The sequence below is a fragment of the Salmo salar genome, chromosome ssa06, assembly GCF_905237065.1.
Source record: "Salmo salar chromosome ssa06, Ssal_v3.1, whole genome shotgun sequence".
Classification (NCBI taxonomy): Eukaryota; Metazoa; Chordata; class Actinopteri; order Salmoniformes; family Salmonidae; genus Salmo; species Salmo salar.
Genome location: NC_059447.1, coordinates 22,744,132 through 22,805,079, shown reverse-complemented (window position 1 = coordinate 22,805,079; position 60,948 = coordinate 22,744,132). Strand labels below are relative to the sequence as shown.

At 43.6% G+C, this 60,948-nt stretch overlaps 1 protein-coding gene across 1 annotated transcript; it reads right to left on the bottom strand.

Annotated features, from left to right (window-relative positions):
* Positions 1–376: 376 nt before the first annotated feature.
* On the bottom strand, positions 377–28,504 carry LOC106606700 (heparan sulfate glucosamine 3-O-sulfotransferase 6). Its single transcript, XM_045719974.1, has 2 exons — positions 27,493–28,504; positions 377–1,511 (listed from the first exon to the last, which is right to left on the bottom strand). The coding sequence occupies exons 1-2, from the start codon at positions 28,059–28,061 to the stop codon at positions 893–895; spliced, it is 1,188 nt and encodes a 395-aa protein (XP_045575930.1). The 5' UTR covers positions 28,062–28,504; the 3' UTR covers positions 377–892.
* Positions 28,505–60,948: the final 32,444 nt, after the last annotated feature.

The following is a 60,948-nucleotide window of genomic DNA, read 5'->3' as shown; positions in this document are numbered from 1 at the left end:
AAGAAAAATGATTATGTGTACAAAGTCTTTGTAATAGAGGTTCATCATCCAATGTAATACTGTCCCAATGGAAATGCTGTAAACAGGGTCTGGTATTAGATTGACTTGATAGATAGTTACACATTTGGTTTTTAGATCTACAGTACCATTGAAAACACAAGTCAAAAGTCAAAAGAAAAGGATTGTCAACCCTGATAAAGAAATGTTTTGTTGCTTAGTTGGGTGGTCACAAGAATAATTAAAGCTACGTACACTTATTGCAATAAATACACTTTTCTTACTGTATCTTAAACATACATACACACACACACACACACACACACACACACACACACACACACACACACACACACACACACACACACACACACACACACACACACACAAACATACATATACACACACACAAACATACATACACACACACACACACACACACACACACGCTGGTCAGAAACAGGTTGGTTATAATCCTTTGTATAATTCATTGTAACATGAGTCTCCTCACACAGCGTTATCAAGTCATCAACGTCCTTTGGTCTACTTACTGTGTGACATTTATCATTATCTCCTGGTTCATGTACTTTACACTGGGAAAACAATTAGTTCTTACATTATTCTTACATGTAGCAACATACAAATATTGTAACTGAAACTATAAATGACAGCTTTATATCACTGTTCCATAAAATACCAAAAAATGCCAACATTTTGTATAATGCATACCATGTCACAAGTCAAAGTGGCAACCTAGAACCCCTGTTCCCTCATTAACAAATGTAATGTCAGTCTTGTGTTTCCTGTCTTGATGAAAGCAGTGACCTCTCCACATGTTTTAAAGTAATCATTTTCATCCTTTGGTTTGATTTTCCATGTAACATTGGTGGACGGCTCAGTCCCATCCAAAGTCTTGTCCAGTCATCCGGTAGAACCTGAGGTTGAATGGCCTGTAGAAGTCCCTGAGCCTCTGCAGTACCTCTGGTGAGATCTGTGGATGAGGCCTTCCTTTGGACTTCCCCAGACACCGGGGCCTGCTGCTTCCCTCTGGCTTCTTCAGACAGGGGAATCCCTTAGTCTGGTTGAAGTAAAAATGCTTGTCGCTCACCACCCTCTTCAGACCCAGGAAGTCCTGCACCCGGCCCATCTCCCCCGCCGGGTCGGACACTAGCCGCTCGCCACTGACGAACAGGAAGTGAGATAAGGGGAAGTGCTGGAGCCAGTTCTCCAGGTGCTTGGCGTACAGGCCGATGCGCACGGCGCTCCACGAGGTGTCAACCAATCCCGTAGAGGTATTCTTGAGGGCCAAGCTCTGGAAGGAGGGGAGGCCGGGTTGTTTGGACAGCGTCTGGGTATAGTCGGAGACTGCCCGGGTCACAGGGTCGCGGACGACTACAATGAGCTTGGTGTGGCAGTTCATGGTGCAGAGGCGACGAGGAGCCTCCTTGGTCACAAAGTAGCTGGGCGTCTTCTCCATGGTGATCTGACCTTCCAGGGTTCGAGGCATCAGGTTCCTGACAACAGACATGGAGAAGAATCAGTTACTGTCATTCACTCAACGACATGACAAACTTCACACTATGCAGTGTCATAAAGAGCTGGAACATTGTTCATAATATACTGTACATTGGATATGATTCTTACATCTGTGTGTTTTTACAGAAATAGAGAAGACATTACAGATATACCATTTTAGATACACATCTTTGTCTGAGCCAGATATACATCCTTCAAGTACAAAACTTTGTCCAATTTCTTTTAAATTGAAATATTTCATTTCCAAAAATACTATTTTCCTCTACAAACTCAGGTATGAAAAATTGCATTCTTAACTGCCACAAATCCAGCACTGTATATCTAAATAAACCTTCTCCAAAACAGTCATGATTAAAAGAGTACAGTCTATGTTTATGAACCAGTCCCCAGCCCATCCCAGTCCTGGTATAGGAGCCATGGGAAACTGGGAGGCCTCAGAGCCAATATGGATCTGATGAGCCAAAGCCACAAGAACCACTTAACAGCAATTTCCTTAAGACTTCCTTCTCCAGCCCCCTGTCCTCCCCCTTTCCTGCACCGCAGAGTGATGTGTTCCCCCCGCAGGCAGGCTCTGTGAAGAATCTAGCAATACCAGACGAAACAAATTCAGGACTACTATGAAACACAAGGCTAGCTAAGCTGCTTAGCTCAGTTACACCGCCTTTCTCACAGCTACTTTTAGTCTTAGATCATAGACAACCTCTGGTGAGAGATACTGTATACTGGAAAGAGATACAACACATGGAGTCCCAACTCTGTCCTGTAGGCAAAGATGTAACTGAGGTGTCATTAGAAACTGTTCCATGAGAAACAGTCTAGATTGAGTTCAGACAGAAGAATAAGCCTGTCACCTCTCTCAGCATCTGTTCTCCTATCTGCTCTGTGAATGTTCTGACATGGCTGTTTGCCTCAACAACAACACCAAAATCAAGTTCAGTGAAGTTTACTATAAAGCTAAAGTTTAAATCTGTCGATGTTCCCTTGAGCAAGACACTTAACCCTAATTGCTCCAGGGTTGCCGTTGATAATGGCTGATCTCTGACTCCACTCTCCGAGGGTGTCTCAGGGGGAGTGGGATATGCAAAAAACAAACTTGTATACGACAAATGTAAGCACCCACCTAATTATTAATTATCTTACCTATTGTACTGTACTGTACTGACCAGGGAAAACTCCTAGCTCTATTGTCTATAATTCTGCTTCATCTAAATTCATCAGAATAAATTCTGTTATATGCCATGTGTGTCTGGTCTGGGGGATTTGTGGGTAATGTAGGGAGACGGTCCAATCCTCTACTGACGTCTGAGGCCTCTGTTTTGTGGTGAGAATGAATTCAGGGAACAAATTGTTTTACTTAACAAAGGATGAGAAGAAATGTTAGTTTATAGCAATTACTTTTCCATCCATCCATCCATTCATTCATTCATCCATCCACATCATAAGCCTACAGATGTAGGATCTTAATTTGAGCCAGTTTGCTACAGCAGGAAAATAATCCTGTAGCAACAGTATGTGAATTATTATGTGGAATATAACTAATGGACATTTTTGCTGGGGTTCATCCATTTTCCGTAAGGGAAAATCAAGTTTGAGTTTATCAAAAGCTTCAGAAGCCTTTTTAAACCTTAAATACAGTAAAGGTTTAACATTTCCTGCATTGCAGGAAAGTTATCCTGCAACAAGGTGACCAAATTAAGATCCTACATCTGAATAGTCTGTTATTCTTAAGGAGACCATATTGTGGCTTTACTGAAAATAAACAAATTCAGCACATACTCTATGGACAGCCAGCACTTGAAAAAGTCAGTTTGTTTTTTATAAAAAGTCTTGAAGATTCGCCAAAACAATAATGGAGAATGACAGAAGTCCTTTCAAGTGCTTCTATGATTGACAACGGATGAAGCGCCCATCAAATGAAGTTCAAAGAGTTCGTCCAAACAATGTGTGATCCTAGTTTAATTTAGCCAGTTATTCCCCAGCAGGACTCTGGCAGTGGTTGCTGACTGACTTTGACGATGGTTCAGAGACTTTGACGACAGTTCAGAGACGTCGCTGGGTAAATAAAACTGTTCATTAGGCCTTGTGTCTGCTGCCAGACATGACATGGCACTAAAACAGAATGGTTTAGCTTAACTGAAGTTGGAATGAAAACCAAACCAAGAAAGGAGGGAAGCGAATCAAACGAACAAGTCATCTCAAACAGATTATAGTCATGATAAGCACAGATAGAGACCTCGGTACATTTCACATTTTATTTCAAATACTTTTCAAAATGCTATTATATTTAAGTAATCGATAGCGTGGGCATCATCTTGGTTGGCTTTTGAGGAGAACTAACAGTGATTTAACTCCTCTCTATAATCTCTCTATAACATCTTCTGACTTTAATGTAATTGATTTACTAGGTGGACCAATACCTTCAACCCTGTTGACATTCTAGAGAGCTTCAACAATCTCTAAAGGCTCAAATCATACAGACAACAGAGTGGAGCAACAACATGACCCCCTATTAGCCCTGAGCTAAGCACTGGTTTACAGTAGTTCAAAGAGTCATCTGTAGTCAAAGTACAGGGGTAATGTAGACTAGGTCTCCTGTAATTACAGGTGGACAGAACTAGAGCAGTGGTACTGTAACACCAGTGGAGTCTGCTGAGGGGAGGACGGCTCATAATAGTGTCTGGAAAGGAGCAAACACTGCAGCATTATACTCTGCTAATGTCTTTTCTGTTAAAATGTAGCAAATAAACACGTCCCATTTATGATTAACATCCCAAAATGTTAAAACTCCTAGCCAGATCGATGTGTCTGTCTCTGTATATATCTGTGATGACAACAGATACGACAGGACAGTGACAACAGATATGGAGGTGATGATGTTGGTTGGGTGGCTCTTCTGTCTGTCTCCTGTCTGGCCTCGTAAGTGATGTTTGTAATTGCTGTAATTGGCCATAAGAACATCTCCTTCCATAGTTATAAATAGTTAATGTGATCCCCCCTCTCGCCACCCTCCCCAGGTCCCTATCTATCCCCCCTCACAATCTGCCTCATCATTACACAATCAATAAGAGCCACTCTCTCCCTATTATCAATGTCTTTGTGTGCCTTAAGTGTCAAGCACAATCAATATGAGTCTGTACAATATTGGGACATGTGCTTCATGGGACATTCTTCGAAATTAAAAACAAGGAAAAGCAAGCGTCCAGCTAACTATAACATAGTGTAGTTTAAGAGCTAGCTAAAACATAGCGTAGCCCGAGAGCTAGCTAAAACATAGCATAGCCCGAGAGCTAGCTAAAAGTGTAGCCCAAGAGTTAGCTAAAACATCCATGTCTGACTGTTACAGCACTTAGAAAGGGAGCAAGAGGGCAAGGTAGAGTTCTCTATTTGGGGCTTTCTTGGAGAGCGTTGCTGAGCTTAGCCACAGGGTAGCCTAGTGGTTAGAGTGTTGGAGTAGTAATCGAAAGGTTGCAAGTTCAAATCCCTGAGCCTACAAGGTACTAATAGGCGTCTGGACAAGGCAGTTAACCCACTGTTCCTAGGCCATCATTGAAAATAAGAATTTGTTCTTAACTGACCTGCCTCGTTAAATAAAGGTAAAATAAATTAGCTAGTAGGTCCCCGCTGTTAGAGGATGTGGGTATTTTACCCTGAAGTGATATGCTTCTGATTATACGACTGATATGTAGCAACCAATCTGGAGCGGAGCGTATAAGCTACCCCCGCGGCTAGGATGTGGCTGACACATTTCCTGCCTTCACGATCATAACCCTGTAAAGTACTGGTACCACTACTACTACACAACATACTGTGCCTTCCTGTAAGAAAAACATGGGAAGTTTTGTGTCTATGGAAACGTGAATTGCTAAGACTTCAATGAATTATGACTGTACCAAAATGTTTGTAATATCAACAGTCAAGCAACACTATTTATTTGTATAAACGTCACACCATTCTGCTTTAGAACTGTAAAGTAATCATAATGCCTCCACTTTACTCAGAGGCAGAAGAGAAGCTGATTGAAATGGACGTTGGAGGATCTGCTCACTAGGCTTATTCAGCACAGAGCTTGTTGGAAGTAGTCTCTAAGTATTCAGGGCCCATATTCACAGAATCTCAGAGTAGGAGTGCTGATCTAGGATCAGATCCCCGCCCATAAAATCTTATTCATTAAGATCTGAAAGCCAGAACTTATCCTCGATCAGCATTCCTTCTCTGAGACGCTTTTTGAACACGGACCCAGAACTCTGCCTGTGAGATCCAATTAGACTGAAAATCAGCCCCATAAAGAGGCAGGAAAGCAAACAGCAAGCTGAAGAAAACAACAACTCCCAGCAGCCCTGCTGTGCACAGAGGGTGTCAGACAGAGACAGACAGACGGCCTGGGGTACAGGCAGGGCAGGGCTGTCTGACTGACTGTGGAAACCTTTTCCACCATGCAGTGCTTCCTGCCTCTCTGGATAGCTTGATAGCATGTTGTTTACTGTATTCTCCTTGAATGTCGTGGCACAATATCAGGCTTAAACCTGGAACCTTTTAGGTTTAATGACTGTTATGTGATGTTATGTAAATGACATTGACATTCTAAATGCACAGTGGATGTTTTGACTCTACTCTGTATAGATACTATCCAAACATTCTTCCAGTTTAACTGCATTTCACCTACAGAATGTAAACATGTCAAAAGAGCATGAGTAGACTTCCATTTCCCCAAAGATAAAACACTAACTGGTCTCTGATGATGTGATTGGATACACAGTTGAAACACTACAACAGGAAATGGGGCACACTGTACAAGAAGAGAGCCATCGAGCCTTTGACATGTGTACGTGTGACAATGAATAAAAAAATAAAAAAAGATTTAACCTTTATTAAACTAGGCCTAGCCATGACATCCTACTGGCGCCATGGCCGGGCCAACACTATGACACTATGAAGGGTCATGGCAGGCCGACATGCTGGCGAACTGTCACTGATGTCAAGTCTTTGTGACAGCTTCTTAAGGGACAGCTGAGCTGACCAGTCATAGTGTTGGCCTGGCCGTGGTGCCAGTAGGGTGGCATGGCTCGGGCTGTGGCGGTCACGGTAAATGACCATTAATTAACATAAACACTTTTAGCATTTTCTGGCTTCCACACATAGCCTACAAGCCACTGATGCAGACTTTCGAAGATCTACATTTTAAAAACTATAATATATCCATGTAATATAGCCTACACCATCACAATAAAGCCATTAAATATTTTAGACAGGTCTAAAGAAACAGGATGTGAAGAAAATGTAGTCTATTTCAGAAGAACAGAATGGCATACTCTAAGTTGTCTTTATGTTAGGCCCTGATCTGGTTATGCCATATGGCTCTGGGCTACACTAGTTCATTTAGCAGACAAGACTCTAATGATGATTTCAAAAAAGTTGCATGAAAGGCATGAGCTCTGCTGTACACACTTCATCAAGGCTGTAAACACTTCATCAGTCTCTCATTCACAATTTGACAAGCACTTGATAATGCCTCGAATTTCCCGGCTGCATCCACTTTGTGTGGCCGTAATGCCCCCTAAAAAAAATCCATGCGGCCAGTGGCCGTTGTGCTGAATATAATCATTGTAATTCCCTTCTCCCTGCTGTGTGCCGAAGAACCTCTCACAGTAAGTAAGGTGATCGGGTCTTTCTCACAGGCTACAAGTCAAGACCGACACATTGGGGACAGAACTGCATGGATCCTTATCCAATTCTGAGGCGCATATTGATATCTGAAGAACTGTCCACATTTACTTTTCATCAGCCAACAAGATGAGTAGGCCTAACGAACAGCAAAAGGACTAGCCTATATCAATCTACTATCCCCCATAGTACAAAAGTTGACCTATTCTATTCAGTGGGAGAAATAAATATTCCAAACATAGTCTGGGACAGTTGTCAGATGCGATAGATCCCAAATTAATAGAACCACTACCATAAAAAAAAAGTTTTTATGCAATGAGAACGTTTAGCTTAAAATGTTGATAAACTATTAGGCTATTTCTTCACATTATAAGCGCAGCAATGCGCACACGGCAGTAGGAAAAAAGTGTATGTTCCAGTAGCAGGAAAATACCACCAAGTGACCACAAATGCAGTTATGCATGTAATGCTTTTATTATAAAGGTGTGTTTTTATGATGAAAATTATCTTCCCAAACTTGAAACTCAGTTATCTCTACACCCGTTGTAAAGCGGATGAACATGCTTCATTTTAAGGCGTTATTTGGCCACTTTAGTTGTGATATAAACCTTAACAAAACATATAGGCCTATGGGCTAGTCTACATGAAGTGTGCTAATATATCATTCAATATATCAAGTGATAGGCTAATACTGTCACCCATCACACTATTCTTGATTTAATCTTGTCTTTACATATACCAAATAATATGTGTGTGAAATTTGTCATGACTCATGACCGCCGGTGTGGCGGTAATACGGTCACCGTAACAGCGCTAGTCATGGCCGCCAGACGCCTACAGTGTTGGGGCAACACATGGTGCAACACACCAAGGCCTAAGGATTGGCAGGGCTGCTGAGATTGAGCACCAACACTAGCCAAGCAATAAACAACATTCTGGACCAGTCTCAGTGAAGAACAGAACCTACAGAGCTGTAGCGATGGAGCCAGAGTTGGTGGTGCCCCCATGATTGCATGACTGAGAATTAACCATGAACCCACCCACACATCCGTACCATACCACTCTACCCTCTCTGTCCCTCTCACTCCAACCACTCTATCAAATGACTCTATCAAATGCTATGGAGCCAGAGACCAGGGGTGCCAATGTTTGATATCCCCATACCACACACACATCCACATCACTGCCCCCCCCCCCATTACATTATAGGAGGCGGGGGGTGCCATGTCTGAGTAATCTGAATCACAGCAACTTCACCTCCCCCCCACAATCACACACACATCCTCACCACTGGAGCCTTGAATCCCCTGCCCCCTCACCCCCCATGACACTCTATCAAACACTACGGAGCCAGAGACAGTCTGAAAGGTACGGTAACACTACCCACACACCCCAGACACAGCCTCACATCCACACCACTTCTCCCCCCGCTCCCTCCACACACACGCACGCACGCACGCACACACACACACACACACACACACACACACACACACACACACACACACACACACACACACACACACACACACACACACACACACACACACACACACACACACACACACACACTATGAAGCACCAGAAAGGCCAGGACACCAGGATCTGGTGTGTCTCAGAGACGTAGTGTGTGTCAGACTGGAGGTGAATGCCTATGGATTCACAGTGTGTCTCCCGCCAGGCTCCACTGCCCACATCCACCCATTCATACTCAGATAGGAAGAGGAAAAGAATGGTTATACATAATATATAGTAGAGTAGGGGGAGGTATCTACACCAGAGCTTGGGACTAAAAGGTTCTATTTTCAAAAATATACTGCTCAAAAAAATAAAGGGAACACTTAAACAACACATCCTAGATCTGAATGAAAGAAATAATCTTATTAAATACTTTTTTATTTACATAGTTGAATGTGCTGACAACAAAATCACACAAAAATAATCAATGGAAATCCAATTTATCAACCCATGGAGGTCTGGATTTGGAGTCACACTCAAAATTAAAGTGGAAAACCACACTACAGGCTGATCCAACTTTGATGTAATGTCCTTAAAACAAGTCAAAATGAGGCTCAGTAGTGTGTGTGGCCTCCACGTGCCTGTATGACCTCCCTACAACGCCTGGGCATGCTCCTGATGAGGTGGTGGATGGTCTCCTGAGGGATCTCCTCCCAGACCTGGACTAAAGCATCCGCCAACTCCTGGACAGTCTGTGGTGCAACGTGGCGTTGGTGGATGGAGCGAGACATGATGTCCCAGATGTGCTCAATTGGATTCAGGTCTGGGGAACGGGCGGGCCAGTCCATAGCATCAATGCCTTCCTCTTGCAGGAACTGCTGACACACTCCAGCCACATGAGGTCTAGCATTGTCTTGCATTAGGAGGAACCCAGGGCCAACCGCACCAGCATATGGTCTCACAAGGGGTCTGAGGATCTCATCTCGGTACCTAATGGCAGTCAGGCTACCTCTGGCGAGCACATGGAGGGCTGTGCGGCCCCCAAAGAAATGCCACCCCACACCATGACTGACCTACCGCCAAACCGGTCATGCTGGAGGATGTTGCAGGCAGCAGAACGTTCTCCACGGCGTCTCCAGACTCTGTCACGTCTGTCACGTGCTCAGTGTGAACCTGCTTTCATCTGTGAAGAGCACAGGGCGCCAGTGGCGAATTTGCCAATCTTGGTGTTCTCTGGCAAATGCCAAACGTCCTGCACGGTGTTGGGCTGTAAGTACAACCCCCACCTGTGGACGTCGGGCCCTCATACCACCCTCATGGAGTCTGTTTCTGACCGTTTGAGCAGACACATGCACATTTGTGGCCTGCTGGAGGTCATTTTGCAGGGCTCTGGCAGTGCTTCTCCTGCTCCTCCTTGCACAAAGGCGGAGGTAGCGGTCCTGCTGCTGGGTTGTTGCCCTCCTACGGCCTCCTCCACGTCTCCTGAAGTACTGGCCTGTCTCCTGGTAGCGCCTCCATGCTCTGGACACTACACTGACAGACACAGCAAACCTTCTTGCCACAGCTCGCATTGATGTGCCATCCTGGATGAGCTGCACTAACCTGAGCCACTTGTGTGGGTTGTAGACTCCGTCTCATGCTACCACTAGAGTGAAAGCACCGCCAGCATTCAAAAGTGACCAAAACATCAGCCAGGAAGCATAGGAACTGAGAAGTGGTCTGTGGTCCCCACCTGCAGAACCACTCCTTTATTGGGGGTGTCTTGCTAATTGCCTATAATTTCCACCTGTTGTCTATTCCATTTGCACAACAGCATGTGAAATTTATTGTCAATCAGTGTTGTTTCCTAAGTGGACAGTTTGATTTCACAGAAGTGTGATTGACTTGGAGTTACATTGTGTTGTTTAAGTGTTCCCTTTATTTTTTTGAGCAGTGTATGATTCTGAGATAATTGGCTTTAAAGTTCAGAACCCTCATTTGATTTGAATGGTGTCAGAATTTTTAAAAATATATATCTTAATTTTTTTACAACATTAATTGTATTTAGAGCATTATATAGGTAGAGAACATTGAACAGAACAAGGCTATGTCAATAACTCAATTTTGACAAAAATGCATATTGAACCGTATAGTCCCAAGCTCTTGTAACACGCTCCTTAAACAAGAGTAGGATACCATTATCATAGGTGTGGTAGAGAGGAGATGGACTCGCCAAATCTGTAAAAAACATTCATGTGTGTGTGTTTGAGCGTGCATGTGTATGCATGTGTGCGTGTGTGTGTGTGCACATGCGTAGGCTTCTCTTTTTAGAGATGAAGTGCAGCGGAGCCCATTACTAATTAGTGACTAGAAAAGAAGAGCCCAATCATAATAAAGTATCATCACAGGGTCTGAGGTCAATGATGCGTCGCCGGAGAGTTTTCTGGGGAACGGCTAATGCCTTCAACATTTACACACATTAAAGTACATAGGCCAAGCAGTCAAAAACCATGTAGCCGCTGTCAGACCTGGGCTCAAGTACTATTTGAAATGTTTCAATAGTTTAAGCGTTTCTTTTAGCCTGCCCACGATTGCCAGGCGGGCAGGGCTTGGACTTTTGGGACCTTTCTATTGGTTCAATTGCAACAGGCAAGGTTAATGAGGCACAAATAAAGTACTTCAACTTATTTTGAATAGCATTTGAACCCAGGTCTGGCCGCTGTTTTTGTAGGACGTCAACGGTCAAGTCCATGACATGCTGCTGCCATTCTATATTCAACTGTACATACATATGAAAGTTATCTTTAGAAACATATACTTACAAGATTTTTATGTTACTGCATTTAGCTCTCGTATGATTGAGAACTTGAAACAGTTTGATTACGTGTGACAAAGCCATTGGCCCGTGAGCCCTCAGGGTAATTTCAGCTTATTTCCATTAAACGTTTTTCATCGTTTTTAACCTAACATTATTCTTTGTGGGGATGGCAGAGAAACCATGCATGACAACCCAAGGCATCTGAAACATTTCATTTTGGCCTGTCGAAGCGAGCTATTATTTCTCCTCACAAACACGTTTCTCCTTCCTACTGACTGACTGACTGACTGACTGACTGACTGACTGACTGACTTATTAATGCTGGGAGTGCAGCTAAAATGGCAAAACGTTCTGATGTCTCCTCAGTACTTTCTGGGATCGCTAGAAATGGACCACAATGCACCTCAAATTATTATAATTCCCACCATATGGGGTGTGAGTATAGGGCCTAGTAGCCTACCGTATCCCAATGGCGCCACCCCACCCCCACCTCCACCTTAACTCCAACCCACCCAGGCCCAACACTATTTAAACACTATGCAACGAACGCTACAGCCACTTCCTGTTCTGTTTGCAACTGAACGCCACAGCCACTCATGGTCTGTTAGACAACTCAACACGGCCTTCAGCCTCTACTTATCATTAATGGCCCAAGGGCAGGACAGTGAGGGAATGAGGTGTGGGGAAAATCCCCTTTACTCTAATGGAAAATCAGGCTTGCGTACTGTACTGTAATAATGGGTTACTTTTATAGTCCGTTTTATACATTGTCTGGACTGAGAGTGATGCTGTGAGATTTTGGGTTCTAGATTGGTGCAGTGAGTGTCAATTTTACTTGTATAGTTTACAAAATCCGAAAAAATGTATAATTGTTTTATTTTGATTGAAACCAGAAGGACTCATCCATAATTTACAGTCAGATGGATAGGAGATACATTTATCTTGTCTAATCAATATTGTGGCATGCATGATCAATGTGTTTCAAATTCTATTATTATTATTGAAACAGATGGGAGGGGAGTAAGAAGGAAAGGATAATCGTCTTCCATATTGATATCATTGAGCATTACACTATTCTTACTGAATGTACACATGGAATTCTGAAGCGGGTTATAACAACAACAACAACAAGGTTATAAGTATGCATTGACTACAGTATTATTTAGCTTGACAGAAGCGTCCTGCTCCTGCAAGCTTCCAGTAGGCCTACAGTACCTTTTCCATGTGTAGAGAGAGAGTATGGTGTAGCTGTGTGCTAAACCGACCATTTAAACTGTGTTTGGCTTCCATAATGGTCATTGCAATAGATATTTTAACATGTGGTTGATAACACCAATGAGCATATCACTGATAACAACAATAACCAACAAGGACAGTGAAAATCCACCTGTTGTAATCATCACGTCCATATTGTTGTGAATTGTTAGATATTACTGCACTGTTGGAGCTAGGAACACAAGCATTTCGCGACATCCGCAATAACATCTGCTAAATATGTGTATGTGACCAATACAATTTGATTTGATTTGATTACTACATGACTTAATTGACGGCACTTTGTGAGCCTATGGGATTTCCAGTAGTATTGACGTTTCCCCGTGCCCTCATGCCGTTGCCCTGACAGGATTTATACTATAATTTAATTGCAATCCGATTGGCTGAGGCCTTCGGTGTCAGGGGTAAAGGTCAGCCAATTGACAAGCTGTCAAAATATTGATGACATCAGTTGCGTATTGGAGTTTTTCCTCAAATTGAAATGCAGTAAAGATCTTTTCATGAATCACGCAGTATCATCATTGCGCACATTCACTGACTGGCTGAGTACTGTATGCTTGATTGTATTCATACACAGTACAAATCATGATAAGAGGACATACACATTCAACAGCTTGCCTACCGTATGTTTTTAGAATTGCAATATGTAGCTAGTTTATCTTTCTGTATGAAAGTGAGGAGTGGAACAAGTGAACGGCATCTTATTCATAATTCTTTCATCTTTATGAAAGCAATATGAAAAACAAGTGGAGACCCATTTTGTCCAGTCAAGATACTATGGCTGAGTTTACACAGGCAGCCCAATTCTGATCTTTTGTCCAATTATTGGTCTTTTGACTCTTTTATGGTCCAGATGTCCGACTGGACTGTAGCTCTTCTGATGTGATGTCTGACTGGGTTTGATCCCAACCCAAATAAATCTCCTCTCTGCCTCAGAGGCATACATGAAGAAGCTACTCTCATATAATTCACTGTCTGGGTGAAACATGTCAGAAGGCACTGACTTACGGATGGACTTTGTCAACGACGTCCACATCTTGAGGCCAGCTTGCAGGTTTTGAAACATGGCACTAATTTACACTGTATGAAATTTCACTGCATATTCAGTGGTCCTATTCACAAGAGGGTTCTCTTTTGGAGGAATATGTGTGACATTCTTGCTGGGATTTGAGAAGTTAGGAGGTGTGTGTGTGTGTGTGTGTGTGTGTGTGTGTGTGTGTGTGTGTGTGTGTGTGTGTGTGTGTGTGTGTGTGTGTGTGTGTGTGTGTGTGTGTGTGTGTGTGTGTGTGTGTTGGGGAGGGGAGGGGGGTTAGCAGGAGAAAGCACAAAAGTAGAAAAGCATGTTTCATACAATTTGGTTTATTCATACAGTATAACTCAATAGGACTGGATAAAATTCCATGATCTCTCTTGATCCATCTGTCTTAAATCAAGTCTTTAAGGCGGTGTCACACTGGTATACACAATGATTTAGTGGTTTGTAATATTTGGTTTTATTTGTTAGTCATCAATCCATTAATCAAATTGAAAAGTGAATAGGAGTATTTTCTACCATCAGCCTTTCCAAGAAGTCTGTTTTCTCCCAGTCCCTCCCTGCTTTTCCTGTAGAGGTGTTTACCTGCCATCTAAATGACAAATGTTTTCCCCCCAGAATGAGCCAACGAGGCATTTTGTCATTTCCATACAATAAAGATCCAAAACGTTCATAAGAAAGCAGAAGAACAAATTAGTTCATTATAAAGTCTTCAACAACAGGAGGCCGATCTATAAAAACAGTGACAACTCATGTACTTCATTGTGCCCATGTCGCGGTGACATAAGCATAACAATCCATGCCATTGTGCTACGGAAAGTTGAGGTTTGCCGGTTTTCCTGTTTCAACTGTGTCTGGTGTGGCTCTCACAGGGCCCATATGAAAAACATTGGCCCTAAGTCTATTTAAACCCATGAAACAACACAGAAAGTCATTAAATCCCCCTTTTGATTCTGATGGGACTGTTCTGTGGCTTTTTCTAGTTCAGTAATGTCCGTAGGCACACATGAAAACTACACAGACACACACACGCACGCAATCACACACTCACAAGCATAGAAGCACGCATGGACGTACTGTTCACACACACACACGCCCACCCACTCTCTCTCTCTCACGCACACACACACACCCCCACCCACCCACCCACTCTCTCACAACCACTCTCTCACACCCACTCTCTCACACACACACACACACACACACACACACACACACACACACACACACACACACACACACACACACACACACACACACACACACACACACACACACACACACACACACACACACACACACACACACACACACTAAAGCTCCGGAAAGCTGAGGAAAAGAGCTGGCAAGAATCACAGAGCGAAGTCAGTGGAAAACACTTAAAAGAGGTCTGAGCAGCTTTGTCTTATAGCAGACAAGGATTTTTGGAAGACAATGCGTGGGATGGGATTGTGTGTGTGTGTGTATTAAGTCTCTCCAGTATGCATATTGCCCCTGTATGTCCCTGTGGTTGACAGTCATAAATTATACGGGTTTTTTTTCTGACAGTGCACGAGCAGTCCCTCTCCCACTCTATTAGAATCAGATGCAGTCATCATATTTCACTGTCCAGGACACATGGCTCCAGACATAATATCACAATGCACTGTTGTCAGTCTTTCTCTGTCCGTAATCATGTGTCTCTCTGTCAATGACAACGCATTTGGTTCCAAATCTGCATGAGGCAAAGGGTCACACAATGTAGATAAAAAGTTACAGTTGTAGATAAAACGTTTATACCGTTTTTTACAATCCCATTGGCACTAAATTCAGAACGTTGTGGTCATTTTTCAAAACTCTAGACACAAAACTCAAAACGGTCATCACTTGTAACACAGGCTGTCCAATGTTCAAAACATTGCATTGTGCATTCATATCTTTAAAGAAACCTTGCACTTGCAGAATCATTGGTTCAAATAACTCATTTATCATGAAATACCATAGGAACATTCATTTAGATCACCCACACACAAGATACCAATAGTTTCACTGTGTAGTTGTTCGTTCAATCATTAAATATTGTAGTACAAAATATGTGATACATGTTTCATTATGCTACTACACGTAAGTACATCACTGTAAAAGGACTAGTAGAGAGAATACTACAGACACAGTGGAATCATTGAACAAAATATGACATTTATTGATGAAATACAATAAAATCACAACATAGGTTTCTTTGAATCAAAGCTAAAATAATTAACTACAAAAAAAGAAAAAACTACAGTAAAACATCAACTGCAGTGTTCCTCACCTGGCTTACTGTAAAAAGCAAAACAAAGGATTGATTACTGTACTTCTATATTTCCCTCAACCCTGTCTTGTGGATTTGGCCATAGGTTCTCATCCACATCAAAATACAATGAGTGAGATTCACAGGCCATTTGGCGGGTAGCTAAAGCTCTGTTGACAGAATGCAGCTGTCGTTCTGAGAGGAGGACAGAAGTTGACACACACTGACATGTCAAAGCAAAGGGCTTCAAGAGGAGGCTGTCACAGTGTGTGTGTGTGTGTGTGTGTGTGTGTGTGTGTGTGTGTGTGTGTGTGTGTGTGTGTGTGTGTGTGTGTGTGTGTGTGTGTGTGTGTGTGTGTGTGTGTGTGTGTGTGTGTGTGTACCCAGACGTGACAGTGTGTTGAGTTTTTGCTAACTGAGCACGGCGGGCACAGAGGGGTCAGATGTGTTACCCTCACGGGGACCCCCAGTTAGTGACACCCAGGTGAGAGGGTTACAATTGTTCCACATGGATGAGTTCCCACCACCAAACCATCACTGTCCTCTCTCTGTGATCTAATGTGAATGCAAACAGATTCACTGTCTTTCACACTCTTCAAGATTGAATGACAATAATGTCATAGCCTGGTCGCAGATCTGTTTGTACTGTCTTGCCAACTCCTATGGTCGCTGGGAGTTGGCAGGACAGCACAGGCAGATCTGGGTCCAGTCTTTTTGTTTCTCTATATCTGCCGTTGTACTGTATATGATAACAATAACTGTTTTGCAACAGGAAAACAATGCACCATGAAGAAGAAAGGAATACCTCTCGTATAATCCATTACTATTTTCCTCCTCTGCTTGTCCTATCACCTTGTTTTCACCCTTCCATCTTACTTTCACTTGCCCCAAAGTTTTCCCCCTTAGGCTATTCAGAGCATCTTCTGACAAAACACTGAATAGCAAGCAATGATTATGATCTTATTACATCCCACATAACTGATGTAGCTGAGCACTACAGAATGGTTCTGGTAACATACGTACCATAGCTGAGCACTACAGAATGGTTCTGGTAACATACGTACCGTAGCTGAGCACTACAGAATGGTTCTGGTAACATACCTACCGTAGCTGAGCACTACAGAATGGTTCTGGTAACATACGTACCGTAGCTGAGCACTACAGAATGGTTCTGGTAACATACGTACCGTAGCTGAGCACTACAGAATGGTTCTGGTAACATACGTACCGTAGCTGAGCACTACAGAATGGTTCTGGTAACATACGTACCGTAGCTGAGCACTACAGAATGGTTCTGGTAACATACGTACCGTAGCTGAGCACTACAGAATGGTTCTGGTAACATACGTACCGTAGCTGAGCACTACAGAATGGTTCTGGTAACATACCTACCGTAGCTGAGCACTACAGAATGGTTCTGGTAACATACGTACCGTAGCTGAGCACTACAGAATGGTTCTGGTAACATACGTACCGTAGCTGAGCACTACAGAATGGTTCTGGTAACATACCTACCGTAGCTGAGCACTACAGAATGGTTCTGGTCACATACCTACCGTAGCTGAGCACTACAGAATGGTTCTGGTAACATACCTACCGTAGCTGAGCACTACAGAATGGTTCTGGTAACATACGTACCGTAGCTGAGCACTACAGAATGGTTCTGGTAACATACCTACCGTAGCTGAGCACTACAGAATGGTTCTGGTCACATACCTACCGTAGCTGAGCACTACAGAATGGTTCTGGTAACATACCTACCGTAGCTGAGCACTACAGAATGGTTCTGGTAACATACGTACCGTAGCTGAGCACTACAGAATGGTTCTGGTAACATACCTACCGTAGCTGAGCACTACAGAATGGTTCTGGTCACATACCTACCGTAGCTGAGCACTACAGAATGGTTCTGGTAACATACGTACTGTAGCTTTTGTATAATTCCATCAACTGTCCGTTCAAACAATGTGTTGCTCATGTCATGACTTATGTGACTGAACACTGTTTCTAGTTGCCGTGGCCACATCTGCATGTGATTGTGATGGTGTTGTGCCTGCTACAGCCCCGGCAATTAAAACACACATAGTAACACACTACCCTGCCTCCTGGAAACCAGTGCTGCCACAGATATTATACAGAAACACTTCATCTCCTTCATCTGCCACTCTTAATGAACAGAGAGAGAGAGAGAGAGCAGGAGGGAGGGAGGGAGGGAGGGAGGGAGAGAGAGAGAGTGTGTGTGCCTGAGCAAGAGAGAGAGGGAGAGAGAGAGAGAGAGAGAGAGCAGGGGGGGTACCAGCAGCATGCTAAAATGATCAGTGGCAAAAGTGTTTCCATGTGTTCGTATGTTTTAAGTTTAAATGCTGCTAAAAAGGTTAAGAAAAAAATATATATATATTAAATTACAGATGAGAATTTCACGCTCACTCTCTCTCTGCTGTCTCTCACTTTCTTTTTCAAACTCAAACTTTCTGTTATCAAATTCTCTCCCACTTCATCTTCCTCCATGTTGTTTCTATATGAGAGAAAGGCTTATCTACAATAGCCTGATCCTATCAGTATGTGCTGTAGCTACAATAGCCTGATCCTATATCAGTATGTGCTGTAGCTACAATAGCCTGATCCTATCAGTATGTGCTGTAGCTACAATAGCCTGATCCTATATCAGTATGTGCTGTAGCTACAATAGCCTGATCCTATATTAGTATGTGCTGTAGCTACAATAGCCTGATCCTAGATCAGTATGTGCTGTAGCTACAGTAGCCTGATCCTATCAGTATGTGCTGTAGCTACAATAGCCTGATCCTATATTAGTATGTGCTGTAGCTACAATAGCCTGATCCTAGATCAGTATGTGCTGTAGCTACAGTAGCCTGATCCTATCAGTATGTGCTGTAGCTATAATAGCCTGATCCTATATCAGTATGTGCTGTAGCTACAATAGCCTGATCCTATCAGTATGTGCTGTAGCTATAATAGCCTGATCCTATATCAGTATTTGCTGTAGCTACAATAGCCTGATCCTATATCAGTATGTGCTGTAGCTACAATAGCCTGATCCTATATCAGTATTTGCTGTAGCTACAATAGCCTGATCCTATATCAGTATGTGCTGTAGCTACAATAGACTGATCCTATCAGTATGTTTTTTAAATGTATTTTATTTTTAATTTCACCTTTATTTAACCAGGTAGGCCAGTTGAGAACAAGTTCTCATTTACAACTGTGACCTGGCCAAGATAAAGAAAAGCAGTGCGACACAAACAACGACACAGAGTTACACATGGAATAAACAAACAGTCAATAACACAATAGAAAGTCTATATAGAGTGTGTGTAAATGAGGTAAGTTAAGGGAGGTAAGGCAATAAATAGGCCATAGTGGCAAAATAATTACTATTTAGCAATAAACACTGGAGTGATAGATGTGCAGAAGATGAATGTACAAGTAGAGATACTGGGGTGCAAAGGAGCAAAAAAAGAAATAACAGTATGGGGATGAGGTAGTTGGATGGGCTATTTACAGATGGGCTATGTACAGGTGCAGTGATCTGTGAGCTGCTCTGACAGCAAGTGCTTAAAGTTAGAGAGGGAGATATGAGTCTCCAGCTTCAGTGATTTTTGCAATTCGTTCCAATCATTGGCAGCAGAGAACTGGAAGGAAAGGCGGCCAAAGGAGGAATTGGCTTTGGGGGTGACCAGTGAAATATACCTGCTGGAGCGCGTGCTACGGGTGGGTGCTGCTATGGTGAGCAGTGAGCTCAGATAAGGCAGGGCTTTACCTAGCAAAGACATATAGATGACCTGGAGCCAGTGGGTTTGGCGACGAATATGAAGCGAGGGCCAGCCAACGAGAGCATCCAGTTCGCAGTGGTGGGTAGTATATGGGGCTTTGGCGCCAAAACGGATGGCACTGTGATAGACTGCATCCAATTTGCTGAGTAGAGTGTTGGAGGCTATTTTGTAAATGACATCGTATGTGCTGTAGCTACAATAGCCTGATCCTAGATCAGTATGTGCTGTAGCTGCAATAGCCTGATCCTATCAGTATCTGCTGTAGCTGCAATAGCCTGATCCGATATCAGTATGTGCTGTAGCTACAATAGCCTGATCCTATATCAGTATGTGCTGTAGCTACAATAGCCTGATCCTATATCAGTATGTGCTGTAGCTACAATAGCGTGATCCTATATCAGTATGTGCTGTAGCTACAATAGCGTGATCCTAGATCAGTATGTGCTGTAGCTGCAATAGCCTGATCCTATCAGTATGTGCTGTAGCTGCAATAGCCTGATCCTATCAGTATGTGCTGTAGCTACAATAGCCTGATCCTAGATCAGTATGAGCTGTAATTACAAAATCCTGATCCTAGATCAATATGTGCTGTATGTAGCCCAATCCTCTGACTATCATTGTCATCCTAAACATGTCAAACACAGTCAGAGGAATCGGCCAAACTAAAGAACATGGAGCCTCTTCACACTTACTACACTTTTCATCAAAATACCGTCAGCTACAGTATATGTATTACTCAAATATAAACTGACGTACTTGCAGTGGTGGGAAAAGTACCAAATTGTCATACTTGAGTAAAAGAAATGATACCATAATAGAAAATGACCTAAATAAAAGTGAAATTCACCCAGTAAAATACTACTTGAATAAAAGTCCAAAAGTATTTGATTTTAAATATACTTAAGTATCAAAATTACATGTAATTGCTCAAATATATTTAACCTGTTTGGGATAGGGGGCAGTATTTTCACGGCCGGATAAAAAACGTACCCAATTTAATCTGGTTACTACTCCTGCCCAGAAACTAGAATATGCATATACTTAGTAGATTTGGATAGAAAACACTCTAAAGTTTCTAAAACTGTTTGAATGGTGTCTGTGAGTATAACAGAACTCATATGGCAGGCCAAAACCTGAGAAGATTCTATACAGGAAGTGCCCTGTCTGCCAATTTGTTCTCCTTCTAGGGCATCTCTATGAAAAATACAGCATCTCTGCTGTAACGTGACATTTTCTAAGGCTTTCATTGGCTCTAGGAAGGCGCCAGAAAGTGGAATGAGAGCTCTCCAGTCTCTGGGCGAAAAACAGCAGGGGTTTTTGTGAGTGGTCCTTCTGAGAACAATGACACTGAGGCGCGCGTGCACGAGACGACTCCATATTTTTCTTTCAGTGTTTGAACGAATACAACGTCGCCCGGTTGGAATATTATCGCTATTTTACGAGAAAAATAGCATAAAAATGTATTTTAAACAGCGTTTGACATGCTTCGAAGTACGGTAATGGAATATTTTGAATTTTTTGTCACGAAATGCGCCGGCGCGTCACCCTTCGGATAGTGACTTGAACGCACAAACAAAACGGAGCTATTTGGATATAACTATGGATTATTTCGAACCAAAACAACATTTGTTGTTGAAGTAGAAGTCCTGGGAGTGCATTCTGATGAAGAACAGCAAAGGTAATCAAATCTTTCTTATAGTAAATCTGAGTTTGGTGAGGGCCAAACTTGGTGGGTGTCAAATTAGCTAGCCGTGAATATCAGAATATTGCAAAATGTGCTTTCACCGAAAAGCTATTTTAAAATCTGACACCGCGATTGCATAAAGGAGTTCTGTATCTATAATTCTTAAAATAATTGTTATGTATTTTGTGAACGTTAATCGTGAGTAATTTAGTAAATTCACCGGAAGTTTTCGGTGGGTATGCTAGTTCTGAACAAAACATGCTAATGTAAAAAGCTGTTTTTTGATATAAATATGAACTTGATTGAACAAAACATGCATGTATTGTATAACATAATGTCCTAGGAGTGTCATCTGATGAAGATCATCAAAGGTTAGTGCTGCATTTAGCTGTGATTTTGGTTTTTGTGACATATATGCTAGCTTGAAAAATGGCTGTGTGATTATTTCTGGCTGGGTACTCTCCTGACATAATCTAATGTTTTGCTTTCGCTGTAAAGCCTTTTTGAAATCGGACAATGTGGTTGGATTAACGAGAGTCTTATCTTTCAAATGGTGTAATGGTCTCCGGCAGCCTCTGGAACTGCCGGTCTGCAGCCAACAAGGCTGAGTTCATCTCAGTCCCAGGAAGTCCCTAGACTTCCTGGCGCTGACGGAAACATGGATTACCACAGATAACACTGCTACTCCTACTGCTCTCTCTTCGTCTGCCCACGTGTTCTCGCATACCCCTAGAGCATCGAGCCAGCGGGGTGGTGGCACTGGAATCCTCATCTCTCCCAAGTGGACATTCTCTCTTTCTCCCCTGACCCATCTGTCTATCTCCTCATTTGAATTCCATGCTGTCACAGTTACCAGCCCTTTCAAGCTTAACATCCTTATCATTTATCGCCCTCCAGGTTCCCTTGGAGAGTTCATCAATGAGCTTGACGCCTTGATAAGTTCCTTTCCTGAGGATGGCTCACCTCTCACAGTTCTGGGTGACTTTAACCTCCCCACGTCTACCTTTGACTCATTCCTCTTTGCCTCCTTCTTTCCACTCCTCTCCTCTTTTGACCTCACCCTCTCACCTTCCCCCCCTACTCACAAGGCAGGCAATACGCTTGACCTCATCTTTACTAGATGCTGTTCTTCCACTAATCTCATTGCAACTCCCCTCCAAATCTCCGACCACTACCTTGTATCCTTTTCCCTCTTGCTCTCCTCCAACACTTCTCACTCTGCCCCTACTCGGATGGTATTGCGCCGTCCCAACCTTCGCTCTCTCTCTCCCGCTACTCTCTCCTCTTCCATCCTATCATCTCTTCCCTCTGCTCAAACCTTCTCCAACCTATCTCCTGATTCTGCCTCCTCAACCCTCCTCTCCTCCCTTTCTGCATCCTTTGATTTTCTCTGTCCCCTATCCTCCAGGCCGGCTCGGTCCTCCCCTCCTGCTCCGTGGCTCGACGACTCACTACGAGCTCACAGAACAAGGCTCCGGGCAGCCGAGCGGAAATGGAGGAAAACTCGCCTCCCTGCGGACCTGGCATCCTTTCACTCACTCCTCTCTACATTCTCCTCTTCTGTCTCTGCTGCTAAAGCCACTTTCTACCACTCTAAATTCCAAGCATCTGCCTCTAACCCTAGGAAGCTCTTTGCTACCTTCTCCTCCCTCCTGAATCCTCCTCCCCCTCCCCCCCTCCTCCCTCTCTGCGGATGACTTCGTCAACCATTTTGAAAAGAAGGTTGACGATATCCGATCCTCGTTTGCTAAGTCAAACGACACCGCTGGTCCTGCTCACACTGCCCTACCCTGTGCTTTGACCTCTTTCTCCCCTCTCTCTCCAGATGAAATCTCGCGTCTTGTGACGGCCGGCCGCCCAACAACCTGCCCACTTGACCCTATCCCCTCCTCTCTTCTCCAGACCATTTCCGGAGACCTTCTCCCCTTCCTCACCTCGCTCATCAACTCATCCTTGACCGCTGGCTACGTCCCTTCCGTCTTCAAGAGAGCGAGAGTTGCACCCCTTCTGAAAAAAACCTACACTCGATCCCTCCGATGTCAACAACTACAGACCAGTATCCCTTCTTTCTTTTCTCTCCAAAACTCTTGAACGTGCCGTCCTTGGCCAGCTCTCCTGCTATCTCTCTCAGAATGACCTTCTTGATCCTAATCAGTCAGGTTTCAAGACTGGGCATTCAACTGAGACTGCTCTTCTCTGTGTCACGGAGGCTCTCCGCACTGCTAAAGCTAACTCTCTCTCCTCTGCTCTCATCCTTCTAGACCTATCTGCTGCCTTTGATACTGTGAACCATCAGATCCTTCTCTCCACCCTCTCCGAGTTGGGCATCTCCGGCGCGGCCCACGCTTGGATTGCGTCCTACCTGACAGGTCGCTCCTACCAGGTGGCGTGGCGAGAATCTGTCTCCGCACCATGCGCTCTCACCACTGGTGTCCCCCAGGGCTCTGTTCTAGGCCCTCTCCTATTCTCGCTATACACCAAGTCACTTGGCTCTGTCATATCCTCACATGGTCTCTCCTATCATTGCTATGCAGACGACACACAATTAATCTTCTCCTTTCCCCCTTCTGATAACCAGGCGGCGAATCGCATCTCTGCATGTCTGTCAGACATATCAGTGTGGATGACGGATCACCAGCTCAAGCTGAACCTCGGCAAGACGGAGCTGCTCTTCCTCCCGGGGAAGGACTGCCCGTTCCATGATCTCGCCATCACGGTTGACAACTCCCTTGTGTCCTCCTCCCAGAGTGCTAAGAACCTTGGCGTGATCCTGGACAACACCCTGTCGTTCTCCACTAACATCAAGGCGGTGACCCGATCCTGTAGGTTCATGCTCTACAACATTCGCAGAATACGACCCTGCCTCACACAGGAAGCGGCGCAGGTCCTAATCCAGGCACTTGTCATCTCCCGTCTGGATTACTGCAACTCGCTGTTGGCTGGGCTCCCTGCCTGTGCCATTAAACCCCTACAACTCATCCAGAACGCCGCAGCCCGTCTGGTGTTCAACCTTCCCAAGTTCTCTCACGTCACCCCGCTCCTCCGCTCTCTCCACTGGCTTCCAGTTGAAGCTCGCATCCGCTACAAGACCATGGTGATTGCCTACGGAGCTGTGAAGGGAACGGCACCTCCATACCTTCAGGCTCTGATCAGGCCCTACACCCAAACAAGGGCACTGCGTTCATCCACCACTGGCCTGCTGGCCCCCTACCTCTGAGGAAGCACAGTTCCCGCTCAGCCCAGTCAAAACTGTTCGCTGCTCTGGCACCCCAATGGTGGAACAAGCTCCCTCACGACGCCAGGACAGCGGAGTCAATCACCACCTTCCGGAGACACCTGAAACCCCACCTCTTTAAGGAATACCTAGGATAGGATAAAGTAATCCTTCTAACCCCCCCCCTAAAAGATTTAGATGCACTATTGTAAAGTGGTTGTTCCACTGGATATCATAAGGTGAATGCACCATTTTTGTAAGTCGCTCTGGATAAGAGCGTCTGCTAAATGACTTAAATGTAAATGTAAATGTAAATGTGTAAAATAGTCATATGTTTGAGAAATTGAAATTATAGCATTTTTAAGGTTTTTCGTATTTCGCGCCAGGCGCTACCATTGGATATTGGCGAGGCGTTCTGCTAGCGGAACGTTAAGCATCAAAAGTAAAAGTATACAATTCCTTACATAAAGCAAACCAGACGGCACAGTTTTCTTGTTTTTTGGTCAGGGGCAAACTCCAACACTCAGACATCATTTACAAATGAAGCATGTGTATTTAGTGAATCCGCCAGATCGGAGGCAGTAGGGATGACCAGTGATGTTCTCTTGATAATTGTGTGAATTTAAAAAAAATTCTGTCCCGCTAAGCATTCAAAATGTAACGAGTATTTTTGGATGTCAGGGGAAATATGAAATATGAAGTAAAAAGTACATATTTTCTTTAGGAATGTAGTGAAGTAAAAGTAAAAGTAGTCAAAAATATAAATAGCAAAGTAAAGTACAGATACATAAAAAAAACGTAGTCGTAGTACTTTAAAGCATTTTTACTTAAGTACTTTTACAACACTGTGAACTTGCTATATTTCGAGCGCATGATACTCTCCCAACAGTTGTCCCCCTTGAAGCAGAGCAGTGTGAACAGAATTGTGTTGTTGAGCCAACACTCCTACAGTATAATTCTTACAGTAAGCATTTCACTGTAAGGTGTACACCTGTTGGATTCCACGCATGTGACAGATAAAAATGGATTTGATTTAAATGGTAATAGCAGAGCAATGTTTTGAAACAGCTGAAATGTGTAGACATTTTCCTAATATTTGAAACTTGTTTTATTGAGTTTTTACCTGAAATTGCCGTAACAGCCTGAAATAGTTTTCCTGGGGCCCAGAGTTTTTCCTGATCTGGTAGTAGGCTAGCCTAGCCAACTCCAGGCCCTAGTTGTAGTAATAAATCAGCTGTAAAAAATATTTAAATGGGTTATGATGGGACCAGATCATTTTTCTAATCAGGTCATATGGTTTTTAAAAGAAAACTTCTGGACAAACTCCTGACCCTGGAGAGGATGAAAACATCAAAACCCTATTCATAAAATGTCTCAGAGTAGGAGTGCTGATCTACGATCAGTTTAGCTTTTTAGATCATAATGAATAACATTACATGGACAGAGGGAACCTGGTCCTAGATCAGCGCTTCTAGGCGCTGTCAAACAGTCTCTCTCCTCAGCTATGACAGCTATCTCCAGCAGGATCCTCCAGTCCAGACATCTGAAGGTAATCAGAACCTCCAGCCTTCTCTAGCGCCATAAGCCTGCAGTAAGGCAGGTAAAGGGCCATCAACATCCATATCCCTGCAATAGGGTTGCTAGGGCCATAATTACACCCTATTTACAGCTATGGTCAGCTGCGTCATCTATTACCAGCAGATCCTATCACCTCCAAAGTAGCTACAGTGCCTGGGTGGAGATTTTACTGTATATACCAAGACATTATATGTTTCAGCCTGTATCACACCGTGGCTGTATTCACCCTTGGCCAAATCCAAAATCAAACTACTGCAAAGAAATATATATCTTCTATTGAGACCAATTCCTGCTGTATATGAAGTATAGACTATGAGTTAGGCCTGCTTATTGATTCAACCCTCTTTACCTACAAAGATGAGACTAACATATAAGTTAACATTTAACATTTTAGTCATTTAGCAGATGCTCTTATCCATAGCGACTTACAGTTAAACTTACAATACTGTAGCTAGGTGGGACAACCACATATCTCAGTCATAGTAAGTACATTTTTCCTCAATAAATCAGCAAGGTCAGAGCTAGTAAGGAGGAAAAAGTCATCATTCAAGAGGACATGGGCTTTTAATGGGAGTACACCATTCCATTCCAATAGAATAGACATGGATTGTATGTTAATATGGGATGTCATGTTGAACTGAAGAAACACTGTCATGATGATTAACAACACCCCAGGGACTTATAGCCTCTTCATCTACATCAAGTCAGGCAGGGTTGTATTGACACACACACACTCACACACAGACACACACAGGCACACACACGCACGCACACACGCACGCACACACACACACACACAATACTGGATATCTGACTGTCAATGTGCAAATATCTATGTATGTTATTGACAAGAACCTTCAGCAGAGTTCTTCACAGGTGAATATCTTCCCCAGGGGAGAACACTGCTCCTCATCTACCTGTCATCCTATCGCCATTCATCATCCTACAGTGGCTGAGGTGTCATCTTTCTCCAAGGCTCAACATGTTGTGAACAATACAAATACAACTAAATGATGTGTTAGATGTTTGTATTGCAACAGAATTTATATGTATAGAAAGCAGCCCCAGCCCCCAATTCACAGATTCGATTCAAGATATCGCAATATCAGAGTAGGCTAGAAGCCGCGCATGGTTTTTACTGGCGCTGATAAACACTCCATGGACATTGTAAAGTAGCAGAATATGTACCTTACCTGTACCACTCAAGTCCTTTCTCGTAGAACCTGTCGAAAAAGTGAGGTTCTGCCCCGACAGCTCTCACGTCCGGATGAATCCGTAGGAACTCCAGCAGAGCGCGCGTTCCGCCTTTCTTCACACCGATTATGATGGCTTGTGGGAACTTCTTACTCTCAAATGTGTTGGACATGGGGATGCCGTTAACAGCTAGATTTTCCTTAGTGCTCTCCGGTATCTCTTGTGGGAGCAGTCCGCCTTCAACCCACTGTAGCGTGGCGACCTGTTCGTCTGCACGGTGGAGCGCGGCGCCCGTTGAAGTGTCTGTCCTGTTCCAGGGAGTCGGTGCGCCCGGGTGGTGAGGATAGAGTCGCGCTGGCGGTCGCAGGTTGTCGTACGTACGGTCCGATACATCATAGTCTCTGTTAACAGTGTGATGGTCGAACATCTGTCTCGGCGCCGAGTCACATAATCCGGTAAGACAGTAGAAGAAATAGGTGAAAATCACGACCATGGTAAAACACACGGATACTTTGGACAGCGCCTTTCCAAAGTTGAGCCTTGTTCTACAGCCCACACTACATCCCATGAGTCGCTGTCCTGTTCGGTGAGCAAGGAACAAAATGTTGTCAGCATACTGCTTTTCCTTACGTTGAGTAGCCTAACTGTTCTCTATATAACTATTTCCTGAATCCTGAAAAGTGTAGCAGTTTCATAATCATAACACCCCAAAATTGGAGCATTGTCGTCGAACTTATCAAGATGATCCTCATACCGTTGTCACGCATCATTACACAAGACAGAAAACGGGTCTTTAACCTCTTTAAACAAGCATTTGTCATTCTGCATGGCTCAATACTTCAATTTTCATTGAGTAATGATTCCACTGCCTTGCTGTGCGCTCAAGTCAGCTCTGGTGATCTCTCATGCACGGTTTCCCCTCTCCTTCAAAGATTGCTGACACACCCAACCATCTCTACCCTTCCCTTCTCCAGCAATGGACAACATGCCCCATGAGACGTTTAGCAGCATTCAATGGTGTAATCTATTGTCAGCTACTGGTTCTTTATTCTACTGTACTTGTTATACACCTCTCGTCATCCTTCCAGACCTGGGTGTGTAACAAGAATACATTTGAAGCAATTTACAGCCCACAGAAAATAATACCATCACAATTTAACATGTGTATCAACTTTTAAAATCAAAAGGGCAATGTATTTTTTATGGTGCATGCTGACTCAGGAAAAGGACAAAAAAACGAATAACAACCTTTCCCCCTTTGAACCTCATGATAGATGAAACGTTCCTCTTATGAATGAGAAAGGCCCCCAGGACATCCATCCAAACCCTTGTACTTTATCTGCACCTTGAGACTCCTTGTCATAAGAACAAGTGGTGCGGCAGTCCTTTCATATCTACTGACACAGGTCTCACAACAAAGACTTGAAAAGCAGAGCCCTGCCCCAAACTCATTCCCAAGCATACCTGTCGTAGATACAGTGTTATGGTTTGGTGTAACCTAGCAGGACAGAAGGCATTGCTGAGAGAGAGATCATCACATCACACTGTAGGTCTATAATGTATATTTTATCAGGGCTGACAAAGGTGTATATGTGTGTGTGCACATGCATTTGTGTGTGTGTGTCAGGTCCTTTGAACCTGACCAATACCAGCGTCTCCAGTTTGAATCAACTGGAGTAGAGATCATCTGTCTGGGAACCACATGCACACAGAACTCCCCCCGGGGTAAAAGCTTTGGTACAACCCGAGAGAACTGACAGAGAGAGGGGGAGAAAGACAGGGGGGAGAAGTAGAGAGAGAGGCAGAGAAGGTGCGAGAAACAGCGAGAGAAAGAGAGAGGTGGAGACAAGGGGGTAGAGAGGGAGAGGTGGCAAAGAGAATGGAGGGCGAGAGAGTAGCAAGAGAGAATGGAGATAAGAGAGAGGGAAAGAGAGAGATAGAGGGAGAGGTGGCAAGGTAATAAAGGGAGAGGGAGCATAGCACTAGAGAGGAGGAGAAAAGGTGTGAGGTGTATAAAGGCATCAGCATGCTTCAGTTCAGCTTCAGCTAGCCGAAGAAAGCTAGCCCAAGTCAGCTAGTTGAAGTCAGCTAGCCCAAGTCAGCTAGTTGAAGTCAGCTAGGTGAAGTCAGCTAGCCGAAGTCAGCTAGTTGAAGTCAGCTAGCCCAAGTCAGCTAGTTGAAGTCATCTAGTTGAAGTCATCTAGTTGAAGTCAGCTAGCCCAAGTCAGCTAGTTGAAGTCAGCTAGCCCAAGTCAGCTAGCCCAAGTCAGCTAGCCCAAGTCAGCTAGGTGAAGTCAGCTAGTTGAAGTCAGCTAGCCCAAGTCAGCTAGTTGAAGTCAGCTAGTCCAAGTCAGCTAGTTGAAGTCAGCTAGCCCAAGTCAGCTAGGTGAAGTCAGCTAGTTGAAGTCAGCTAGCCCAAGTCAGCTAGTTGAAGTAAGCTAGTTGAAGTCAGCTAGCCCAAGTCAGCTAGTTGAAGTCAGCTAGCCCAAGTCAGCTAGTTGAAGTCAGCTTGTTGAAGTCAGCTAGTTGAAGTCAGCTAGCCCAAGTCAGCTAGTTGAAGTCAGCTAGTTGAAGTCAGCTAGCCCAAGTCAGCTAGGTGAAGTTAGCTAGTTGAAGTCAGCTAGCCCAAGTCAGCTAGTTGAAGTCAGCTAGCCCAAGTCAGCTAGGTGAAGTCAGCTAGTCCAAGTCAGCTGGGTGAAGTCAGCTAGGTGAAGTCTGCTAGCCCAAGTCAGCTAGGTGAAGTCAGCTAGCCCAAGTCAGCTAGTTGAAGTCAGCTAGCCCAAGTCAGCTAGGTGAAGTCAGCTAGTCCAAGTCAGCTAGGTGAAGTCAGCTAGCCCAAGTCAGCGATCCCAAGTCAGCTAGGTGAAGTTAGCTAGGTGAAGTCAGCTAGACCAAGTCAGCTAGTTGAAGTCAGCTAGCCCAAGTCAGCTGAGATAGGCGAAGTCAGCTGGCCGAAGTCAGCTAGGTGAAGTCAGCTAGGTGAAGTCAGCTGGCCGAAGTCAGCTAGGTGAAGTCAGCTAGGGGAAGTCAGCTGGCCGAAGTCAGCTAGGTCAAGTCAGCTGGCCGAAGTCAGCTAGGTGAAGTCAGCTGGCCGAAGTCAGCTAGGTGAAGTCAGCTAGGTGAAGTCAGCTGAGATAGGCGAAGTCAGCTGGCCGAAGTCAGCTAGGTGAAGTCAGCTAGGTGAAGTCAGCTGGCCGAAGTCAGCTAGGTGAAGTCAGCTGGCCGAAGTCAGCTAGGTCAAGTCAGCTGGCCGAAGTCAGCTAGGTGAAGTCAGCTGGCCGAAGTCAGCTAGGTGAAGTCAGCTGGCCGAAGTCAGCTAGGTGAAGTCAGCTAGGCGAAGTCAGCTAGGCGAAGTCAGCTAGGCGAAGTCAGCTAGGCGAAGTCAGCTGGCCGAAGTCAGCTAGGCGAAGTCAGCTAGGCGAAGTCAGCTAGGCGAAGTCAGCTAGGCGAAGTCAGCTAGGCGAAGTCAGCTAGGCGAAGCGAACGAGTGCTCCCATACTCCCTTAAAAGACATTCAAGAAAAAAGCAGCAATAGCACTGTTTGTCCATTTAGAGACGCTGTAGCCAGTAGACACTTCCTCAAAATAGTCAGAATTAATCTATGATAACTCAAGAAATCTGTCATTGATTTTGACGTTTTTGCAGAGGAGACCTTAGTTGGTCGATTTTACATCCCAAAAAAATGTTTGGTGCAGTATTTCTAAATGGAAAAAATGTGCATGAAAACAAGTTGTCTCTTATTGAAAGACAACAAAGACTTTACTGAAGAATCCCTGCTGTTGACCAATCACCGACGAAGGGGTGTAGACTTCAGCTACCGTTTTCAGCTTGCCTCATGAGAAAAGGTTCTGTGCCCGAACAACCGAAGTCCAAAACGAACAAAAACGTCACAACATGTTGGCATAATATAATCAAATCAAATAAAATTGTATTTGTCAGACGCCGAATACACAGGTGTAGACCTTACAGTGAAATGCTTAGTTACAAGCCCTTAACCAACAAAGCAGTTTTAAGAAAAAAAGTATTATGAAAGTATTTACTAAAATAAACTGAAGTAAAAATTGTAATAAAATAAAAATAAAATATATAAAAATAGAAAGACTTTGTGCAAATAATATATGCACAAACTCTTCCGAACTGTTTCGTCTGGGAAGCATGCAGACGTCTTAAGAGAGAGATGAAGGCGGAGAACGTCGACAGATAGTTTTGAAACAATCAATATCAATCATGAACAAACATTTGGCACATATCTCTCAGCTTGTCTTTCCTATTTGTTACACGTCACTAACATTCCCCTATTCATTTTCAATAAAGAATAGTTTTGCTGCAAGCTCCATGCATAGTCCATTCAGAGACCAATTAACAGTAAAACAAAGTAAAAGTTGACGTGACATACATGACTCAAACGTCCACCTGTCGAAGAAGACGTGTTTGAAACGGTGCTTAAACAATGGTCTCTATGGGTACTGGCATCTGCAGAGCAAATATAGAATAATGATAGGTTTTTAAGCATAAACAGACGTTGTAAATCCATGTAAGGAGAGGGCAGACTGGCACTGTGGAATTCACAGCTCTGAAAATGACTTCCTGACTGCGTTCAAAATGACACCCTATTCCCTATGTAGTGCACTACATTCGACCAGGGCCCATAGGGCATATATAGGGTGCCATTTCAGATGCAAACTTCTGTGATTTAGGAATAGGAAAGACGGACATAGAGTCACATTGAGGTCAACATGCAGCCTTTCTTTCATCAGATGTTTTTTGGCTTTTCTCCCGTACTAATTGCTCTATTTGGGCCTGTATGCTGACAGTTCTGGATCCAGAAATGTAAACGTAAAAAATAGAGAAACAAACAGTCTTTTCTGGTGGGGATGTTGAAAACACATGTATGAAGAGAGAATGTGTGTGTCTGGGGGTGGGGAGGAACGGTGTATACGTGTGTGTGCGTGCTGGTGTTCATGTGTGTGTGTGTCTATATGTCACCGTGTGTGTGCTACTGATACATTTCCATAGCTAGCGGCCAGCAGATGGTGTGTACATGTGTCAGCCATTACGGCAAATTACAAGTCCTCCCCACCGAAAAGGAGAACGTTCCGCTCTCATTTTGTCATTTCCAGGACTGGAGAAGAGGAGCTCTGGGCTATAGTTGTGAGAGCCACAAGATTCCCAGCAGAGATGGTTGAAAACCATTATGACAGATCCCTCTACCACCACCCATGAGAGGGTAGTTAGCGTCTACATGGATATCTGGAGTCCTTTACAAAACCTTACCCGATGCCTATATTGTGGCTGCCTCCCAAATGACAACCTGTTCCCAATAGTGTGCACTACTTCTGACTGGGTCAAAAGTAGTGACCATATAGAGAATAGTGTGCAATTTGGGATGGACACATTTTGTCTGAATGTTACCCTGTCCTCTTCATGAAGATATTTAGTAGTAATGGATTCCACATTGAGGACTGTTTAGCCTCCTTTTCTCATCATCACTGTACTGGATCAGTTTCACATGACTTCTTTTAAAAATGTAACCAGGCAAGTCAGTTAAGAACAAATTATTATTTACAATGACGGCCTACCCCAGCCAAACGATGCTGGGCCAATTGTGTGCCGCCCTATGGGACTCCCAATCACAGCCAGATGTGATACAGCCTGGATTCGAACCAGGTACTGTATTGATGCCTCTGGCACTGAGATGTAGTGCCTAAGACCGCTGCGCCACTCTGGAGCACATGTGTTCCTTTGATTTGATTCTCATCTGATATCAGTGACTGATCCACTTTAGTTTAGTGACATTAACATTTCACAGTAATTTGATTATGTTGATTCCATTATATTGTGTCCCAAATGGCACCCCATGTGGAGTATTTTATGACCAGGGCCCAAGTAGTGCACTATATAGGGGAAAGGGTGCCATTTGGGACACAACCATAGTCGGTATATAGAACTTCTATTGAGATGTGTATCGCTTCTTTTGTAGTGATCTAAAGTAGACCACCCTTCACTCCAATCACCAGAGGTCTAGTGTAGTACAAGGCAGTGTCTGAAGTTTGTCTTGTGTGAAAAGAGAATAGAAATCTCCCTTACCCCCAGGGGCGCTAAGTCCATCTCTCCATTCCCACACACACACACACACACACACACACACACACTCACACACACGCATACACACACACGCACACACACACACACACACACACACATACACACACACACACACACACACACACACACCTCTGATGGTAAAAGGATATTCCCCTGGGTCTACAGTCAGACAGGATCACAGAATTCAAAGAGATACAACAAAGTCGATGGTGACACAGTTCTATACAGTGAAAGCACCACCCCTCTCTTCCTCCCTTTTTTTCATTCCCTCTTTTATCGGAATGCCACAGGTGAATGATAGATGGATGGAGAGATGGAGGGTTGGGTGAGGTGACTGATCTCTCCATTTAACCCATCCTCCAGGGTCCCTACACCAGTGTATATCCTACCCCCAGGCCTCCCCTCCCCTCTTCCATCCCCCCAGCCTAAAGCACTACCCAGACCCATACAGGTGCATCCATGCAGCTGGCCTCCAGGTTGGCTTTCATAGCATAGCAGACCCTAAGGCTTGTAGGGACACCACTAATAAGGTGGTCTTTTGGAATAGAAAGTTACTGCAACTTACTCTAAAAACCTCAAAGGCTGTTTGGATCAACAGACTGTTGCACACATGATGCTGCTGGGCTGAGATATGGTGTAGATGGTGTATGATGTGTGATTGGAAACATTGGTTTACACACCTGTTGTTGATTTGTGGTTGAAGTCTGGTTAAAATATGCATATATTTTGCGAATTCAACAGAAAACAATCTCTATATATTGATCAGTATGTTGAGAAAAAAAAAATGTAATTGGTGTAATGTATTTTTGCCTGGTGGGAGGTTTGTTCATTATGAAAGATCAATATAACAATGTGTTCCTATTTAATACATGTATAGTTACAGTATCCACTGTGATAGGACTGTAGACAATATCTATGCAGGTCTTTGTCACACATCCAGAAGCCAGCTGAGGAGAAACCGTTTGTTTTCTGTTTTTATCACATTGGCTATAAAGAGCTTTTCAAAGTCTTTGAAAGGGACAAGTCCACACAGGAGTCTTTCATCTGGTTTTATTTACCTTCACAGGAGTCTCTATTGTACCGAGGGAGGGATTCAGGTATAGAGCACTCTGACAGTAAGGCTGGGAATTACTCTGTATGACAGTTATGTCATCACATCAGCCACACAGCGCTTGGGAAACGCCTGCTTTACTAATCCAAACACTGTGGTGAAAGGGCTTCAGAATGTCAACGTGTGTGTGTACATGTGTATAGAGTGTGTGTACATGTGTAGTGTGTGTGTGTGTGTGTGTGAGAGAGAGAGAGAGAGAGAGTGAGAGAGAGAGAAAGAGTGAGAGAGAGAGAGAGAGAGAGAGAGAAATGAGTGAGAAGGAGAAAGAGGGAGAGAGAGCTCTGATTAGTTCAGTATACAGTTTCCTGCCTTGGAGCTCGCTGGAGGGATTAACCAAGACTTGTGGCTGCAAAGCTGACAGCCCCGTAAAGGTGTGTGTGTGTGTGTGTGTGTGTGTGCATGTGCATGTGCATGTCCGCGCGTGCCTGTGGAGTGTAATTGCATATGTGCACACGCAAGAGGAAATGTGTGTGGGAGGGGGAAGATGCCCTTTAATCTTTGTCTGTATTCCATATTCACATGCACGTCTGTCTCTGCAGTATCATACACACACACACACACACACAAATCAAATCAAATCAAATGTATTTATATAGCCCTTCGTACATCAGCTGATATCTCAAAGTGCTGTACAGAAACCCAGCCTAAAACCCCAAACAGCAAGCAATGCATGTGAAAGAAGCACGGTGGCTAGGAAAAACTCCCTAGGAAAAACTCCCTAGAAAGGCCAAAAACCTAGGAAGAAACCTAGAGAGGAACCAGGCTATGAGGGGTGGCCAGTCCTCTTCTGGCTGTGCAGGGTGGATATTATAACAGAACATGGTCAAGATGTTAAAATGTTCATAAATGACCAGCATGGTCAAATAATAATAATCATAGTAGTTGTCGAGGGTGCAACAAGCACGTCCGGTGAACAGGTCAGGGTTCCAAAGCCGCAGGCAGAACAGTTGAGACTGGAGCAGAAGCACGGCCAGGTGGACTGGGGACAGCAAGGAGTCATCATACCAGGTAGTCCTGAGGCATGGTCCTAGGGCTCAGGTCCTCCGAAAGAAAGACAGAAAGAGAGAATTAGAGAGAGCATATTTAAATTCACACAGGACACCGGATAAGACAAGAGAAATACTCCAGATGTAACAGACTGACCCTAGCCCCCCGACACAAACTATTGCAGCATAAATACTGGAGGCTGAGACAGGAGGGATCAGAAGACACTGTGGCCCCATCCGATGATACCCCCGGACAGGGCCAAACAGGCAGGATATAACCCCACCCACTTTGCCAAAGCACAGCCCCCACACCACTAGAGGGATGTCTCCAACCACCAACTTACCGTCCTAAGACAAGGCCGAGTATAGCCCACAACGATCTCCGCCACGGCACAACCCAAGGGGGGGGGCGCCAACCCAGACACACACACACACACACACTGATGTGTTGTCTAAATGCTTTTGGGAGAGTCCCTGTGGCTTTCTTTCATTCAAGCCTCGTAGTCTTAACCTCTACTGCCATGACGTCAACATGAAACCACAACCCCCTTGTTTTATGTGTTACTGTCACCATGCATTTCCACCCAGCTCTCTCTTCCATTGAACGATTCACTTACCAGAAAGGGAAGACTGGATACTGGGCTGGGTGGCTTGACCACACCAGAATGTCTCTCCAGCTGGATTTTCTCCTTAACACTTAAAGCCTATCCACAACACTATATCAATCCACAATACCACGGGGCTGTGGAAACAGAAATAGAGAGAGCATGAGAGAGGGGAGAACAAAAAAAGCAGCCGTTAGTTGGGTTTCCGGAGTCAGTAATTATTGATTGGGTCAAGGATGCGCCTGTTGAAATTCCCCTGTCTCCAAAGGAATGTGGCACGCCACCCTGACATCACCTGAGATCTCACAGAGGCACAATAGGTGAGACACTGTCCTCTTGACGTATATGTATATATATATATATATAGTATATAGCTGTCCTCTTAGACCATGGTGTCCTCTTAAATTATGGTGTCCTCTTTGACCATGGTGTCCTCTTAAATGATGGTGTCCTCTTAGACCATGGTGTCCTCTTAAATTATGGTGTCCTCTTTGACCATGGTGTCCTCTTAAATTATGGTGTCCTCTTTGACCATGGTGTCCTCTTAAATTATGGTGTCCTCTTTGACCATGGTGTCCTCTTAAATTATGGTGTCCTCTTAGACCATGGTGTCCTCTTAAATTATGGTGTCCTCTTAGACCATGGTGTCCTCTTAAATTTGACCATGGTGTCCTCTTAAATTATGGTGTCCTCTTTGACCATGGTGTCCTCTTAAATTATGGTGTCCACTTAGACCATGGTGTCCTCTTAAACCATGATGCACATCATGTCCACTGCCTCACTGTCGAGTCACATCCAGTAGAACACATATCACATGGCTTGTGAGAACACGCACACCCCAGACAGAGCATTGGCTGGTGATGATATCTTCAACCGGAGGGGACAGGAGTGCACCTAGATATGTGCATGTCTGATGTCTTCGTTCAGTGAGTGAGGGGGAGAGCCATGGTGGATGGCCTATGCTCCTGAGGGGACACTGAGGATTAGGTTAAGAATGTCTTTCCTCTGTAACAAGACACAGTTATGAGACTGGAACTTCAAGGGGGGTGAGGGGGTTTCCTTCAAAAGTCACTCTCTTAGGGAAGTATGGGTACCTTTACCTCAGTCTTGGTATTTTCGGTCTTAGGGAACTCTGGGTACCTCTACCTCAGTCTTGTGTAGAGGAGAGGGTTGGAGTTGGGCGTCTGTGTTCCCCAGTGGATGGAGGGGGTTTGCTCTCTCTCTCTCTCTCTCTCTCTCTCTGTCTCTCTCTGGGTTATGGGGGTTAAAGGGTGTCTGACGGGGGTCTGTCATCTTCAGTTCCTCAGTTCTGTGGGAATCTGCTCTGATGCTCTGACCTCATCATTAAACTAACCCCTTTTCCCCTCTTCCCCTCTCCCCTCTCTCTCCTCTCCCCTCTCTCTCCTCTACCCTCTTCCCTCTCTGTCCTCTGCCCTCGTTCCCTCTGTCTCCTCTTCCCTCTTCCCCTCTCCTCTCCCCTCTCTCTCCTCTCCCCTCTTCCCTCTCTCGTCTCTCCCTTCTCCCCTCTCTCTCCTCTCCCCTCTTCCCTCTCTCCTCTCTTCCCTCTCCCCTCTCCTCACTCCCCGCTCCCCATCCCCTCCCCATCTAGAGGTAATTTGGCTTTGGTCTGTGTTCTGGGGTCTGGGGACACACACCAGACAGGGACTTTTATGCCACAACAAAAGTATATTAATGCTGTGGGAGATAACCCCACATACTTAAGTAATTGCTTAATTTGCAAGAGTTATGTTGTTTGCATCAACCTCATTCGCATAATCCGTTTCTACTGTTGATAGGTTGCTTGTCACAGATTGCTGTAACAAAATGATTTACAACTGAGTCAAGTTTAAAACCCCCAGCCTGAAAGCAAAGTAAAGATGCTGTAACAAAATGATTTACAACTGAGCCAAGTTTAAAACCCCCAGCCTGAAAGCAAAGTAAAGATGCTGTAACAAAATGATTTACAACTGAGTCAAGTTTAAATCCCCCCAGCCTGAAAGCAAAGTAAAGATGCTGTAACAAAATGATTTACAACTGAGTCAAGTTTAAAACCCCCAGCCTGAAAGCAAAGTAAAGATGCTGTAACAAAATGATTTACAACTGAGTCAAGTTTAAAACCCCCAGCCTGAAAGCAAAGTAAAGATGCTGTAACAAAATGATTTACAACTGAGTCAAGTTTAAAACCCCTCAGCCTGAAAGCAAAGTAAAGATGCTGTAACAAAACGATTTACAACTGAGTCAAGTTTAAAACCCCCAGCCTGAAAGCAAAGTAAAGATGCTGTAACAAAATGATTTACAACTGAGCCAAGTTTAAAACCCCCAGCCTGAAAGCAAAGTAAAGATGCTGTAACAAAATGATTTACAACTGAGTCAAGTTTAAAACCCCTCAGCCTGAAAGCAAAGTAAAGATGCTGTAACAAAATGATTTACAACTGAGTCAAGTTTAAAACCCCCAGCCTGAAAGCAAAGTAAAGATGCTGTAACAAAATGATTTACAACTGAGTCAAGTTTAAAACCCCCAGCCTGAAAGCAAAGTAAAGATGCTGTAACAAAATGATTTACAACTGAGTCAAGTTTAAAACCCCCCAGCCTGAAAGCAAAGTAAAGATGCTGTAACAAAATGATTTACAACTGAGTCAAGTTTAAAACCCCCAGCCTGAAAGCAAAGTAAAGATGCTGTAACAAAATGATTTACAACTGAGTCAAGTTTAAAACCCCCAGCCTGAAAGCAAAGTAAAGATGCTGTAACAAAATGATTTACAACTGAGTCAAGTTTAAATCCCCCCAGCCTGAAAGCAAAGTAAAGATGCTGTAACAAAATGATTTACAACTGAGTCAAGTTTAAAACCCCCAGCCTGAAAGCAAAGTAAAGATGCTGTAACAAAATGATTTACAACTGAGTCAAGTTTAAAACCCCTCAGCCTGAAAGCAAAGTAAAGATGCTGTAACAAAATGATTTACAACTGAGTCAAGTTTAAATCCCCCCAGCCTGAAAGCAAAGTAAAGATGCTGTAACAAAATGATTTACAACTGAGTCAAGTTTAAAACCCCTCAGCCTGAAAGCAAAGTAAAGATGCTGTAACAGTTCCAACATCTAGAACATTTGAAAGAGCTGCTGCACTGTGGCTGAACTAAAATGTGTGTGTTTGTTCTGTATGGGGGTGGAGAGAGGAGCAGAAGACCAGTTTCTCATTGACGTAACAGTTGGATGAATAAAAAGTTGTATTGTTGAATTGAAGTAACGTTTATCCATAGAGCAGTGATTCCCCAACTTTATTAAACCACAAGCATAAAGCATAGAATATGAGGATTTTACAGATTTCATTTCACCCTCCATACTTAGAGCGGACTAATCTAACCCTCTCTCATGTCTTTGATGAATACGGACCACACAACACGCATTGCTAACCAAGTCTTAATACCTGTGTCGGTCTGGTCCACAGTACACTCACGGTACACTCCGTACACGGCTACAACGACATGGAACCCAGTGGAAAGAAGCTGACGAAGAGACAGAATAAATACATGTCAGATGAATGATTTGGAGGATTAGGAGGTATTTGCCTTCTTGGCACGCCATTCAAAGAACAACATGTGAAGGCAGATGTGTGAATATTAAAACTGAGCTGGCCAATTTTAGATACTAAATCAACGTTTTTTCAATGGTGATATATTAATCATGTTTGAATTTATTATTTTTGTTATTTCAAAAAGTGATAGTCCGGATCTGGTGAAGTTGATGGTCTTGGCGTTGTTCATATACAGTATAAAGTAATGTCAATGAATCCCTCAACATCTCTTTCATGTCTTTTTGGTTCCAGGTGTGTGTGTGTGTGTGTGTGTGTGTGTGTGTGTGTGTGTGTGTGTGTGTGTGTGTGTGTGTGTGTGTGTGTGTGTGTGTGTGTGTGTGTGTGTGTGTGTGTGTGTGTGTGTGTGTGTGTGTGTGTGTGTGTGTGTGTGTGTGTGTGTGTGTGTGTGAAGCAGGTTAGGGAGGTGTGTTCACACAGGAGGAGCTGAAGGGCAGAAAGCTGTAGAAATACGGAATTCCCCTCAATCAGGTGATGAGGGTGATCCAGATGTTAATAGAAATGCACACACACACACACACACACACACACACACACACACACACACACACACACACACACACACCATGTCTCCACCACGGTGTAAATTTGGAACAATCCCCCCTCTCCTCCTTTCTTCCTCCAACACTGGTGTTTACCCTCACATAAGAAAGACAGCCCTTCTCCATATCTCCCATCTATTTCATCACAGTATCTCCTGTTCTCATCCAAACACACACATCCTCTCTCTAGTCTCTGGTTAGGGCTTCTAGTGTTATATGAGATGCAGATCACGTTGTGCATGTTTGGGTGCGTGTGTGTGTGTATGTGTGCATTGCATGCATATGTGTGTGTGTTTGTGTGTGTGTCTGCAAGTTAGGACCCCCCCAGGCCCCAGATGGTAGTCCTGATTGCTAACCTCTGTGGTATAAATTCAGGGTATCTTGGGAGATCCAGACCCCCTTTCTTCTCCTGAATTTAAGTGGACACCATGGTCTAAGAGGACACATGGTCTAAGAGGACACCATGGTCTAAGAGGACACCATCATTTAAGTGGACACCATGGTCTAAGTGGACACCATGGTCTAAGAGGACACCATCATTTAAGTGGACACCATGGTCTAAGAGGACACCATGGTCTAAGAGGACACCATGGTCTAAGAGGACACCATGGTCTAAGAGGACACCATGGTCTATGTCACGCTTGTCGTTGGAAATGGAGGACCAAAACGCAGCAGGTATGCTCATCTTGCTTTTTAATAAATACAAAATGAACACCAAAATAACAAAGAACGAACGATCAACAAAAACAGTCTGGTAAGGCACAAGGCTAAACACAGAATACATGAAAACCAAACAGTGCCCAAAAACCCCGGAATACTTAAATGAAATGCCCCTTCAACAAACACACCACCCCGAACCACATAAAACGAATACCCTCTGCCACGTCCTGACCAAACTACAATACTAATTAACCTTTATACTGGCCAGGACGTGACAGTACCCCCCCCTTAAAGGTGCTAACCCCGGAAGCACCTTAAAACGAAAAAACAACCCCAAACAACAAAACTAAAATTCCCCTCTACTAAAGGGAGGGAAGGGAGGGTGGCTGCCGTCAATGACGGCACTGTGCTACACCCCCCCTCCCCAACCCACCTATATCTGGAGGTGGCTCTGGTTCCGGCCGTTCCAGGCTGTCGGGCCACTCTGGCATCGCCGGGGGGCAGTCGGGCCAGTCTGGCAGTTCGGGACAGTTTGGGCAGTCTGGCAGTTCTGGACAGTCTGGCAGTTCGGGACAGTCTGGGCAGTCTGGCAGTTCGGGACAGTCTGGGCAGTCTGGCAGTTCGGGACAGTCTGGCAGTTCGGGACAGTCTGGGCAGTCTGGCAGTTCGGGACAGTCTGGGCTGTCTGGCAGTTCGGGACAGTCTGGGCAGTCTGGCAGTTCGGGACAGTCTAGGCAGTCTGGCAGTTCGGGACAGTCTGGGCAGTCTGGCAGTTCGGGACAGTCTTGCAGTTCGGGACAGTCTGGGCAGTCTGGCAGTTCGGGACAGTCTGGGCAGTCTGGCAGTTCGGGACAGTCTGGGCAGTCTGGCAGTTCGGGACAGTCTGGCCACTCCGGCAGTTCAGGGCAGTCTGGCCACTCCGGCAGTTCAGGGCAGTCTGGCCACTCCGGCAGTTCAGCGCAGTCTGGCCACTCCGGCAGTTCAGGGCAGTCTGGCCACTCCGGCAGTTCAGCGCAGTCTGGCCACTCCGGCAGTTCAGCGCAGTCTGGCCACTCCGGCAGTTCAGCGCAGTCTGGCCACTCCGGCGACTGTTGACTGGCGGGCAGCTCCGACGACTGTTGACTGGCGGGCAGCTCCGACGACTGTTGACTGGCGGGCAGCTCTGACGACTGTTGACTGGCGGGCAGCTCTGACGACTGTTGACTGGCGGGCAGCTCTGACGACTGTTGACTGGCGGGCAGCTCTGATGACGACTGTTGACTGGCGGGCAGCTCTGATGACGACTGTTGACTGGCGGGCAGCTCTGATGACGACTGTTGACTGGCGGGCAGCTCTGATGACGACTGTTGACTGGCGGGCAGCTCTGATGACGACTGTTGACTGGCGGGCAGCTCTGACGACTGTTGACTGGCGGGCAGCTCTGACGACTGTTGACTGGTGAGGCTGGGTTTACGCACTTGAAGCCTGGTGCGTGGTGCTGGTACTGGGCTTACCAGATTTTGAACACGCACCTCCAGGCTAGTGCGGGGAGCGGGAACAGGACGAGTCGGACTGGGTTGACGCACTTCCGGGTTCGCACGAGAGACAGGAGCTGGAAACCCAGGGCTATGGAGGCGCACAGTCGGTCTAGATCTTACCTCCTGCACAACCCGCCTTGGCTGGATGGAACTAGTAGCCCTGTACGAGCGGGGTGCTGATACAGGGCAGACTGGGCTGTGCAGGGGCCTGATGGTAGCCGTGCGTAGAGCGGGAGTTGGGTAGCCTGGTCCTCGGAGGCGTACCGGCGACCAGATGCGCTGCGCAGGCATCCTCCTACCAGGCTGGATGCCCGCTCTAGCACGGCACCTGCGAGGGGCTGGAATAGCGCGCACCGGACTGTGCGTGCGTATGGGTGAGACAGTGCGCTCCTCAGCGAAACATGGCGCTCTCCACCCCATACGCTCCTCCATATAACCACGGGTAGCTGGCTTCCGGCTCTTCCTATGCCTAGCCAAACTACCCGTGTGCCCCCCCAAAAAATTCTTGAGGGTGCCTCTCGTGCTTCAACGCCAGTCTTGATCCTCGGAAACGTTCCCGGTCCTTACCAGCCATACTCCATGGGCCTTCTCCGGCCATAACCTGCTCCCATGTCCATCTCTCCGCATAGTCCGTATCCTGAGCGTGCTGCTCCTCTCTCCGCTGCTTGGTCTTGGTTTGGTGGGTGATTCTGTCATGCTTGTCGTTGGAAATGGAGGACCAAAACGCAGCAGGTATGTGTATGCTCATCTTGCTTTTTAATAAATACAAAATGAACACCAAAATAACAAAGAACGAACGATCAACAAAAACAGTCTGGTAAGGCACAAGGCTAAACAGAGAATACATGAAAACCAAACAGTGCCCAAAAACCCCGGAATACTTAAATTAAATGCCCCTTCAACAAACACACCACCCCGAACCACATAAAACGAATACCCTCTGCCACGTCCTGACCAAACTACAATACTAATTAACCTTTATACTGGCCAGGACGTGACAGTCTAAGAGGACACCATGGTCTAAGAGGACACCATCATTTAAGTGGACACATGGTCTAAGTGGACACCATGGTCTAAGAGGACACCATAATTTATGTGGACACCATGGTCTATGAGGACACCATGGTCTAAGAGGACACCATGGCAATTACCCATAATTCAAATCATCCCCCAGCATATGAGGGGGGTTATGGAGCCATGTGGATGTGTGTGTTTGGATTTTACGTTATAATCTGAACACAGCCTCAATACCATAAACACATTATAACCTGAACACAGCCTCAATACCATAAACACATTATAACCTGAACACAGCCTCAATACCATAAACACATTATAACCTGAACACAGCCTCTCTTCATATAGTGTTGCTATGCGTTTCCTTTCTTATTCTGTTGCTTTGGTCTGTACCATCATGGTTGATGATAAAAGCCGACAAAGGTAAACAATCAGAGACATCATTAACCTTTTCATGGCCTTCTCTCTCTCTCTCTCTCTCTCTCTCTCTCTCTCTGTCCACCCTCCATCCCTCTACAAAAAGGGAACTTGTCCCTGATCTGAGAGACACCCAGTACAATACCAGCAGCTCACATCCCTGGTTGGTTGGTGTATAGTGTAATATTCACTTTGAGGCTCTCAGAGCCAGCCGGTTCTGTCTGGCGGTTCCATCTCCGAAGACAACGATGAGAGCCCAGATAGGAGGTTGTTTTTCCAAACACCTGCTATTCATCCAACATCCAACTGACCCTTAGAGCAGGGAAGTTACAGGAATGTCAACTCTACGCCTGGTACAGTAGATGGTGTGATAAAGTCTGCTATACAGGAGGTTAGGCCATTTGAAGTCCTATATCATTTCTCAGATGTTTCACGTTGTTTATGTTCTCAGTAGAGACCCACATAGAGACCCTCTTGCTCGGCAGTTCACGTAGAGTACCTCACATTTTACTGTCGTCCAATTTCACAACATACTGTACCCTCTCACTATAAATGAACTGACCAAAATGAACTAAGTAAGAGAGGCTAGTAGGAGAAAGACTGAGTTAGCTTTAAATCATATTGTTACAATGTCGGTTTCTCACAAGTTCTAACACACCAAAGGCCTTTACTGTACAATGTTGCAATGTTTATAGTCTGTATGTTGTGACAGACATGCTGCCAATAGATACCACTCATCTTATGCAGTCTGTAAACTACACATCAGGTTACGTTACACTTCACCTCTATCTGAGAGGCAGAGACCAAATAACCTCATTATTTCCCAGGTTCTCCTCTACACTAGAATCGCCGTCTGTAACACGCGTTCACCTGATAGAGTGGAATTAGAACAATGCCCAGCCTGGAGCAGTGCCACGAGTCCCGGATGTTCTGAACGTTCCCTTTGATCCTCTGTATAAAATCACATTCCCATTCCATTTATAAAAACACTATTTATGCTTTCATTCATCACGTAAGGACTGGGAGAGAGACAGATGTTTGGCTAGGCTTTGGAAAGGCCCATATGTATGCCCCTCGGAACCTGGGTTCAAGTACTATTTGAAACCTTTCAAATACTTTGAGCAATTGATTTAGCCAGTATGGAATGCCAGGTTGGTGGGGGGGGGGGGTTGGACTTCTGGGACTATTCTATTGGTTCCATTGCAACAGGCAAGCTCAATTAAGAGCTTGATCAAGTATTTGAAAAGTTAGCAAAGAGGATTTGAACCCAGGTCTGGCATGCCCCTTAGAAACACATGGATGGCAGCCCCCGTATGTAGGAGCAGGCAGCCGTCCTATAGCACCATGTGTAAGATGGTGAGGTGGTGGTAACACACGTCTTGTAGATATTATTCCATGATGAAAGGATGGTTGTGTATTAGTGTTAAGGACAGGAAACAAAAGCTTTGTTCTCTGTATACACAGTGCAGTACGTGCAGGGGCCTTCAACATCTGACCAGGGCCTCTGTAGTGTGCAAAGCAAACCACCAAACCAGTGTAATTTCTGATGGATGCCTTGAGTATGTGTTAACCTTGATGAGGCTGTATAAAGGCCTATATACTGTATGTAATATACTACTACCACTGGTCGCTGTAATAGGCCTATATATGTACAGTACAACTGCCACTGGTCACTATAATAGGCCTATATATGTACAGTACAACTGCCACTGGTCACTATAATAGGCCTATATATGTACAGTACAACTGCCACTGGTCACTATAATAGGCCTATATATGTACAGTACAACTGCCACTGGTCACAGGAAATGGTCCTTTACCGTGTGGTTCCAAATAAAAACAGGTGCCTCTATGAAAAACATCTACCGACAAGTGGCTGTGGTATCATCAGATCAAGATGTGCTATGAATGAGTCAGTGGATATGTGTGTGTGTGATCTGAGGAGTGTTTAGACTTGATGCTGGGAGGAGGTATGTCATGAGAATTTTCAATCCCAGTGATGATAACAATCACAATAGCTTTGACCAATTCCCTCTAGGTTGTAAAGCTAGGGTTAATAAGACTTAGGCAAAGACTCAGCTTCTGCGAAAGGTTGGTTTTTTATTCACGAGAACGTTCTAAAGTCAACCAAAATTTGAACAGTCTTTATAACCCCCTCTACACACACACACACACACACACACACACACACACACACACACACACACACACACACACACACACACACACACACAGTTTTATCACTTTTCTACCAGCCTTGGCAGTTTCTCGCCGTTCTCTCCTCTTCTCCCTAGATTAAAGAGGCCTTGGAAGGGCCCTCCTGTTGTCAGCTTTTTCGGAGTTATCATGTGTAGTCTACCAGCCTCTGTTTTCTCAACTATACATTTCTCCCTCTTAACTTGTCCCACACATGTATTATTGGAATATAGTCTTATACGTTTCAGGGTGGAATTCTTTAGTCATTACTTTAAACATATAAATTCCCTTATCAAGGTAGTAGTGCTTTAAACTGATTAAGGCTTTCCTGTCCTTTATTATCAGAATGGGGCCCCAAAGGTCAGGGGACGAAAAGCCCCAAAGGTCAGAGGACGAAAAGCCCCAAAGGTCAGGGGAGGAAAAGCCCCAAAGGTCAGGGGAGGAAAAGCCCCAAATGTCAGGGGAGGAAAAGCCCCAAAGCTCAGGGGAGGAAAAGCCCCAAAGCTCAGGGGAGGAAAACAAGAGTTAGAGCCTCACTCTGTCCCACCATATTCTATATGAAGGTTACTACTTCCTCCTTGCTGTGAGGCTTCCTCTGAGGATTCCTCTGAGGCTTCCTCTAGACATACATACAGCTGTGACGTTCCTCACAGCTCGTACCCCTGTCTGCTTCTAATGGGCACTCACTATGCCATCTGCATCCTCTGGTACGCCCATTACAGCTCTGTGTTCAAACAATATAGTCTCCAGATTACTACCTCAGAATACTACAGAGACAGTACACAACACAGGTTCCCAACAGGTTTACAGAGACAGCACAGGTTTCCAAGCAGCCATCTCTATATGGGGGCATGACATGAGGAAAGTAATATCCTACCACATTAATTAGAGACTGGGGGTGAGGCCTGCTTCCTAAATTATACCCTTTCCCTATTTACTGCACTACTTTTGACAAAAGCCCAATTGATGACCAGAGCCCTAGGGGCCCTGGATGGTCGAAAGTGATGTACTATATAGGGAATAGGATGCCATTTGGAACTCAGGCAAGGTCAATGCTGCCGGTCATCAGGCTTGTATCAGAGGAAGAGGAACATGTGTCATTAATTAACCAGTAAGGGGATTAGACACGGTTTCAGCTTCGCCCCATTATGATATCAAGACTCGGTTCCTCAATGTCTAGAAATGGCTGAACTTGGCTTGGCGATACAAGTACACAAATATACTACCCTCCAGTGGTGGAAAAAGTAGCCAATTGTCATACTTGAGTAAAAGTAAAGTGCAACGACAATTTTCAATCCCAATGTTCCTAAACTGAACTTCAATTAAACTACTCAGTCTGCCCCCCAGAGTTTGTAAGATTCTGGTTGAATGAAACAGACAGAGGCCCAGCTTACAATGATCAGAATGTTTATTCACGAGGGCTCTCCCGTTATACAATGTACACAGCCGTTTATACCTAACATTTGGTCATATAAATGCCCCTCCTCCTCTCTAACACTGACGATGTTGTTTACAAGCTTTCTCCAATACATACATTGCTTATTATATCCCGCACATGCTACATAATCTACTGCAGGCCTAACAGTTTCTCCCCTCCCTGGGTGGGGAGACCTTATGCCTGTTATCAGTTTCACAGTGGTCACAAGTTGTCTGCTGTCTGTTAACAGTTTCTCTTTTCCTTGAATGTCTCACTTACATTGCTAAATAGTAAAGTCTTAGCTTGTCCTATTCACACACATTTAGAGAATTAGTCTTATAATCACTCAGTTATACATTTTTAGGGTGGAATCATTTAGTCAAAACCTTAGACATATAAATTCCATTATCACAAAGATACCTTAATAAAAAATGACTGAAGCAAAAGTGAAAGTCACCCAATAAAATAGTACTTAAGTAAAAGTCTAAAAGCTTTCGGATTTAAATATACTCAGAAGTGGATGTAATTGCTAAAATGTACTTTAGTATCAAAAGTAAAAGTATAAATCATTTAAAATTCCTTATATAAAGCAAACCAGATGGCACCATTTTCTAGTTTTTTTATTAATTCAAGGATAGCAACACTTCAACACTCAGACATAATTTACAAATGAAGTATGTGTGTTTAGTGAGTCCGCCAGATCAGAGACAGTAGATGACCAGGGATGTTCTCTTGATAAGTGTGTGAATTGAACTATTTTACTGTCCTGCTAAGCATTCAAAATGTAATGAGTACTTTTGGGTGTTAGGAAAAATTTATGGAGTAAAAAGTAAAGTATTTTCATTAAGAATGTAGTGAAGTAAAAGCAAAACCTGTAAAAAAATATAAATAGTAAAGTAAAATACAGATACATCAAAAAATGCTTAAGTAGTACTTCAAAGTATTTTTACTTAAGTACTTTACACCACTGGTAGTATCTCTGGTGTTAAAGTTTATGGTGTAGGTATATATATAAACAAGTAGGCTATCTGCAATTTGCAACAAATGAATGTGAACCCCCAGAGGACATGTCTGAAACTCAATATGCTATCACTTGACCATTTGTGATTTGACCACAACTCTCTCTTGACTAAAGATCGTAGAGATCAAACCAACACATTATTCCGATGGTATTTATTGTAATGTTGACTAACAAACAGCACCAGTCATATTGAGCAATTAGTTGACAACCTGCTTCAAAAGCACTAGGACAATGCATGTTTGCGTTCCCTGTCCCCTTATCCCATACTTTACACTGCCACCTTTGAACTCTCCCTCTCTGATCCTCTGTCCTTTGAAATGAGCTGCTCCACACCTGCTCCACAGAGATATAAAGAACTAGAGAGCTTGAACGTGCCCCCAATCCTTCCTTTGTTTGGGATTCCTCTGGAGCAGTGGCTGTAGGTGTTTAACACACATCTGCTCAGCAGTGTTGTTTAGGGTTTGGTACTGTACTGTACTACTCTACTATGCTGTTGTTGGTACTGTACTGTATTATACTGTACTACTCGACCATGCTGGTGTTGGTACTGTACTGTACTGTACTGTACTATACTGTACTACTCGACCATGCTGGTGTTGGTACTGTACTGTACTACTCTACCATGCTGGTGTTGGTACTGTACTGTACTGTACTACTCTACCATGCTGGTATTGGTACTATACTGCACTGTACTACTCTACCATGCTATTGTTGGTACTATACTGTACTGTACTGTAATGTACTACTCTACCATGCTGGTGTTGGTACTATACTGTACTGTACTGTACTGTACTACTCTACCATGCTGGTGTTGGTACTATACTGCACTGTACTACTCTACCATGCTATTGTTGGTACTATACTGTACTGTACTGTACTACTCTACCATGCTATTGTTGGTACTATACTGTACTGTACTGTACTGTACTGTACTACTCTACCATGCTGGTGTTGGTACTATACTGCACTGTACTACTCTACCATACTGTTGTTGGTACTATACTGTACTGTACTACTCTACCATGCTGGTGTTGGTACTGTACTGTACTACTCTACCATGCTGGTGTTGGTACTGTACTGTACTGTACTACTCTACCATGCTGTTGTTGGTACTATACTGTACCGTACTACTGTACCATGCTGGTGTTGGTACTGTACTGTACTGTACTACTCTACCATGCTGTTGTTGGTACTATACTGTACCGTACTACTGTACCATGCTGGTGTGACGTTGTAGCTACTGTATGTGATAGATGGATAGAGAGGTGTGGTGGTGAGGTTTCATCAGAGAAACTTTCTAACAAAAGGGCTGCATGGCTGCTTGACCTGTTTATTTTCCGTCTGATTTGTAGAATTAATGACAAACATAATAAAACAAAAGCATAGAAATAATGATATGACACAAAAGCATATTGAACTGGCTAGTGGCTTGACTCATCTCTAATACCATCTCCATGTCAGATACATTGTGGTCACATGGCCTTTGAATGATTGAGGTTACAATAATCACCAAAATACATCCTCTCCTGTACAAATCTTCCATCAGCCAAACGCTTAACATGCTGTAGGTTACAAAGAAAGCGTTGACCTCGATCTACAAGGGACTAATATTATCAAAGTGGGCAGCACCATCAACAGGTGAAAACCTGCAACTGCCTTCTTCATGGAAGGTGGAAGGTTTGGGGTAGTTACAGTATGCAGAGCTGGTAAGAGCTAACCTGCCTATCCTCCTGAACATTACATTCTGTCCAGTCATGGTTGCGGTCAGAAAGCTTTTTCCATCTACTTAGTTATTGAAATGTTCAGATTACTAGAGTACTACAGTTATTATTTTATTACAGTTTATCTTAATCCCGTACAAGCATTTTTTGTCGATTTTCAAAACAAGAATCCACAAGACACAGAACTTTGTGGCCTTTTGCAAAACAGTAAATGCGTTTTCAAGGTGAAGTTTCAAAAGAACATGACTGCCTGCAAAAACATTAACACAACCATACTTATCTCTCGAGTCCAAGCAGACAAAACAGGAAGTTAAATTATTTTAAAAATCCCAGTAGATCAACACATTCTATTTGTATTTCTATTTTTTGGTCACTAAATCCTAATGATTAAAATTGGAAGCACAACTATCTAAAGGTGTGGAATTATGGGCAATTACTCTGCTTTTATGTATATTTCACCAAACAATTTCATACACATTAAATCAAATATAATTCCTGGTAAAAACATTGAATAAAAAACAAGCACATTGTGTGCAGGACTCGTTAATCGGTATCATCACAATCCAATTCCATGTATTCAATACAAAGGTTGGTTTGCTGATAGTTTATTTTAACTTTCCATAGCTGCACAGAAACACAATTCACAATAGAAATATGGAAACGTGAATACAATGGAGAAACACAACTGATGTGAATATATAAGTCTAAATCCACACCAAAGCACAGCTCTATAATGGAAGGTCACAGTGTTGGAGATCAAAAGGAACCCAACTTAATTGTTTGCGTCTCTGCATGTCCGCAATACTGCAAAAAATCATAACAATTAGACAGTCCCCATTGTCTAGATCTTCCCATATATTGTACATGGTATGACACTGATGGGATGACTTAGAATTTTGTTCAGTAGTATTTACTGATTGCCGGAGATTTCACACATTTCTCTTCTGATGAAAACAATGTTTTAATAGTCCGTGAACCAAACACTTAACAGTGAATTTTCGATATGTGAGTCAGGTACTAAGGCAAGAAAATGATCAGAAGTTCTGTAAATGTACACTGAACAAAAATATGAATGAAACATGTAAAGTGTTGGTCACATGTTTCATGAGCTTAAATAAAAGATCCCAGAAATGTTCCATACGCACAAAAAGGTTATTTCTTTCAAATGTTGTGCACATACTTTTTTCCAACCCTGTTAGTGAGCATTTCTCCTTTGCCAAGATAATCCATCCACCTGACATATGTGTGACATATGTAGAAGCTGATTAAACATCACGGCTTTGATTAAACATCATTACGTAGGTGCACCTTGTGCTGGGAACAATAAAAGGCCACTTTAAAATGTGCAGTTTTGTCACACAACACAATGCCACAGATGTCTCAAGTTTTGAGGGAGTGTGCAATTGGCATGCTGACTGCAGGAAGGTCCACCAGAGCTGTTGCCAGAGAATTGAATGTTAATTTCTTTACCATCAAATCAAATCAAATCAAATGTTATTTGTCACATGCTCCGAATACAACAGGTATAGATCTTACCGTGAAATGCTAACTTACAAGCCCTTAACCAACAATGCAGTTCAAGAAATAGAGTTAAGAAAATATTTACTAAATAAACGAAAGGAAAAAATAAAATAAAAGTAACACAATAAAATAACCATAACGAGGCTATATACAGGGGGTACCGGTACCGAGTCAATGTGCTGGTGTACAGGTTATTAGAGGTAATTTGTACATGTAGGTAGGGGTAAAGTGACTATGCATAGATAATAAACATCTAGTAGCAGCAGTGTAAAAACAAAAGGGGGGGAGTCAATGTAAATAGTCCGGGTGACCATTTGATTAATTGTTCAGCAGTCTTATGCCTGGGGGTAGAAGCTGTTAAGGAGCCTTTTGGACCTAGACTTGGAGCTCTGGTACCGCTTGCCGTGCGGTAGCAGAGAGAACAGTCTATGACTGTGGTGACTGGAGTCTTTGACAATTTTTTGGGCCTTCCTCTGACACTGCCTAGTATATAGGTCTTGGATGGCAGGAAGATTGGCCCCAGTGATGTACTGGGCCGTACGCACTACCCTCTGTAGCGCCTTATGGTCGGATGCCGAGCAGTTGCCGTACCAGGATGTGATAGAACCGGTCAGGATGCTCTCGATGGTGTAGTTGTAGAACATTTTGAGGATCTGGGACCCGTGCCAAGTCTTTTCAGTCTCCTGAGGGGGAAAAGGTTTTGTCGTGCCCTCTTCACGACTGTGTTGATGTGTTTGGACTATGATAGTTTGTTGGTGATGTGGACACCAAGGAACTTGAAACTCTCGACCAGCTCCACTACAGCCCCTTCGATGTGAATGGGGGCCTATTTGGCCCGCCTTTTCCTGTAGTCCACAATCATCTCCTTTGTCTTGCTCACATTGAGGGAGAGTTTGTTGTCCTGGCCTCCCTATAGGCTGTCTCATCATTGCCGGTGATCAGACCTACCACTGTTGTGACGCCAGAAAACTTAATGATGGTGTTGGAGTCGTGCTTGGCCACGCAGTCGTGGGTGAACAGGGAGTAGAGGAGGCGACTACCACAAGACGCCATCAACGTCGTTTTAGAGGATTGGGCACTACGTCCAACTGACCTCACAACTGCAGACCACGTGTATGGCGTCGTGTGGGGGAGCGGTTTACTAATGTCAACGTTGTGAACAGTGTGCCCCACGGTGGCAGTGGGGTTATGGTATGGGCAGGCATAAACTACAGACAACCAACAGAATTGCATTTTATCAATGACAATTTGAATGCACAGAAATACCGTGACGAGATCCTAAGGCCTATTGTGAGGCCCATTTTTTTTTAAAGGTATCTGTGACCAACAGATACATATCTGTATTTGCAGTCATTCAAAATCCATAGATTAGGGCCTAATGAATGCATTTAAATGGACTGATTTCCTCATATGAACTGTAACTCAGTAAAATCTTAGAAATTGTTGCATGTTGCATTTATATTTTTGTTCAGTATATTATTATACTATATTATATATTATATTATATATTATTATATATTATTGCTGTTCTGGGATAGATAGACCTACGTTTCAACACAGATCCAATTAAGAAAAACAATATGTTGTATACCCAATTACATATTATTTGGGTAGTATTAATTTAACAATTGCCGCACAGCCTTCCATTTGAGTAAAAGTGGAAAATCTGGAAATCTATACATTTTGCAGGAAGTCTATACATTTACCGATGTGGTCAATATGAAGATCTCCAGATAAATGTAGATTAGAAAGAGACTTTAAACAGTGATAAGCTTCAAGAGGCTATTTAATGTAAGCAGACTGGCTCCACTAGCACACTGCTGCACATAATCAACCAATCATTTTGTAAAGCTAAACATTCTAATTATAAAATGACATTATCAACATGAAATTCATTAAATTGTAGGCTACTCCAAAATATGATCACTAAGTGATGGAAGGTATACTTTTGATTATTTCCCCTTGGATACTGCTGTAAGAGTAAGCCTACAACATATGAAAACAGTCATAGAAATCATTCATGTCTTCAAGGATCTCCTTATACTCTGGGGTATCCCGGTCCAGGTGCATCTCTCTTTTCATCCATATTTTGAGGTCTTTTGCTTAACCATCGTTGATTATCCCCTTGTAGAGATATTCATTGCCCAGGTCAGTGTAGCCATGTCCGTAGTAGCTCCTTGTGCCTTCATCAGACATGTCAACTTTACCCTCTGTACGTAGTGCGGCGTCAACAAATTCTACAATAAGAGTGCATATTTTCACATTTACAAGGGATTTTTACACTTTGAGAGAATGAATGTTAGTCATTTTGCCTATCTAGCGCATGGGCGCTAGATCTGCACTATCATCTAGCTAGGCTTGATGTGCATATCCGGTAATACACTCGTGTCTCCCGTAGACGGCTTGTATATAAAAGCCTCCTCCGTTCAGGCTGCAAAAGCATAATTTACCTCGTTAACTAACTTTAATGGTGAGAAGGCAGAAAATAACAGGGAAAATATGCACACTACTTTTATGAAACCCCATTTTCCACCACCATTTTCATATTTTCAGACAATTTAGGATGCTGCACACAGTGTTCGGTCAATTAAGGGAGTCCAACATCCTAAATGATCAGAAAATACAAAAATGGTGGTGGAAATGGTGTTTCATAAAGAAAGTATGCATATTTTCCCTGTTTCCCCCCACCTTCTCGCCGTTAAAGAGAGGGAAATTATGCCTTTGCAGCCTGAATGGAGGATGCTTTATGTATTAGCTGGTCCATGGGGGGGCATGACTGTATTACCGGGAATGCACATCAAGCCTAAATGACATAGCAGCAGGACATAGGGGTGTTGAGGGTGCTGCGCACCCCCTGAAAAATCATAATAATACAAAAAATGACACACAAAACAAATAATCTCACAGAAGTAGTGTAGATCTTAGTGCCGCTTTTGATACCATCGATCACCACATTCTTTTGGAGAGTTTGGAAACCCAAATTGGTCTACATGGACAAGTTCTGGCCTGGTTTAGATCTTATCTGTCGGAAAGATATCAGTTTGTCTCTGTGAATGGTTTGTCCTCTGGCAAATCAATTGTACATTTCTGTGTTCCTCAAGGTTCCGTTTTAGGACCACTATTGTTTTCACTATATATTTTACCTCTTGGGGATGTCATTCGAAAACAATGTTAAATTTCACTGCTAAGCTGACGACACACAGCAGTACATTTCAATGAAACATGGTGAAGCCCCAAAATTGCCCTCGCTAGAAGCCTGTGTTTCAGACATAAAGAAGTGGATGGCTGCAAACTTTCTACTTTTAAACTCGGACAAAACAGAGATGCTTGTTCTAGGTCCCAAGAAACAAAGAGATCTTCTGTTGAATCTGACAATTAATCTGGATGGTTGTACAGTCGTCTCAAATAAAACTGTGAAGGACCTCGGCGTTACTCTGGACCCTGATCTCTCTTTTGAAGAACATATCAAGACTGTTTCAAGGACAGCTTTTTTCCATCTACGTAACATTGCAAAAATCAGAAACTTTCTGTCCAAAAATGACGCAGAAAAATTAATCCATGCTTTTGTTACTTCTAGGCTGAACTACTGCAATGCTCTACTTTCCGGCTACCCGGATAAAGCACTAAATAAACTTCAGTTAGTGCTAAATATGGCTGCTAGAATCCTGACTAGAACCAAAAAAATTGATCATATTACTCCAGTGCTAGCCTCCCTACACTGGCTTCCTGTTAAGGCAAGGGCTGATTTCAAGGTTTTACTGCTAACCTACAAAGCATTACATGGGCTTGCTCCTACCTATCTTTCCGATTTGTTCCTGCCGTACATACCTACACGTACGCTACGGTCACAAGACGCAGGCCTCCTAATTGTCCCTAGAATTTCTAAGCAAACGGCTGGAGGTAGGGCTTTCTCCTATAGAGCTCAATTTTTATGGAATGGTCTGCCTACCTGTGTGAGAGACGCAGACTCAGTCTCAAGCTTTAAGTCTTTACTGAAGACTTATCTCTTCAGTAGGTCCTATGATTAAGTATAGTCTGGCCCAGGAGTGTGAAGGTGAACGGAAAGGCTGGAGCAACGAACCGCCCTTGCTGTCTCTGCCTTGCCGGTTCCCCTCTCTCAACTGGGATTCTCTGCCTCTAACCCTATTACAGGGCTGAGTAACTGGCGTACTGGTGTTCTTCCATGCCGTCCATGGGAGGGGTGCGTCACTTGAGTGGGCTGAGTCACTGACGTGGTCTTCCTGTCTGGGTTGGCGCCCCCCCCCCCCCTTGGGTTGTGCCGTGGCGGAGATCTTTGTGGGCTATACTCGGCCTTGTCTTAGGACGGTAAGTTGGTGGTTGGAGACATCCCTCTAGTGGTGTGGGGGCTGTGCTTTGGCAAAGTGGGTTGGGTTATATCCTGCCTGTTTGGCCCTGTCCGGGGGGTTTCATCGGATGGGGCCACAGTGTCTCCTGATCCCTCCTGTCTCAGCCTCCAGTATTTATGCTGCAGTAGTTTATGTGTCAGGGGCTAGGGTCAGTCTGTTACATCTGGAGTATTTCTCTTGTCTTATCCGGTGTCCTGTGTGAATTTAAATATGCTCTCTCTAATTCTCTCTCTCTTTCTCTCTTTCTTTCTTTCTGTCGGAGTACCTGAGCCCTAGGACCATGCCTCAGGACTACCTGGCATGATGACTCCTTGCTGTCCCCAGTCCACCTGGCCGTGCTGCTGCTCCAGTTTCAACTGTTCTGCCTGCGGCTATGGAACCCTGACCTGTTCACCGGACGTGCTTGTTGCACCCTCGACAACTACTATGATTATTATTATTTGACCATGCTGGTCATTTATGAACATTTTAACATCTTGACCATGTTCTGTTATAATATCCACCCGGCACAGCCAGAAGAGGACTGGCCACCCCTCATAGCCTGGTTCCTCTCTAGGTTTCTTCCTAGGTTTTTGGCCTTTCTAGGGAGTTTTTCCTAGGGAGTTTTTCCTAGCCACCGTGCTTCTTTCACATGCATTGCTTGCTGTTTGGGGTTTTAGGCTGGGTTTCTGTACAGCACTTTGAGATATCAGCTGATGTACGAAGGGCTATATAAATACATTTGATTTGATTTGATTTGATTTGATTTACTGGGCCTTTTTGTATGCCAAATTATAGCACCTTCACCCCCAAACATCTTCCTGCAGCTATGCTGAATGATAGTGCAGATCTAGCACCGGGTGCGCTATCGGTCACCCCCAAACATCTTCCCGCAGCTATGCTGAATGATAGTGCAGATCTAGCACCGGGTGTGCTATCGGTCACCCCCAAACATCTTCCTGCAGCTATGCTGAATGATAGTGCAGATCTAGCACCGGGTGCGCTATCGGGTGCCTAGGCTACTACAAGTTCATTAAACAATCTAAAACATTGACGGAAAAAGACAAATACTGAATACCTTTGTAAGATTTATCTTTAACACTAAATATCCATATGATGAGGCGAATATATACACTACTGGTCAAAAGTTTTAGAACACCTACTCATTGAAGGTTTTTCTTCATTTTTACTATTTTCTACATTGTAGAATAATAGTGAAGACATCACAACTATGAAATAACACATGGAATCATGCAGTAACCAAAAAAGTGTTAAACAAATCAAAATATATTTTATGTTTGAGATTATTCAAAGTAGCCACCCTTTGTCTTGATGACAGCTTTGCACACTCTTGGCATTCTCTCAACCAGCTTCACCTGGAATGCTTTTCCAACAGTCTTGAAGGAGTTCCCACATATGCTGAGCACTTGTTGGCTGCTTTTCTTTCACTCTGAGGTCCGACTCATCCCAAACCATCTCAATTTGGATGAGGCCAGGTCATCTGATGCAGCATCTCCATTATTCTCCTTCTTGGTAAAATAGCTCTTACACAGTCTGGAGGTGTGTTGGGTCATTGTCCTGTTGAAAAACAAATGATAGTCCCACTAAGCCCAAACCAGATGGGATGGTGTATCGCTCACTGCAGAATGCTGTGGTAACCAAGCTGGTTAAGTGTGTTCTAAATGAATTCTAAAATCTAAATCACAGACAGTGTCACCAGCAAAGCACCCCCACACCATCACACCTCCTCCTCCATGCTTTACGGTGGGAAATATACATGCAGAGATCATCCGTTCACCCACACCGCATCTTACAAAGACAGCGGTTGGAACCAAAAATCTCCAATTTGGACTCCAGACCAAAGGACACATTTCCGCCGGTCTAATGTCCATTGCTCGTGTTTCTTGGCCCAAGCAAGTCTCTTTTTCTTATTGGTGTCCTTTAGTTGTGGTTTATTTGCAGCAATTCGACCATGAAGGCCTGATTCACACAGGCTTCTCTGAAGAGTTGATATTGAGATATATTCGTTACTTGAACTCCGTGATTCATTTATTTGGGCTGCAACTTCTGAGGCAGGTAACTGATGAACTTATCCTCTGCAGCAGAGGTAACTCTGGGTCTTCCATTCCTGTGGTGGTCCTCATGAGAGCCAATTTCATCATAGTGTTTGATGGTTTTTGCTTATTTGAGCTGTTCTTGCCATAACTTGGACTTGGAAATAGGACTATCTTCTGTATACCTTGTCACAACCCAGTTGATTGGCTCAAATGCATTAAGGAAAGAAATTCCACAAATAATTTTTTAACAAGGCACACCTGTTAATTGAAATGCATTCCAGGTGACTACCTCATGAGCCGGTTGAGAGAATGCCAAGAGTGTGCAAAGCTGTCATCAAGGCAAAGGGTGGCTATTTGAAGAAAAATATTGTTTAACATTTTTTGGTTACTACATGACCCCATATGTGTTATTTCATAGTGTTGATGTCTTCACTATTATTCTACATTATAGAACATAGTAAAAATAAAGAAAAACCCTTGAATGAGCAGGTTTTCTAAAACTTTTGACCAGTAGTGTATATATGTATATATATATTTTTTACCAGCATCATATCTGAGAATCTGGGAAGCAATAGGATGACCCATGATAAAAGCTTGCTTCAGCATTTTTACTGCACAATCATCTTTTCCGCTTAGAATTGTTTGTGTCAAAAGCCACCTGTGAACAGGAGAGGTAAGCATTAAAGATAACACACAGAGCAGAGGAGCTGCACAGGCCATGTCCAGAAACAACATCTTACACCTACCCCCGTGGAATTTGTGGTTTTATGAAAATATGGGATAGGTATAATAGGAATGCAAAGAAAAATCATATGTCTTTCAAAATCCTCAATGGATACGTTTAAAAAAAACAGTTACTTTCAGGAATTTTGTTAATGTATCATTTGTAACAAGAAAAGTCTGTCATTGTAAGGGTAAGGGGTTGTTTCAGTTTTTTTCCCCCAATTTCCAATTAAGTTTACACTTGTTCAGTCCCACTCAAGCAGGGTTGGGGACCCGTGTGGCTCAGTTGGTAGAGCATGGTGTTTGCAATGCCAGGGTTGTGGGTTCGATTCCCACGGGGGACCAGTACGGAGAAAAAAATTATGAAAAGTATGCATTCACTACTGTAAGTCGCTCTGGATAAGAGCGTCTGCTAAATGACTAAAATGTAATTGAGAATTGCTCTTTAATTTTAATTTAACTCTTGAATTAGGAAGCAGAATTTGAATTAATTTAGAATTAGATTTAAAGTTTAATTTAATTCCATGAAATTCAAAGAAATTAAAATGGCTTATTTATTCTATCGCCATAGAAATGTTTATTTTGACATCATGTACAACCTGGTCTCAGAGCATGTTGTATTATTCTGTACGTATCCATTTAATATGATAGGTTTTGCATGGTTTCTCATGGTATGCCTTAAATTGTCCATCACTCGTTTCGTAATTTGGTACGAATTACAATTCATATTATATTATACATTTGCAAAACGCACAATATGTTACAAAATGTACAATAATTCTAGCTAGGTGGCTAACATTAGCTAGCTAGCTAATGTTAGCTAGGCTAGGGTTTAGGGTTAGGGTTAGACATTAAGGTTAGGGTTAAGTTTATTAGTTAGATTAAAAGGTTAGGGGAACGAGTTAGCTAAAATGGTTAAGGTTAGGGTTAGGGAAGAGTTAGTTAAAAGGGTTAAGGTTAGGGTTAGGGGAAGGGTTAGCTAATATTCTAAGTAGTTGCAAAGTAGCTAAAAAGTAGTAAGTAGTTGAAAAGTTGCTATTTAGCTAAAATACGAAACGCCCACCCATCCACCCCAACCAACCACCCTACTTTCGTTTTTGCCTTAAGTTACCATCTGTCTTATGTAACCATACTAAACGTAACATGTCATACTAAATTGTGTCCCGGATTTACATTCATTATTTCAAGTCTAGACTATGAGACCAGGCTGTCATGAATGGTTACCAACACCATGTAGCGTACATCTAATTTAAAAAATGCATTCTCCTTAAACAATTTTGAATAATTACAGTGGTCTGGAAATATTCTAAGATCATATTGTGGGTTGTCTATAATAATTCATAAATCCCTCAATATTTCTTAATATCAGACATTTTTTGGCAAGAATGCATTACATCAAACACTACAGTATGGAAGGGAACAATCTAACATTTTATGACAAAGAAAAATACTCTGAGTTATAATAAAACTAATATTTTGAATGGTATGTGTATCCATTGCATTAATAAGTGGTATATCCTTTGGATAAAACAATTGGTCAAATGAAAGAGACTTTCATGTTTCACGTCTCAGTTGAATTGGCTTGAATTGCTTTGAATTAAATTATACTTCCTGAAATTGAAATTGAATTCAAATGATGCTTCATGAATTGACCCCAAACCTGCGCTCAAGGATTAATAATGATTTACAATGTATAAGGGGAGGGAACTAGTACACACATTGGGGGGAAGCCTTGAGCATTTCTAAAGCGTTCACCTGCATATTTTAGATTCTTTGCTGCTACCAGTGGTCAGAGCATTTCTGTGATCCTGGTAAAGAACCCTCATGGTTAACAGGTTCTGTCCAGTTGGGTCATAAACAAGGCTCATGATCATCTCATGAAGCCTTGGATTCACTTGTAGGAGAC

What these genes read in the sequence shown, in the direction of transcription:
- LOC106606700 (XM_045719974.1), bottom strand. Translation starts at nt 28,061, where the DNA reads ATGGGATGTAGTGTGGGCTGTAGAACAAGGCTCAACTTTGGAAAGGCG. An exon ending in AAAGGACTTGAGTGGTACAG is followed by an intron (nt 1,512 to 27,492) that starts GTAAGGTACATA and finishes GTCTGTTGTCAG; the next exon opens with GAACCTGATGCCTCGAACCC.